This window comes from Corvus moneduloides, chromosome 10 (genome assembly GCF_009650955.1).
Source record: "Corvus moneduloides isolate bCorMon1 chromosome 10, bCorMon1.pri, whole genome shotgun sequence".
NCBI lineage: Eukaryota > Metazoa > Chordata > Aves > Passeriformes > Corvidae > Corvus > Corvus moneduloides.
The window spans coordinates 14567933-14637858 of NC_045485.1; the positions used below are offsets into that span (position 1 = coordinate 14567933).

General features: G+C 53.2%; 1 protein-coding gene and 1 long non-coding RNA gene across 5 annotated transcripts; one reads left to right on the forward strand and one right to left on the reverse strand.

The window, feature by feature from the left end:
* Positions 1-13012: 13012 nt before the first annotated feature.
* On the reverse strand, positions 13013-15051 carry HES1 (hes family bHLH transcription factor 1). Its single transcript, XM_032120142.1, has 4 exons — positions 14854-15051; positions 14674-14769; positions 14505-14592; positions 13013-13767 (listed from the first exon to the last, which is right to left on the reverse strand). Exons 1-4 carry the CDS (start codon positions 14959-14961, stop codon positions 13283-13285), a joined length of 777 nt encoding a protein of 258 aa, XP_031976033.1. The 5' UTR covers positions 14962-15051; the 3' UTR covers positions 13013-13282.
* Positions 15052-20463: 5412 nt separating this feature from the next.
* Positions 20464-56122, forward strand: LOC116448937. Of its 4 annotated transcripts, none has more exons than XR_004242163.1 (3): positions 20464-21436; positions 44933-48667; positions 49562-56122. It is a non-coding gene; the product is annotated as an uncharacterized LOC116448937 (long non-coding RNA). The 4 variants fall into 4 exon arrangements; XR_004242164.1 differs by lacking the exon at positions 20464-21436 and having other exon boundaries at positions 42529-46276; positions 48502-48667; XR_004242165.1 differs by lacking the exon at positions 20464-21436 and having other exon boundaries at positions 42529-45104; positions 48502-48667.
* The last annotated feature ends 13804 nt before the right edge of the window (positions 56123-69926 follow it).

The following is a 69926-nucleotide window of genomic DNA, read 5'->3' on the forward strand; positions in this document are numbered from 1 at the left end:
ACTGTGGGGTGTGGAGAGCTGGTTGCCTGCAGAAAGAGGAGGCAAAAGAGGAGGAAGAGTGAGCTGGCAGGAACTGCGGTACCATAAAATGCAGCCCAGAGGTGCGGAGCCCACAGTGCGCTTGGTCCTGCGTGGTGGTGGGAACAGTGAAGGAGGCACTCGGCAGTCTCCCGGCTCCCTTCCAGAGCCAGGATCAGGTATCGGTCGGGAAACGCTGCTCGCTTTGATCTCTGTGGGCTGACGAGGCTCTGTGCCAGGACCCATGCTGTGGAAACAGGCTGCCTGCCCCGGCTGCCCTGCTCCGGGAGCCCGCGGCGGCCGGGGCGGCTCGCTCCAGGGCACCCACACACCAGCTGGGAAGCTGGTAGGGAACTTTGATAAGTGCAATGGGGTGTAAACCTGAAACAGCCATAGCCATGAAGAGCCCAGACCCTGGTTCAGTCAGGTTTGGGTCTCTCTGGGAAATGTCTGTTATTCTCAGCCCAGTTGAAGAAGGCCTCCAAGACCTTCCTTATCTCATTCCCCATGGGGGACATCAGCCAGCACCCAGTGGGGCCACATGCAAACTGCCTTGTCTGGTCAGGAGGTGTGAATTATGCCCCTCAGCAACCATGGCCAAGCCGCTGGAGACAGGTGGGCAGAGCAAACCCCAGCCAGGGCTGCCACAGCAGCCAATTCAGTTGAGCACTCCTTACTGTAAATCCCTAGAGATCCTGCCCTCTGCTCCTGTGGGGTGCAGGGATCACCCTTTGGTGGGGGGGTGAGGGCAGGGAGGCAGGTTTCTGCACTAGAGTTTTGGAGCAGCGGGGCAGAAGGGTCGACCCTGCGGGCTCGCCATTGCAAGTCAAGGTGAGACCGGGCTGGGAGCAGATGGGACCTGCTCTGCTGGTGAAAGAGTGTTTCTGCTATTTATGCTAAGCGGTGGGAATGCTTCTCAAGCATTTCGGACAGCTCTGTAATGAGGCCGGCCTAAATATGCCAGCATTGTTTGTGCCGGACAATTAAAAGCTCCCCCTTGCCACATGAACGGTGTCTCTGGTGGCGGAAGGGCCCGGGAAGGCGCGGGCGAGGGCAGCCACAAAGCCCGCCTTTTGTTCCGTGCTCCTTTGAACCCACTCAAAGCCCCCGTTTCAAGGGGTGGCTTTTGTTTCCTTTTCAGCGGGCCTGAACCCAGAGCCGCCTGTTGTTTAGCAACACAGAAATGTGACCTTAATTGACTCTGCTCTCGGGTGCACTCTGTAAATCACTTCTGGCACCCAGGGGAGTGTGTGACGTGCCCCCCTCCCTCCCCAGTCCCAGTACACCCGGGGAGCATCCTCCCTCCGGCCGCTCCCGGTCCCCGGCAGAGTGGACCCCAGCTCTGCGCATCCCCACGTCGCAAGCTGCCAGGGGAGCGGGATGGGAAGTAGGGCTGGGAATACTCCTGTCTCCATGGAAAAGGGTTTCCCATTTCCATGGGAGAGCTGATAAAACTGTTTCCCTCTGTTCTTCAAACTCTCTTTGCAAGCCAGTGCCTCCTGCTTGTGCTTACGGTCCAGCTGGTTTGGTAAGCCTCTTTACCTACCTTCCCCGGGACTCACCGGGTTAAAGCTTATTGCAAGATAAATTAAATTATGATGATGAAAATGATTAAGTGATGAAAAGGTAACAACTCCTCCTGTGAACGTCTGACACACACTTAGCCAGATGACTTATTTGTAGGATACCAGGGGGCTGATACATTAACAGATATAATTTGTGGTCTCCCGAGGAGAGGTTAAGGACTGGGAGCACGGCTCCCTGGGAGCTGCCCCGTCTCTCCACCTCGCCTGCCCTGGCCTTAATCAAGCGATCATCTCAGCCCGTGCCTCGCTGGCCCCCTCTCTTCTTTCAATGGGGGAAAATTTGCAGACAAATTCCTGCCAGCGGGATGCTGGAGCTCTCCTGCGTGGTGGGATAAAGATACCTGTCACCCCCACCCGGCCCCGCCGCCGGCTCACGCTGGGAGCGTCGTTCAAGGAGCACCGTGCTGATACCCTTATTTGATTACGCCTCTTCATGCCTTCCTCTGTGCAGGAAGAGCTATTCAACAGCGGCACCGCTGTGCTCCCAGCACGGGCTGGCCCCGCTGCTGGCCTTTTGTTAGCCCCACTGGCAGCACGCCGGGCATCAGGACTGCACGCGGGGTCCCACGCTACCACCTCGGACCAGGGCTCTTCCCAATGCTTTACAACAAGGCCTTGTCCAGGCTGTTGATTTTTAACCAGAAAAGTTGCAAAAATAAGGGGATAATAGGACTTAAAGAGCAATATGAATGGCTCCATGAGATAAGGGCTCTGTTCCTCCATCTGCTTCACTGTGCTTTTGGCATGATGGAGACACAGCTGCTCAGTACCTGTTAGCTGTGTCCACTGGAAGATCCCAGGAGGATATTATCAGGATCAGCTCTGGGTGCTGCTGGCTGCTGGGTGATCCAACTCCTCTGTGGCCTCAGGAGCTTTTGGTCAGGTTTGTGAGTTTGTGGAGAAGGATCAATTGTCCCTCTGCTCAGGAGTTGGAAGGTCAGCACTGGAGATCCCTTGGGCACCAAAAGCTGCAATCTCAATGCAAACACCATTTTTCAGATTCCCTGGCTAGAAGCATGCACCCCAGGTCACACTATCCACTGCTCCTGAACAGTGCCACATGCTCTCTGCCTTGTCCCAAGGACCAGTGGTGGCCACCTCACCAGACAAGGAGATGTGCCCTCTGCAGCCCAAGTAGAGGGCATCCAAAGCTGTCCCAGCTCTGAGCCTTTCTGCCATCCCCAAAAGTTTCTTGTACCTTATATTAAGGTAAAATGCATTGCTTTAGGTGATACCGAGGTGTGAGTTCCCAGCAAGCCCCACAGCAGCCTGGGGAGGGCAGCCTGTGTTCCTGCCTCACCTTCTGGAGTTAATCATCTGGACTGCAGGGAATGTGGAGCAATTGGCCCTTGTTTTGCCTTTCTCTGCTAGATTAAAGAGCTCTTAAGTACCTGGTTTGTTATTTCTGCCAGGATACTTGCACACCAAGGTCCTTGTGACTGTAATCAAGCCGCCTCTTGATCTTCTTCCTGATAAACTAAGTAGGCTGAGTGTCCTGTCTGCCTCCATCGGAAACGTCCTCAGCCCTTGTCTCGCTCTCCCAGGGTTTCTCTGCAGGCTCTCCAGCTTGGGCACAGCCTGCTTTGGTGATGGCTTCAAGTGTGTCAGGATTAGACCGGTCGGTGCAAAGTCACTCCCCTGTGTCAGCTCCTCCAAGACAGCCCTTAAGTCTTGCAGAGCCAGCAGTGGAAGGAACAATAAAACAAGGAAGGAACACACAAACAAAAGGCTGCACAAACCTCCCTGCCTGCACAGCTGAAAATCCCCCCATGAAGCCTGAAGACTTTGGGCACCTGCCCTTTTTCCCCTTCTGCACAACGAAGTTTACTCTGAGCATAACCCCCCCTCAAATCTCCCTTCAGTGAGTTCTGCTCTGCCGGGCAGGAGGAAGGCTCTGGGGAGCTGTGCTGTAATGAGTGTGGTTGGGGCTGAGCATCTCAGGAAGTGATGATCCAAGTTGTCAGGGATGGTCCAGTGAAGGCCAGGCCTTACCTGGGTATCACATCCATTCCGTGATCCCCAACACGAGCCCCAGGCTCTCAGAGAAGCCCAATGGCTCTGGTGCCGATTGCTGCCTGTTTCTTCACCTTAGCAGCTGATGGGCCTGGCTGCAGAGTGGTGACCTGCATGGCCAGTGCAGCAAGGATGACATCCAGGACCTTGGATACAAGGTGTCACCTGCAGGAGCCCACCCCTTGAGCCACAGTGCAAGCAGTGCCTGTGGTCTTCGGTGGCTTCACAGTCACGGTGCAGAGAAGTGCCAAATAGGACAAATCGCCACTGTGTTTGTAAAGATAAAATGACACTCTGGTACTTAATTAATCTTCAGTACATTGCTTGTGACTGAAATCCCCCCATATTGCAGGTGTTTCGAAGACTGGGGCTAGCTCTTGTTATCAAGTGCTTCCTGCCCTGCAGGGAGCATCTCGCAGTCCCTGGTGCTAAGCTGGCCCTGCCACCCTGTGCATGCTCACTGCCTCGGCCAAAAAGTGGCATTTGCTGGACTCAGGTCACTGCCCCCCAGCAAAGAAGCTTGCGGCCAAGCCCCAGCAGCATGTCCTGCCACCGGCACCTCCTGAAAGGGACCTTCCGCTGCAGCCCCAGCCCATTGTCCAGAGGGATAATTGGAGGGAGAAGTGAAACGGGGCTGTAATGAATTCTGCAGCTATTCAACAGGGCCAGGAGGCAGAAAGCTTGCTGCTCCTGACAAAGTGCTGAGGCTGCTACTTCCATTCTGTGTCCAGAGGGGAGGTCTCCGGAGGGCAACTCGCTATTGAGGAGGCTCTGGGGTTGAAACAACACCCGGCATCTGAAGTTTTACTCTTTCTGTGCGAATGTGCTCTGACGTGGCTGCGCACGGGGTCCTTCCCTGTGGGCTTGGCAGGGCTGCAGCCGTTGGTACTTCTCGGCTCACACAGCGAGGTGTCAGGGTGTCCCCATCACTGTGTTCTGCTGACACCAGCCCCAGCTTGGCTGCCCTTCTCCCCAGGCTGCCCTCGTGGGCTCTGCCAAGTATTCATTCACTCATCCCTGGGGTCCCGTGCAAAACTTCCTCAGCCACAGTGACCCCAGAGACCAATACTCACCCCAGAACCCAGCAGCACAAGCACAGTTCCCCCAGACCCCTGCCAGGGGCTAGAGTGCCCCCTTCCCATGTTTTTGGGGGTGACGGAGCAGCCCTGGAGGGGTTACCTAGTTTGGGGGTGGATGGAAAATCTGTGCTCCTCTCTCCAGGCATCCTGAGGCTGTGAAGAGCTGGACGGCGAAGCATCTGTGTGGTCCCTCCTACGCAGGCAGAGCCCGGTGGAGGGCAGCTCCTCTCCCACACGCTCCTGCCGGTAGCTGGCCGTCTCCAGACATCTTGCATCGCTTTGCTCAGCCCTGCCACAGCTGCGGCCAAGCTCCTGCTGGGGTCTCACACTCAGGGTGCGGTTCCCCCTTCCCAAAAGCCTCCTGGCAGCATCTGGCTGGAAGCAGGGACACTGCCAGGAGCAGTCCCCGGGGATGCTGGGCTGGCTCCGGCATACAAGCTGGGTCCGTGGTGCCTGAGCCCTTGAGGAAAGCTTTCTGTCAGTTTGCCCGAGCTGCAGAGGGATTGGTGGCAGAAGATCTGTGCAGGGGTTGGTCTCCTGTACATGAAGCCTGGAGGGGATGAGGGAGTGCCCAGCTGCCTCCCTGGAGCGGACGGACACATGGGGGCAGTAAGCTGATGTCACAGGGCAGTCCCCACAGATGCTGGTGTTGCCCCTGCCCTGAGGTGCATCAGTCTTATTTTACATCCAGATGCTCTTTAAGCAAATGCATAAGTAACCTCCTTCACCTTCTTGCCCATTGGGATGACACAGCTTCAGACCTTGGAAGGAGATGTAGGTCTTTTGTCTCCAGCCCAGCAAACCGGGTGAACGTGCAGTCAGCAAACCGCTGGCAATTACAGCCACCACAATTTTCTGCATCAGTGTCATAAACAAGTGGGAGGGGGAACCCAGAGCACAGCACCCTGAAGAGCAAGAGAAGACAAACAGGACTATATTCCAAGGTTTAGAGGAGGCTGCAGGCGTCCCTAGGGCCCAGCGGTGTTCTTCCTGGTCCATGGTGCTCTTGTAACACCTTTGCTCAGCGTTAGCAGGAGCTTAGCAGGCTGTCTCAAGTCCCAAGGAAAGCCCTCCTGACCTTCCTGGGAAATGGCTCCAGCAAGCAATAAACTGGCTCCTGTTTACTTTGAGAAGGGTGTCTCATCAGGCTTTAACACAAGAGGGGCAGCTCTGAGCTGTGAAATGTGGCTGACACCAGAGCCATGGCTGGAGCAACCCGCAGCTGCCAGCACATGCATGGGACCAGCTGGGTCCGAGCCTCCCCTGAAAAGGATGGGAGGCCATGGACAGTCCGTCCTGTCAGACCTTTTCCTGTCCTTGTTCACATGGGTGATGGTTAACCAGCCACAACTACAGCGTGCTCCTCCAGATTGGCAAACACTGAGCGGTAAGAGAATCCCCCATCTCATGCAAGATCTGCCGTGGGGGCGAGGATGAGAGAACAGGGAGTGGTGGCTGTGCTGTGGGCTGACCCAGCCTGGGAGGAGCTTCCTCAAGAGGTTCTCTGTGACCCTCGTGCTCACCGTGACACTGGCTGAGCAAGTACAAGGCAGCTCTCAGCCACGCCCCTCTCCCCTTTGCCTGTTTTTGGGTTCTCATCCCACAGCCCTCATCCATTACTTCAGCAGTGGTCCAGCTCCTTGTCCCTTTGAGGACACATGACCCCACTCAGCCTGTGCCCAGCAGCAGACCCACTCTCAAGCCTCTGGGGGCAGCTGCCCCGAACAAGCAGCACTGCAGGCAGGGGGCTGCCCACAGGCTCTGCCTGCAGCCTGCCTGCATGCAGCTGAGCCCAGCAGGGAAGGCACTGAGCGCCAGCCTTGTCTGTGAGCACAAACATCTGCTTGGAGCCTGCTCAGAAACACCAGCTCAGGCTGTCCAGCTGCCAGCCTCTCTGTTTCGAAGCACAATAAAAGCTGAAGGGTGGCTGAAAGCAAATGCCCTGTGGGAAGGGAAGTGCAGAGCTCTGTACTGTGGGACACACGAGCACTGATCCCACAGAGAGGCTTGGCTGCAGGGAGAAGGGAAGCATCCACCACGCCTGTCGGAGTCCTTGTTGTGAGACCCTTGTGCAGCTGATAACCAGCCAGAGCCCTCCCAGATGCAGAGCTAGGGATGAGTGCTCTGATTTCCCCGTCCATTCACCATGCAGGGGACTGGTTTGGTTGGAAACCCTCCTTAGTGGAAGGGTTTGTCCTGATGCACCATCATCCCAAAGCTCCCCCTTCCCTTCCAGGCTCATCATCTCCTCCAGCACCCACTGCGATGCAGCCCTGAAGGATGTTCTGGCCCTGTTTCCGCAGCCATGCAGGTGTCCAGTACTCCTTTGCATTTACATGTTGCTGTCAAATGCCTGAGTGCAATGGACCATTTGCTCTCCCCTGCCATAAACAGGATTCATTTCACTGCTGGAACAAAGGCAGGTCGTCTTCCAGGTCCAGACACGAGCCTGTTGCTGATGGAGGCAGGGATGAGGCTCAGCCTGATGCTGGAGATGCAAACAAAGCCAAATGTTTCCCAAGCCTGGCAGGATCAGCTTGTGTTAGTCTTGCTTTATAGTAGTCATAGCATCAGTGAGGATGGTGCTGGCCTGGGGGTCCTGGGGCCCAGTACCACTTCCTCTCTTTGGCAGATGCCCCACGTGTGTCAGCACTGCCAAATGAGATGGGGGGTTTATCTGTTCCTGGGCTGCAGCAGGGCTGTGAGGGCCAGAGCCAGGCAAGATATCTAACTGAGGTTCGGCATGTGTCTCTATATCCTGCTCCCTCTCTTGGTACAAACACTGTCCAGATTTCCAGCATCAGAGGGAGAAACACCAGCCAGATTGTTTTACGGTTTTGAGAACTCATAATGTTTTCCAGAGAACAGTGCTACAGCCCATTGTCTGCAGTGGGACAAGCTGTGGGAGCCTCCAGTCATTGCTGACAGCCTTCTTGTTAAAGGGATATTCCTGTCTGAGCATTGAGGAGCCACTCTGGGGGTCACACTCACACCACCCTGCATTTTCACTGCTGAGAACAAAGCCCCTTTGCAGTGGGTGGCTCCCGTGAGCCGATGGGTACCCGCTTTGACTCCCTGCACATCCCACACTCATAAAGTCAGACAGGTTTCATTCCCTGACTCAACTCCATGTTTACCATAACAGAGTCCAGACCTCTGGTTCCTAATTTAATCGTGGTGCAGTGACATGATAACAGGTCAAGCTGTGTGTTGCCAGGGAGGGACCTGAACACAGCAATCCCTGGGGTTTTATACCCTCACAGTCCGTGCTGTATGTGCCTCTTGGTCCAGTGGTGATATTTAGTCTGGGGTCTCCTTATTGTTCATCGGGTCCTGCAGAGTCCCTGGGTGACTGGCCACCTCCCTGCTGGGCTGTGCCACAGGTCCCCATGTCCTTTGTTAGGCAAAGGATTGGTGCCAGTTCACACCTCCTGTTCTGGGGCTCCAGCCATTTCCCCCTGTGCACAGCACAATCTGCATCTTGCACACCAAGCTACCTGCACTAAGTATGTTCCTCAACACTTCTGACCTCCTCAGCAGCAAGAAAAAGCTGACAAAACAACAACAGAACAAAAGCAGGTCACCATTGGAAAGGGTCTTTTGAGGCACCCCAGTGCACCCATATCCAGAGTGGTGTGTGCCATCCCAGTCCCGAGCAGGGAGCAGCCTCCTCCTGGCACAGCCTGGGGGATGTCCCCTTTGCAGGGCAGGCACGATCACGGCTGGTCCCAGTACCAGCACAGCTGAGCCAATAGCCCAGGGATAGTGTGAGACCTCCACCTGGGGGGAAGAACTCAGCAGAGGCCCCGCTCCAGGAGCGATTTTAGGGATGAGTTTTGATGAGGTGCTGTGCAGCAGCAGGCTGGATCAGACAGGCTGTTTCCTTGGTGGGGCTGGAAGGACATGGAGAGAGACACGGCTTTGCAGGCAGTCACAGGGTGACCCAGCCCTGCCTCCCAGCCCCTGAGCCACCTCATGTCTCAGTCCTGTAGTGAGGCTGAATCCCAGCCTCTGTTCTAGCAACACTGCCCGAGCCATGCTGTTGTGCTGGGAGGCTCATTACAGCAGGTCTGCTTTTAATTAAGCAGGACACTGCTTTTGTACAGCTGAACCCCTCGGGAGTTCGGGTACAGAGCCTTCACCCCTGCTGCTAACCCCTGTGTGCCGGGCAGCAGGCAGGGGGAGCTGGGGCCAGGGGCTTTGGGAGCACGTGCTGGGGCAGTGCGTCCCACCCACACAGGATGTTGGCTGTGTCCCCAGGGTGACAGGGCACGGTGCAGTCTGTACCATGCCCTGTGGCGTGTGTTTGCTCTCTTTGGGCCGGAAGGCAAAGCCCAGGGCTCTTATCGCACCAGGCAGATAAGGGTTAATGCCCCAGCAGTTGTGCTGAGCTAGCTCTATTGGCAATAAACCCCTTCTGGGAGCAGCTTCCTAATCATTACAGATTACAGGTGGCCCTACCTCCATGGCTGTCCTTCAGCAACAGCACTTCTGCCCTGCTGCCCCTGCACTCCCCTTGGCAAACACACCAGGAGCAGGCCCCCTCCAACCCCGCACCCCTTCAGTGGCACACAGGCCCCTTGTAACCCTCACTGCGGTGCAGGCACAAAGGACATGTGCCCCCAGCCTGCTCCCAGCACTCAGTGTGGATGCTGCTGCAGGGCTGAGCCATGATGTACAGGAAAACGGTCCAGAGGCTATGGCCTGTGTGGATGGTACCACTGTCCTTGGATACCTGCAAGGCACTTGGGGAGCCGGTGGCCCTAGGGCACAACTCTGCTCCAGCAGACACATCAAAAATCAGTCCTGCTGCAGAAGCTGGGAAGGGGAGAAGATTGTCCCAGCCATTCCCAGCACCAGCTGATCGCATGGCCACAAATGTTTAATAAATGGGAGTGGAGTCATTTGTCTGGGCTGATCCCCCCAGGAAGTCTGTGCTCTGCAAAACAAACTGGGCTTTTGTTTGACTTAAGTAAAACACATGTCACCCCTGTAAATCACAGGTCCCTTGCCTGCCCCAGGGGCAGCGGCAGAGCAAAGGCGGGTGCTGGCCTAGAGGTGCTGGTGCAAGCCAGAGCCACGGGCTGGCAGGTCTGGACGCACCATCGGGCGGTGTGTCCCAGCCGGGAGCTACGGGGCTGGAGCATCCCGGGCCCCGCAGCACACGGCCACCCCAACCTGGCTTGCATGCAGCCCCAGGCAGGTTTGCCGTGCTGGTCCCGGGGGACTCTCGTCCTGGCTCCCCTAAACCCCAACCCGGCTGCCAGGCTGCTTTTTCACCACCGCGCGCTCCCCGCGGGCCGGACGCCTGGATGCCAGCCCAAGGTCAGCCGTCGGCCGCGGGCCCTTGGCACGAGCGCGGCCGGTGGCTGGGGACAGCCGGCCGGGGGCTGTGCCGCCGCGGGGCCGGGTCTCGGCCGCGGCGTGCGGGCGGCGTGCGGCCGCGGGCTGCCGGCGCCCGGCCCCGCCGTCTGCCAGCGGGGGCCGGGCGCGCTCGTGTGCGGCGGCAGCGGCGCGCTCCCTCCCGCGCTCCCCACACCGCTGGCAGCCCGCCACCGCGCCGGGGGTTCGCTCCTTTCTCACGACCTCTCAGGTTCCTGAGCTCATCTGGGAGCTATTCATTTCCTGCCAGAAAACAGCCTTGCCTGCTAAAAAAACCACCTTGGCCGCAGAGCGGCCCAGGGCTTGGTACGAGGGCTCTCCCGGCTTAAATCATAAAGCTCCGGCTGTCTGGCTGGAATCAAAGGCAGGGCGGGCGTGGGGGGGGGGGGGGGGGGAGCGGGGGCCTGTGCCATATGGTAGCACTTAAGAGCCAAGGAGGAAGCAAGGAGGGGCTTTTGCACCGCTCACGAGGAGTGTGGGAAAAGTTAATTGACTTTAATGACAGGTTTCCCGGGACGGCAGCAGCGGCAGATGGAAGGGAGCTGCGGGGATGCCAGGGGCAGCCGGCGCTGTAAAGTCTGTGGTGGGTGGGGGGCAAGGTAGGGTGCTGGGGGAGGCAGGAAAAGCCCCCTGCTCACGGACCCCCGTGCAGGTGCACTGCAGGCAGGGACTAGAGCAGTGCTTCTTCCAGCTCAGCACCCTCCGGGCTGCAAATGCACCCACAGGATTGTGGCAAAGTGCTGACCAACTGAAGAGTGGTCATGAGAGGGACAGACCTGCCTTCCAGCCCTTCCCAGGGTCCTCTCCGCTGGAAGGCAGGGCTCAGCAAGGTGCCCAGGGAAGCCAACAGGAGCTACATCCCACCCGGCAGCACTAAGTCCGGTCCTTTTTCCTGCCTGTCCTGCACAGTCCCCATGCAGGGTCATAGCTCAGCCCTGTACCTTCTCTGGCACTCCCCACCCTTCCCTTACCTGCTCATCCCACAGCATCAGTTTAAAGGCATTTGCTGCACCTGAAGGAGAATTCCCACACACAATGATCCACAGACCCACAGCCTGCATTTGTCATCCCAATTTGTCACGGGCTCAGTGAACTGGCACCAAGAGCACAGCTCTTGGGAATTGCTCTGATCCCCTTAAAGCTCACGAACTCAAGCAGATCTCTCACGTCAACAGGCTGTGGGATAGAGTAAACACAGAAAGCTTTGGAGAAACCGGTCCAAGCATGCCATATCTGCTTTATACTAGGCTATTTAAACTCCATTAGCAAATAGGTTCATCTTGTCTTTCACTCCTGGATCTGCTCTATGTTCTCCATTAGCCTACAGCAAAGTCTCTTTTTTCTAATGTGCTTTCCAAACCAACTGCTTCAGCAGAAAAAGAAGACTCTGCTCAGCTGGAACAGCATTCAGTCTTATAGGTGATGCATTACTGGTCTACATCAGCTCCACACAAGCCATCCAGCAACAGGAGTTGGTCTGATGCAATTCCGAGACAGGTCCTGCGAGCACTTCTCTGATCACAAGGTAGGCTCAGTCCTACCCTCAGTATCTCCAGTGCAAAAAGGTGACACTCTGGCTGGAGGAAGGGAAGGAAAACTCAGCCTGTACAGCTACACACCTGCCTTGGCACAGCAAATCTGATATTCCCAAACCTTGCACATGAAACCTGCCTGTGAGATGCCCCTGTCAAAGTGGCAATGCAGGCAGGCCAGCAAGGTGTTAAGAGAAGAGAGAGAAGGGAAACCTCATCCCAGGGAGACCAGCTCCTTCCAAAAAAAAAAAGAGCTGCCATAGCCTCCAGCCTTGTCAGCACACCCTGCAAAGAGATATCCCAGGCACACACCATCCCCGCTTCCAAAATACATCCCAGGATGTATTTTCAGATCAGGTGAGTATGTTTCTTTACTGGGAGCAAAGCTGGGGAGTCAAACCCCAGCAGGTTTAACCCATCTGGTCTCACTCTCTCCAGCTTTAATTTCCCCAGCACCTGGATACAGTCAAGCACCTGGCTGATCCAGACAAAATCCAACAAGCTCTTGCAGCAGGATTTGGATGGAAACCCCAGTGGATCCTGGCACATCTTAAAGCTGTCCGCTCTGAGTTAAGACTTGTTAAGAAGGGCCATGCAAGCTGTAACCTGAGACTGCTGCTCCCATTATCTATGGCTTGCATCTTGCCTGGAAACAGGGCATCCCCAAGTCACAGGGGTCAGCTTCAGCTCATGATTATACAGAGTCCTTGCAGCCCCACATCACTCCCTCAACCACGTGTTTTCCATATAACAGCAGAGGAAATGCCCAACTCTATCAAAACCACATGCAAAGCATTAATCATCAAGCAGAGCTTGGCTGGTGCTTAGGGTTGGGAACAGCTCTATGCTTTTAAGTCCAGGTGGAGGTAGTGCCTAGTGCCTGCTGCAGCCCGTCAGCCAGGAGACGGGAGCACTCGTGTCAGGCTTGTCCTGCAGAGAGCCACTGCTTTTGTAACACGAGAAGCTGGCAGGCACGGCTCTCTCAATCAACTGGCTGGAGTCACTCGCAATTTACACTACAGCCTGGGAAGCAGGCTCCTCCAGGTCCAGGGCAGGAGGCTCACCCAGGCAGCTCAATGTCTCGCTTTACCACGGCTACACCAACTCCATCAGCCCGAGGTGCCAGAACAGAGCAGAGGTACCTCCCACAGTACATTCACCAACTCTACAAATACAACCTCCTTTTAACAAGTCTGATAAATTGAGCTGCTGCCAAAGAAGCAGTAATTACATCTGCCCCAGGGCAGGGAGAGGGGCCAGGTGATTTCACAAGACAGAGGGGACAGAGGGTCTGAGTGACAGCTCCAGCCTGGCGAGCAGGACAAGGCAGCCCTGGAGCAGCAAGGTCCACAGGCAGCCAGGAACTGGGCTCCCTCTTATGCACACATGCCAGAGCTCCAACTTTCTCCAAAGGCCTTCCAAAATGGAAGGGAAACTTTTATTTTAAGAGCATTCAAAAAAAAAAATCCCAACCAAAAAACAAACCCCCAATCTTTGGTGTCACATAAGGAAGGGTAAGAAAGGAAGAAAAAAAGATCTCGTGTAAAACACGAAACACTGTCAAGGGAGTGCTATGGTACAAAGGCACAATCCAATATGAACATATAATCTATGTACAGCCGTGCCAGCAGCACGGGGTGCAGTGCCAAGTCCAGTCCGGTGCCCGCCACCCTCACCAGGGTCTCCAGACTGAGTCGGCTGTGCCGGGTGGCGGGCCTGGCGGCGAGGCGGCAGTGGCAGCTGTGGGTGGGCCACCATACAGAGGCAGCACAGCTCCACCAGGAGCAAAGGCAGTGCTGGGGATGAGGAAGGCAAACTGCCCATCGGAGGCCGGCAGCAGCTGGAAGCCACCGTACACCTTGGCTGCATCAGCACCCGGCTTACAGGGCATGCCCGGGAGCGGCCCCGCACCACTGCCTGGAGGAACCAGGGGTGGCCCAAAGGCTGCAGCTGGTGGCAGCGGGGGCGGTGGGGGGGGCGCAGGGTAGTTCATGGTGTTGATCTGGGTCATGCAGCTGGCCAGGTGGCCCAGGAGCCGGGTGCGCACCTCAGTGTTGACGCCCTCGCAGGTGGAGAGAAATCGCGTCACCTCGTTCATGCACTCGCTGAAGCCAGCTCGGTACTTGCCCAGTACTGTGGGGTCTGTGCTCAGGGCAGCTGTGGGTGGAGAGAGGCACACGGCAGTCAGTAGGCTCCACAGGGAACAGGGGTGCACAGCCCACCAGCACTGCATCTTACAGTCCCTCTGAGGCAGGAATCCAGGCAGGGAAAGAAGCCCCTCTGGCAGTATATCTTGTGTTCCCAGGTGCCAAGAATTTGGATGGTGAGCACAGCTCCTCTGCTATCAAGTCCACCAGCACCAGGGACCCAGGTGGGGAACAGACAATTCCTAAGAATCTCCCTATGTCCCATATACTGGGGACCCAGGTTGGGAACACAGTCCCCCCAGTGGCTCTTGTGCCTCTCACACCCCCAAAACAGATCCATGTGGGGAGCACAGCTCTGCTAGTACATGGAACTCAAGATGGAGCTGCAGCCCTCCCAGTGCCCTCCAGTACCAGGGATGCAGAAAGAACACAGTGACCTCCCAGCATCTCCTTATTGGGGATACAAACACAGAGCATGATGCCCCTCAGCACCCCCCAGTAGGAGAGATGGAGCACTGAGTCCCCCATAACTCTCCAGTACACAGGATACAGGTGCAGAGCCACGGGCTGCTGGCACCAGGAATACAGGTACAGAACACAGTATCCTCCATCCTTCACTCCCCGGGGATGCAGGTGCAGAGCCTGGTGCTCCTGCTACCCTCTCTACCGAGCATACAGGCAGAGTGTGTGATGTCCCCAGCCCCCGGGGCGCAGGCTCCCTCTCTCCGGTTCTCCCCCAGGACTCACCAGTCATCTGGGCTCGCTGGAGGCTCCGCAGGTGCTTGACGGTCATCTCCAGGATGTCGGCCTTCTCCAGCTTGGAGTGCCGGGAGCTCTGCGGGAACAGGCGGGGCTCAGACCGGCACGGCAGCGCCGTTTGCCCCCACACCCCCCGCCCCGGCCCCCCTGCGCTTACATCCTTCTTCAGCGCGTCCAGGATGAGCGTCTTCAGCTGCCCCAGGCTCTCATTGATGCGCGCCCGCCGCCGCTTCTCCATAATGGGCTTGGAAGACTGCAAGAGAGGCAGCGGTCAGCGACCGGCGCGGCTCCGCACGGCGCTGCCCGTTCCGTCCCGTGCCGTCCCGGCCGACCTTACCTTGCGGTGCTCCGCCGCCGTCTTCGGCTTGTCGGGTGTCGCATTGACGCTGGCAGGGGTGGCGGCCACCGGCGAGGCGCTGCTCTTCTCCATCAGGTCGGCCGGCATCGTGCGCCGCCGGGAAGAGGCGCCGCGGCGGCGGTAGGGAGGGAGGGAGGGAGGGGGCCGGGCCGGGCCGGGCCGTGCAGGAGCGCTCAGGGCGGGCGGCGGCGGGGCCGGCGGGGCGCGGGTGCCGCGCGCCCTTGGCCGCCCCTACTTATATAGCGCGCGCCGCACGCGCGCGGCTCGTGTGAAACGTCCCCCGCCGCCGTTCCCACACTCGCGCCCAGCCAATGGGCGCCGCCCGCACGCGGCCCCGCTCGTGGACGGCGCCCGCCCATTGGCTGCGCGCCGCGCGGCGGCCGCCGGCCAATGGCGCGGGGCGGGCGGCCGCGGTTTAACCCCTTGGGCACCGCCCGCGGCGGGGGGGGCGGTGGCGCGGGGAGCGCCGCGCTAATTACCGGGTTAATTGGCGCCCGTGGCAGGCGCGGCCCCGCCCGCTCCCCTCGGGGACTGCCGGCCTCGGGGCGGGCTGCGCTGTGGGGGGCCGCGGCCCTCCGGGGTGATGGGCGGGTCGCGGCGGGCCGGGCCTAGCTGTGGTGGCCGGAGCAGAGCTACTGTGTGCGGGGGCTGCGGCGAACCGCGGGGCGCGCCGCGGTGGCTGCGTCCTCCCACGGTGCCCGCAGCATTGCCGCGGTCGCCCGGATCTCCCCAAGGCAACCCCGGTCTCCTCACAGCAGACCGGGTCTCCCCCCGGTCGCCCAGCTCTCTCCACGCCCGCCCGGGCAATGCCACGTGGTGCTGCCCTTGCCCCCCGCAAGTGTGGCCGGAGCTGGGCAGGGCCGGTGCCCGGAGGAGCGCGGGGCACGGGGCAGGTGCGCGGTGGCACACGCAGGGCCGGGGGCAGTGGCCCCCGTGGGTTCTGCTCCCCGGCTCGCACGCCGGGCTGGCGGCGCGGGCACAGATGCGGTGGTGCGTGCGCTGACATCGCGGGGCACAGCAGGCAGAACCGCAGGGAGGGAGGTGCCTGTCCCTCGGCCCTGGCCCAGCCGCCCTGCTGCCACCTCCGGCTGGTTTGGACAGTTTGTGGGTTACTTTAAAAAAAAAAAAAAAAAAAAAAAAAAAAGTATTTTGCCTGGGGACTTGAATCCTTTTTTTCTCCCCTCCGCTTGACTGACTTTCTCACACTCGTATTCCCATAGTCTGCCAGCTAGGCCTGAGTCATCCTGCCAAGAACTAGACCTGGCCTATTCAAAAATGTGCTCACTTGCTCTTTCTCTCTGTCTCTGTCTCTCTCACTTTTTTTTTTTTGAGTATACACAGTAATGTTTTTCCACCTCCTCTTGTACCTGATCTGCACCTGTACAGGGCCAATCCCACACGTATCACCCGATCTTGCCTTTTCAGAGACCGTGAGAAAAATAAAGTTCAAGAAAGAAGAGAGATGTTTGCAGATCTCACCGGTGCAAAGCCCTCGTCCCTGCAGAGGCTTGCCTGCTGAGCCTTCAGAGTTTAAAAAAAGGAAAATAAATAAAAGGGAGGGTGTCATATTTAAAACTGCAGAAAAGTACGAATCAAGGCTTTCTTTTAGCTCCTTAATGGAGCCACAAGTCTTTTGATTTAAAAAAAAAAAAAAAGGCAGCCCTCAGCGTGTAAGGTTTAACTTCAGATGAACACTATTTGACGTAAGTTTCAATCATATAGGCAGCTGGACAAACTTGAGTGAGGAAAAGACCGAGACTGCACTGGGAAGTCAGTGCCGAAAAGCACTTTCACAGTCATCTTCGTGGGGAAATTGGAGACACAGATTAGCACAAAACTGCAGTATGTTTTTGGAGAGCTTAAAAAGTTCTCCACTGGATCACTATTTCTTCTTGTGCTGATATTTGCATATATTGGTGGGGAAGAAAGTTATGACAATTACTGAGCTGGTGCTCTCCCTTCTGCAGGGGTTTGCAAAGGGCTGAGGAAATGCAGCGCTGGGCAGCCCGGTCCCTCCCGGCCGGAGTGAGAACAGGCTGCAATTATGTCTATGTTTGTGGTAGCCGAGGAGCTGCAAACCGCCTGTAATTGCCGGCAACAGGTCGGTGTCTCTGTGGAACGAGCGGGGCAGGCAGCAAGAACAGGCTGTCATTAGGGGTTGCCAGCTCTCGCCCACACCGGGGACCTGGGAACTGCCTGGCAGCAACTCCCCTTGCTGCGCTCCCACCTCGCTGCAGCTCAGCCCCTGGCCACTGCAGAGCCTGCCGGGTGCCTTTCGCTTCTGGGGTGTGTGAGGAGCCGGGCTGTGGGGACTGGGCCTCTAAAAGCGTCTGCTTCGGTGGAGGCTTCTTGGATCCGTCAGCGAGTGCTGCACGGGGCAGTGGGAGGCAGCGACGCTGGTGTGTCCCTGCTCCACATCTCCTGCTCCGCCTGCCTGCTGCTGTGAAATGCCTTCATGTGCAAGGGTTGTGATCTCCAAGCAGAAGCACATATACTTGTGAATTCCCCAGGGATCAGGAGAGGAAGGGGAGGATTTGCATGGAAGGATGTCTCTGGAAATGAAATGGCTGAGGCCAGGTTTAGGCTGGAAGGAGGTAGTGAAGGGGTTTGTAACTAATGAGAGGATCTGGAACATATCCTCTGGGCATCTCCAAGCCCTGCCTTCTCTTGTGAAAGAGGTGGCAAGGGGGAGGTGAAACCCTGAGATAAAGGACTGTCCCAGGGACTGGGATGTCCCTTGTCCCACAGTCCTCTCAAAATGTTTTTTTGCATTGCTCCAGCAGTCGTCTTGGATTACAAATTGGGAATTGTCCAAAACAGATTTGGGAAGAACCTTTAGATGACGCATTAGGGCTTTACTGACTGGCAGAACATCTTGGAGGAAAAATGTGTTGGCAAGAAAATTTAGACTAGTCCTGGGCACAGGCCCAGGGGTGGGAAGGAATAAAATAGGATGATGCTGCTGGGTGTAGCATGCAGGAGGTGAGGAGGTGGCAGGGTTGGCCGTGCCTGCTCTATGGTCCTTTAGGAAGCAGCCAAGATGAGCAAAATGTGCTTCTAGCGATCCAAGTGTTTTAATATCCAAAGCTTGAAAGATCCTAGGAAATACAGAAAATAGAAACCAAGTTGCTTGTAAGAACTGGGTTGCAAGCTGGATCCCAGGAATGGCACACCAAGCCTTTCCTCTTTGGGTCACAGGCTGAAAACCTAGCCTGGCCACAGCTCAGAGTTGTCACCACCCTGAAGGGTGGAAAACAAGTGCTGCGTCTCAGGGACATGTCCCTGGCACAGGTGTCTCCTCTGGACAGCCCTGCACACATGCCTCTGCTCGTAGTTCCCGTCCCAGAAGCTGTTGTGCAATCCATACCCAACCGGCTCCCCCGGGAGGGGTGATCTAAGAAGCTTTGGGCGCAGGTTTCAGGATTTATTTCCCCTCTATAAACGTTTGCCAGGTCTTTGGAACAAGGTCACTTTCAAACTGACTTCCTGACAAAGCCCCCTAGATGAAGCAAAGCCTTCATGGACGTTGCTTCCCTACACACCAGGCATTTGTGGTAAAGAGGGCAGCTTTTGTGCGGCTGTGTCACTGCCTGGCCCCCTCGATGGCAGGAGTAGCTCATTTTAAGGCAGCAGCCTGGTTTTGTGGCAGGTCCTGCCCTCTTGTTCCACTGGGGACCCATTTGCCAAAGACCTGCTGAGACCCGAGGTCCCAGCTCTGTCAGATGGGCCTCGGGGTGCTTGTGTGGCAGCTGCTCCCCAGGATCTGGGCTCTTTCAGCTGTTCCCTGGCTGCCACTGTAGAGGAGAGGCTGAAGTGTTTATTCATTTTACTCCTCCCTGTGTGAGTCAGGCTGGGTGTGTGTGGGGCAGCTCTGGCCATTCTGCAGTGACACCCCCTTGTGTGGAGGGAGCATCCTGGCCTCCAGGAACTGGTTCCCTTCGTTCTGTTCCCCCACAACCAGGGAGGCATCCCTGGGAATGGTGCAGGAAACTGTGGGATGAAAAGGCCAATGCTTTGCTTGAGTAGCAAAGTGCCAGTCTGAGAAACTCGAGAGTCACTAAGGACAGACAGTGAAGAACCATTTTCACCTCCCCAGCCCATCCCATCCCAGGCTGTAGCACAGCTCTGTGCTGAAAAAGGCTCTGGGACAAGAGCCAGGATACCTGGATCTCTTGCTAAGCTGATTCCTCTTGGCAGGCTCCTATCCTGCTGAACCAAGGAAATGCTGCTGGGGAGCCGGCAGGGAGGGCATTTTGGCAGCTGTGAAATATCACCCATGTGGATGGGAATTCCCTTCCTGATACTCATGGCGTTACTTCAGAGGTTGCTGATTTGGCTAGAGCAGCCACATGCGCTCATGGGCATGAGATGGTGCAGCCCCAGGTTTCCCCTGCATGCCTTTCCAGAGCCCCAGCTCCAGCCTGGTCCTCTGCTGGCAGCCAAAGCTGGGTGTTGGCAGGCATTGCAGCTGGGAACAAGCTCTGGGAACATCCCTAAATTGCTTGTGGGGCTTGGACCTGTATCTGGCACTGCCACTACCAGCCAGAGGCTGCGAGCTGCCTTATATCCTTCTTTTAGAGATGCTCTTTTCATGTGACATGCCCAGAGTTCACCGGACCACTGATTTGCAGTCCGCTGACCATGACAGGGCAGTCCCACTCCAGTACAACAGCCAGTATCCTTGGCAAGATATAGGAGCTCCAGGCACAGGGACAGACAGCTGAGCCTGCAGCCCTCTGAGAACCAGAAATAAATGCGCAGTCACTGCCATGCTCCAGAGGGGAGAAGGAGCATCTCGGCTCTTGTTCTCTCCCTCTGTGGTGGGAGGTGTTGGCAGTGAGAGCTGAGTTATTTATTTATTAAGATCCCACTTGTGTTGCTGCCTGAGGCTGCTGGTCTCTGTGCTGGAGCCGTGGTGCTTGCGTGCTTGCAGGGAATGGAAAGACTGCAAGCTATGAAGCAGAAAATACTGTGAGTTTGGCAGTGGTGGAGCTGGAGAAGGCACGAGGGCTCACTGGCACAGAAGATGTCCCTGTCCCAAACACTGAGCAGAAGGAACCCTCTTGAGAGCTAGATGAAGGTGGAGCATCAGCTCCACATCCTGAGTCCAGTCTCCAGCCGTGTTGCTGCAGCACTGGTGTGCTGAGCCGTCTGTGGTCCCTGACATGCTGTGGCTGCAGGAAGCCCCGCAGGCTTTTCCAGAACACGGCTTTTAAGTCAGATCAGACCAGCAGTGCGGTTTGCAGCCCAGCTGTGCACAGCTGGCTCGGGACAGCCAGGGGGTGGGAAGACGTGGGTGGGAGCGTGGCGAGGTGGGAGTCTCGCCAGCTGTCCTCAGCACAGGGAGCCTGCGGCTGGGTGCGTCAGCCTGCCCTCAAATTCCCAGCACACAAGCCCTTTTCTGTGCCTCCTCTGCCCTCTTCCCCTGGCCCTCCTGGTGCCTGCAGCCAAGGGCACGTGGGAGCCTTGGCATGTGGCTCCCTGGGGACTCAACCTTCACCGACTGCAGACTCAACCTTCACCGACTGCAGACTCATGAATCCCACAGGGCCGGCCCTTGGCCACAGTGTCTGTGCTCCTCTGCAGAGTGATCAATCATATTTTCCAACACGGTTCCTTCTCCTTGGTATTAATCAGTCCAAGAAAGCAGCCTGGACTGATCACTACCATTGCGCTTTCTGCTAAATTTACCAGCTGACCACCATCTCTTCTCTTCATGCCACGAACTGGCAGCAGGAAGCGTGTTGTGTAAACTTCATGTTATCCTCAAAACCCTGGCAACCGCGATGATGCAGCAAGAAAATATCTGGAACCTTTTGGAGGTGCTGTGACAGGCAGCTCTGCCTCACGCTGGGAGGCTCTGCTGAAGGCAGTGTGGGCAGGATGGGCAGGCCAGGGGCTGTGTGCCACCAAGGGTGGGGACAGAGGTCTCAGCCTGCCTGGTCTGACCTGGTCCCAGAGCCCTTGGAACACCAGGCATTTCCCCTTGACAGATGGGATTGGTCACAGCTTGCCAGCCCTCCCATTTCCATTATTCCTGTGTCCATTTATTCAAGAAAACACAGGATACTTAATGGTGCAGTGCTTTCTTGCTGCAGAACAGAGCCTTTGCAGAGCCAGCATCTTTCTCGACGTGTAAGTAGATGGACTCTGATAAATCTAGGGTACAATGAATCATTTGCACTTGGTGCCTGATCTCCCTGGTGTCTTCAGTTTTGTTTAAGTTTCACAGCATTATGGAGAGAATTCGCTTATCTTGCTAATATTGAAATGTATACATAATTTGAATCCTGTATTCCTAAAAGCAATATTCATTATTCAAGGTGACAACAGAGCTCAAATTAGTCCTTTAGCTATATCAAGAGTATCAGAATGATCACATGTTATTTGGATTAGCGACCTCATGCAGACACATGGCTTCACACACGTGGGTAGGGCAGCAGGGCATGGTTCTAAGGTGCGTGGCCAGGAGGATCCGTGGAGCCAGATCCTGCCCTGCCTCCTGCCCGCGGCAGTCCTGGGGAGCCACCTGAATTGCACCAGAGTTCAGCCTTGGCAGCAGGTGAGGTGATCCGGGGCGGCGTGCCAGGGGGACACAAGGACGGTGGATTTCTGTTTGTTTTTCTGCCCAGGGCAGTCAGTGGGAGGAGGGGATTTGAAATCCTCAATTAGCACACTTTGACAGCAGCGCAGGGTGTGTGCTAGAATGGAGTGGTTTCTCCCTTATTTTTCTTTTTCTGCTTGCTGATGTGGAGCCAAAACTCTCCATTAGCCCTTTGGCCATTGACAGGTGTTAGCAAGGGGTGGGATTTTTGGAAAACTCCTGTGCATTTTCCATTTGCTTTGGTTGTGCACGGCTGCACATGTGCTGGTCCAGAGCTGTGTGCATGCCCTGGTGCCAGAGATCATGCTGGAGAATCATCCTCATATGGGCTAATATGAGATCTCTTGCAAGCTAGTAAAGAATTGATGTGTTACTAATTGTTTTAATAGAAAATATTATCCTTCAGAGGATGTTGTTGTTTTATAAACAAGGGGATAATTTACAGCTCAATTGCTTAAATCATGTGTTAATTGCTAACTGCAATGAATAAATACATTTTTAAGTACAACATTTAATTTGCACAGATTCCAGAAGTCTAGACATTAAGAGACAGATCATTATTTGATAAGTAATCTGGAATGTCGTATGAAATGACATTTATTCTCACATGATGAAATATCCTGAAATGAGATTTCAAGGTCCTTGTCCTTCCTTCCATGCAATGAAGGGCAGTGTTGTCATTGGCTGCCTCAGAAATGTGCCCAGGCTGCCTGGGAACACAGGGGAAGGCAGGAATCCCCCAGGAGTGACACAGAGAGAAGAGCAGCAAACCTAGGTTTATGCAGGTGTAAGTTTTTAATATTACAAAATGCAAAGAGAGAATATAGAGTCAAAAATGGGGGAACATCTACAGTAGGCTGGGAGGCTTCACATCAGTGCTAAGTGATGGCAGGATGGCTGTGGGGTTGTGAAAAGCGTGGGGAGTACCTGAAGAGGTGAGCTGGGAGTATGGGTGATGAAAGGGAGGCATTAGTGCTGCTGCCTGGGCGCTGGTGAGGCCTGGGCCCAGTGTGAGGATGCAAGCAGAAGCAGCAGCAAATAAACACAGCAAAGAGGGGTTTTGTAGCCTGCTGCTGGCCACGTGTGCCCGGTGGCTGCTGCTTGCACTGCGAGAGGCTGCAGGAATCTGTGCAGGATTGCGTCCTGTTCTCCAGGGAGTGAGGAGCCCTGCCTGCTGCATGCTGCTGGAGCTGGGGCCGGCTGCTGCCCAGAATAAGAGGCCCTGCAAACAGAAGGCACCTGTGCTTCAGTTGCTGATATTGAATAATCTTGGGCTACTGGTGCCCTTTTGCAGGCCCGTATCTTTATTGGAGGCTGTTAAAGCCTAACCTCCGAACAGCAATAACATGACTACAAAGCATTTCTAAGAATAAAGTACGTGGGAATAAGGGAGATACTGAGATCCCAGCCAATTTCAGTACAATACAAGTCTGAAGTACCTTATAAAGTTAACAAGTCAAATTTAAATGTATACAAGGCTCAGGAGCATACAGGAAACAGGATCGGCCAAACCTTCAAAGGCCCATCATTGTCTTTCAAAAAGTCCACTGAAAGGCTCATGCCATAAAAAAGGTGTATTCACATGGCTGATACAGTGATAAACCTGGTGGAGAAATGCCAGCAGCCAGAGTGGGCAGGGATGCTCCCTGCAGGGATGCTGTGGTGGCCCAGCCCCTTGTTACAGAGCGCTTTGCTCTGCTCTCTCTGCTGCTGCACCACAATAAAAGAGGGTTCTTCTGGTGTAAATCTGGGGAGTGTTTGGCAGGTGACTGGCTCCAAGACAAGAAGCAACCCTTGCCCCTGGCTTTATGACAGGTCATCCAGCCTCTGCAATCTTGCTGCTGGAGAGATAAAAAAATAGCTCTTCTGCCTTGCCCAGCACCATCTTCATCGCACTCTTGAGTAGCACAAGCTGCAGCCAGGAGTGCAGTACATGATGGTGGCTTCCCTGTCCCCTCTGATATAAACACCCTGGATGCCACAGACAGGAGAGACCAAGGAAAGAGCTAGGAGAGACAGCTTGTGCTGCATGCCCAGGAGCTTGTCCCTGCTTTCTCAGAGCTGAAGACACCTGTGGATTAGGAGGGTCTTCTGTAGGCACCTGGAGAACAGCTTGTGAAGTGTTACAATGTGAAAACTATGCCAAAAGGTCCCAAGCCTGCTCCTGTTTATCTTCCTTTAGTACCAGATTCAAAGCCAAATGTGCTCATGAAATGCCAGGGACCCAGAGCTCCTTCAGCCTGCCTGAGTGGTGTCAGTATGGCGAGCTTACCATGTGAAGGACCTGATCTGTCCTTCTCCTGTGTGTTATTTGTGTTTAGCAGGCTGTCTTCTGCCTTCATCATGTGCCATTGTGTGTTTATACATTTTACCCATCCATTTGAATGCAAGAACCAATGCCACAGGACTTACCAACCAGCCATGCTCTCTAGCAGAGCATCCAAGCAAGCTGCATTGCAAACCATCCAAAGACTGCAATAGAATGGCAGAAAAGTCTCAGGAAAATGCCCTGTTACGAAGACATGGGAAAATCAAGGTTGTTTCATGGCTTATTTGTGAGCAGGAAGCAAAACCACCCCAATTTGGTGCCTCTGAAGAGACCAGCAGAACTGGGACACATGTTGCAGGACTTGGTGTGCAGGAATTCATGAACCATAAGGTCTTGTCAAAACTAATTTTTAAATGAAATGCAGTGTCCTAGCAAAACACATGCCTGAGACTTAAACAAAAACCAAAGTACAAAATGTGGTATTTAAAGGGTGGGTTCTGTCTCAAGTGAATAGAAGCCACATGCATTCATCTGACATCAGTTATTGGCATGATCTGAAGTTGTGCTCACAGAGGCTGCAGTGAGAGCAGGCAAAGGAAGTCTTCATCTCCTCCTACAATCCTATAGACAAGATCAACCTTTCTGCACTTTCCAAGTGAAAAGATTTCTGACACCAACCCCTATGTAGGTAGGCTGCCCAGGTGTGGCATGGAGCATCCCGAGGTGCTCAGCTGCTTTCTCCGCACTATGTGTAGGCAGCAGTGAGGCCACTTCCACCTGCCTGAAAGCCTGGTGCAGACTTGCATCTCTCTCTCCTTGCTGCCCACAGCGGGTTAGGGACTGTGAGCTCCCAGTGACACCACTCTGTAGCAAGTGTCCTGCAAAAGTGCCAGTATTGAGGCTTAACCTTTATTAATTGGGGAGAGGAAGAAATAATGCTGGCAAAATATTGTCAAATTCTTCAAATTAATGATTAATTCTAGATGGAGTGATACTGTTTGATGTGGTCTTTGCTGGCTTAAACAGGAGAAGGTTGATTCACTCTAAAGGAATTTATAAAAACACAAGTATTTGCTCATGGACAATAAATACTGGGGCAGATAAAAAGGGGGATGAAGTGTTCAGTGTTGTGATAGCAACTCTGCTTGAGAAAACTTCTGACCTTCTCACATCTTAAATCAATGCCCCCCCCCCCCCCCCCCGCTTTCCTCCAGGCCTGCTCTGGAAGCTGAGGGAACAGGGGATGTGGGAGCACACCAGGCTCACCCCGGGCTGCGTTGCTGGCAGGTCTCCCCTGTTTCCCTCTTGTTCCCACAGGGAGGACTGGGCACCCGCTGACACCCGCCGAGGGGCACAGGGCAGCACCCGACAGCAGTTTACACAATCTGTGTACACAGCCTAATCTGTCAATTTGCCTGCTGTAAAAGTAAGCGCATAAACCTGGTGCTGAAGCCGCTGTGGTTTACAGAGCTGCTCCACCTGGGAGGCTGAGATTTATGCTGTCCACTGGTGAGCGAGGCATCCCATCCCATCCCGTCCCATCCCATCCCGTGCCGTCTCACCCTGTCCCCTCCCAGTGCAGACAGGCAGGTTGCCCAGGAGGGCTGGCTGCAGGCAGCAGAGCATGAGCAGCCCAGTGGGAGCTGCAGCAGAGGCGCCGGCAGTGCTGTGCCTGCCCCGCCGTGCCTGACAGCCATCGGGTGGGTACCTGAGGGAGGGAGCTTGCTATCTACCTTTCCCGTGGGAATATGATGCAGCCAAGATAACCCCCGGACCTTGCTGGGTCTCTGCCAGTGTCATTAAAGTGTTGACATCTGCTGATTACCCTGACATGATGCTGGTTTTATTGAGACAAGATTAGCCACTTGCACTTTGGAGGGAGGCTGAGCACACACTGTCACCGGCTGTCCCCTGTCAGGAACAGCTCCAGAGCCTTTTTCACTCTGGTCTTTTTTCTTTACAAAAATCTAACTATTTTTGCCCTAAAAATGGCAGCATGGGAGTGAGGGCGCAAGACAGACAGAGCAAAGTCCCTGAGCTGGTGTCCTGCCTTGCCATGTCTGTTGTGGGTTAGCCAGAGGCACAGGGTGGCCCTGGTCACATCCAGTGTGCGGCTGATGGAGCAGAGCTGGTACCCACAGAGGGGCTGAGCCCCTGCCTGCAGCCATTCCCGCGGCATCGCCTCGCAGGCTGTCAGCAAACTTTTCATCACAGCCCCTTCTGACATCAGCCTTTCTAAAACACCTGAGCTCCTTGTGGTCCCTGTGCTCATAACACTTGGAAGTGACAGCGGCTTCTGGTTCCAATTAACCCAGGGGCAGTTTGGGGACTATCTGATTGCACCGCAGTGGAGGGGAGAGGAGAAAAAGCCTTTCTGGGAAGCAGCGATTGAATGTGTGGGTGAAGGACTTCTGAAAATAGCAGATGGTTTCTCTCTTTCCTTCCTCCTTCTTTTCCTTTTTTTTTTTTTTTTTTCCTGAATTCCACGAAACAGACAACCCAACAGCACATTTTTCACCATCAAAGCTTTGCTGAAGGGAATTCTCCACTGCTATTTCATTTCTTCCTGATGTTCACAGATTGTAAAGCAAACGGCCTCTGGAGAACAGGGAGGGCAGATCTGTCCCAGGGTGACAGCAGAGGACTGGCTGACATGCTTGGTGCACGACAGGCTCCCCCTGGCAGCTGGCAGCCAGGGGAAGAGAACACACATCTGCCTTGGGACGCTGGGTGGCAAACATGGCACTGCAGCTGGCAGCTGCTAGCACTGGAATCTGGGACACAGGGATTTGCCAAGGTCTATAAGCTCTGTCTTGGACACCTGCACAAGGCTAACAACCATGAGCAGAAGCTTCAAGCAGCAGGGGAAAGCAAGCACCAGTTCCGAGGCTGGCCCCACTAACTAATGTTCTCCTGGGAGGAGATGCACTCACAGGTCAGAAGAGGCAGGTCCCACCTGAAGCCTTCCTCCCACAGCCTTCCCACAGTCACACCACAGCCAGAGATCCTAAATATTGTGTCTCTGGGAGAAACAGGAAGGGAGGAAGCCATAATCCCATCAAATCCCAGCCCACAGTGTGCCAGTCCTTTAAATTACTCTCTCTCACATGCAACACATTCAATGCCTGTTGGAAGAAAGGTAGTGAAAGGAGATGTAAATGGAAAATAAGCTTGAAGGGTGGACAGGGATTGGTGGGTTATGTCTTGTTTATCCAGATCTGTTTTTTTAAGACACCGTTTTTAGACCTGGCAATGCTAGCTGATTGCTGCCTGCTGTGATGCATGGCAGCACTGGTGCACTGTAGGAAGATACTCCTTGAAAAGGTGGTGTGAGAATTCACCAAGAAGCTGCAGCACAGGGAGGGGCAGGAGCAAGGATGGCAACCAGTTGTGCTTGGAGGGTTGGAAGAGGATGCTGGTGGCTATACTCTCCTTTCACCAGTGACTTGGACACAAAAAGGGAGCATTTGCTTGCAAAATGTGTTTCCCCAGACAGGAAAGTGAGATGTGGAGGCCGGTGTGGGGCCAGGAGCTCCTGCCCAGTGTCCTGGCATTGGTGGTTGTTTGACAACATGCTTGCTACATGTGTATGGCTGAGTCAGAGGAAGAAAACATTAGAAGAGAATGGCAAAACTGCTGGCAAGACAAACGGGACTGAAATGATCACTGGGACCAAGGGGGTCCAGAGCAACTCCCAGCCAGAGCAGTCACAGTCAGAAAATAACCTCATTGCTTGTTGAAACATGAGCCACACATGAGAGGGATGAGCCAGCATGGACTGGCAGGAACAGGCATCCCTTGCACTGTGTCTCCACTGCTCACAGAGGAGCACAAGCCTGCTCCTTGCCATGAGCTGGAGGAGGAGGCACTGGAGGCAGAGGTCAGGAGCAGCCAGCCCCATGGGGTTATCACTGGGTATGTGTCGTGCTTCTCACCTCTGACATCAGCTCTATGCCTTGAAGATGTCCTTTGCCTAAGGAAAAGCTGCTCCAGATGCAGGACAGTGAATGGCAGCGACCCTGGACTTGGGTGCGGGTGCACTGAAGTGATGGTGTACAGAGATGCCACCCCACGCTCTGATGCTGCTGGTAGTGCAGAGCCTCAGCACCGAGCTGGGCCTGTCCCCACATCCTGGGGCTCCAGAGTTGCTGACCCAAACTTGGCAGATTTTGGGTGAAAGCAGGCTATTTTTAAAGGTGCTTCAGTCCCCCCCGCTCCCTGCGTGTCATAGGGATGCCCAGTGGGAACAGGGGTACTGCTCACTTTCTCCCTGCTGCAGCCCGGGAACCCATCCAGCCCCCACTGAACCGGGAGTGGGGTCCGTGGGAAGAGGACAGACGTGGGGCTCGCCGGCCGCCCGACAGAGGCTGGCGGGGCAGGAGCCAGCCCAGCCAGAGAGCTGCTGGTTTTCACACCCCGTCAGCCTGATGAGCGGCCCCGCTCCCTCGGCGCCCAGCGCCTGCAAGGGTCAATTACAGCGATTACTTCAAGGAGTCAAACCGGCTGCCGGCAGCGCTGGGGAAAATCTTTGTTTCGCGTTTGGCTTTGTCAAAGGGAAGGAAAGGTGCTTGGGCATGCGGCGGGGGTGAAAGAGCCTCTGCTGTACGAAGGGCAAAAGTCAGAGGGTGGCCGGGTGTTTGCGGGGCAGGAGGCCGCCCCGGGGACAGCTGCCCTGTTCTGCCACTGCCACTGAGCAGCACTTGGGGCTTGGGCAGCCTCCAGCACATTTGGTCACTCAGGAAGGGCCTATAAGCAGCCCAGTAATTGTGGAGGGAAGCAAACCAGTTAGTGGTGGAGACAGCCTTTAAAAGTGAATGTGAAACCTTGGCAAGTTAAAAGTAAAGTCACAATAAAAGGAATTTACAAGTCTGGGGAAGAACTTGCTTAGGGTATTAAAACCTGAAAATAAACAAATTTGCATAAATGCTAGGGGCAGGAAACCAGCCAACAAGCTGGTGCAGGTTGTGGATGATGGAGGCATGAACAGAGCACCTAGGGAAGGCAAAGCCTCAGCAGAAAAGCTGAGTGGTGGCTTGAAGATGCTCAGGCAGTGCCTGTGTCACCCTTCCTGCAGGGCTGTGCCAGGGGCCTGCCCCACAGAGGGGCCTGCTGGAGACACCTTCCAACAAAACAAGGGGCTACAGGTGGCACACATGTGTGAGATGAGGCAATGCCAGCCCAACTGGGGTTGGTGTTACCCAGCTGCTCCTGCCAGCCTAGGGCAGAGGGTGGGGAAGGAAACATGAGCCGCAGCCAGAGGGGCTCAGGGGATCTCAGTTTGGGAGAACTGATCTATAACAGATCTGGGGCAATGCAGCACTTAGGGGAGACTCAACACCACCTTGCAGGAGGAAGCCATGCCTCACAAATCAGCCAGGTCACCAAGTGTGGGGAGCAGAGCAATGCGCTGGTCATGGAGCAGTGACACTTCCAAAATGTTTTTTTTGCCTTGGCACCTCCTCCTGCCCAATGGACTGAAGGGACAGTTGCCTTGCACAGGAAAACAACTGATTAAAAGACTTACAGATAGCAGAAGTAAAGCTGGCTGCTGAGCGGGAGTACACAGTATTCTTGGTAAAATGGCAGATGAAATTCAGTATTGATAAAGGCAAAGCAACAACCCACAGACAAGCAGCCCTCAATAGCCATGCAGAATGCTGACCCCCTCTTCAGTGATGCTGGGAGAGAGTCAGGACAGCAAGCATGATATATGATTAGGGAAAGAAGAGAGGACAACTAAATACATCCTCTTTTGGAGTAGTATGTGCAGCATTTTTTTCTCAAAAAGGATATAAGGGAAATAAAGAAATATGAAGAAAGGCCTTAAGGATGCCTGGGAGTAGAGTCTGGAGGCATGGTGAGGAAAGATCAGGAAAGATCAGATGTCATGGTCACATAAGCTTGGAAAAGCTGAAGGAAGGTCATAAAGGTCCCAGGAGTCAGAGTATGAGGTGGAGAGAGAGCTGGCATCAAACTGGAACAGTGAAATCATGTTGAGAATATGTCCAAAACAAGGAGGAGGACGCCTTTGCCTTCATCAGGCACTGCCCAGCTGTGAAACCCTCGGCCACAGGCTGTGGTAGCAGCCAAAAGCACTAAGTGGGGAAAGCTGCACCCACTGATGTTGAGTCAGTCTGACACATCAACAGTGGGTGAGACAGAGCTTACCCACACCTGAGCTCCTCTGCTCCCCCCAGTACCTGCCACCTTCACAGCAGGGCCTGGGGCTCCTCCTGCACTGTGAGCTGGCAATTCTTGGCCTGGGAAAAGGGTGAAGGAAGCAGGATACCAGACCATAAGGCTGAGCTGAGCTGAGCAAACAGAGGCACTTTCTGAGATGCAAAGGGCCAGGCAGGAAGCTGCGCCCTGGTGCTTTGTTTTCTATGGGCCGCACTAGCTTTGAGCTGCCAGCCAGAAATGCTGCCCTGCCTGCTACTGCTCTCTCCACTGTGCAGCACCTTCACCCCTCCCTGACTTTTATGAGCAAGGATTGACCAAGTTTTCCTCTGTCACATTGACAAATATCTTGAGTCAGGAAGAAAAAGAAGCTGAACCTGTCTCTGCATTGCACACTGGGGTGATGTCATAGGATCATACAATCAATGGTTTGGGTTGGAAGGAATCTTGAAGATCATCTAGTTCCAACTTCTCTGCCACAGGCAGGGATGCTACCCACTAGATCAGGTTGCTCAAAGCCCCATCCAGCCTGACCTTGAACATTTCCAGAGATAGGGAAGTGTTACGGCTATCTGGGCGGCAGATGCTGGGTGCACAGCCTGGTGCTCCTGCAAGGAGAAGGAGGCACTGGGACAGCAGGACTCATCTGTCAGGGCAACACCTGGCCTTTGGCAAGTGGGAGGTTTTTTTTGTGCAAAGCCATTTGCTGCCTATCTGGCCAGCCCTGCTGTGACCCTGGAGCAGTGGCAAGAGAGCTCAGCATCCTCCACAGCTCCACACCAAAATCCAGTCCCCCCAAGGTCCCTTCCTCCCGTAGTGAGCAGCCTGGCCAGCACCCGTGCCTGGCACCCTGCCACCTGCCCCAGTGCTGCCATCCTGCACGCGAGGGCCAGGGGCAGGGGCTGGCCGCCGGCATCGCTCGCCCTCCAGGGCGCGGGCCTGGGGTGGGATTTGCGGAGATTATGCCGGAGGAATTACAAAGGAGCAGACTTTCCCACAGATGCTTCAATCGCTGCTCTGAGAAAGTGTGTGAGCTGAGGCAGGCTGCCTGCCTCACGGTGCTTTGGGGAACGCACAGGAACAGCACACATGGTTTTTAATAATTAAGTAACTTTAATTGTCCTGGGAAAGCAGCACTTGCCTTGGGGCACTCTGCGCAAACTCATAATTAATGTTACCAGGAGAGATTATGGGAAGGAGAACTGAGAAATGATTCACTTTTGCTTTTTAAGCCTCTCCGTGTTAAAGCTGTATTATCCCCTGGTTTAAAGCCTCATTTAGCTGTGAAGAAAGCCAGTGTGCTCGCGGGGGGAGGTGGGGGGAGGAAGGCAAAGCACCCTGACAAATTGCAAACAGCCGCACCAGGCTCCACCACCAGCCCTGGCGGGATGGGAGCCGGCGGCCAGCACAGCTGGGAGCATCCCGGGTGTGCAGAACAGCACCGTGGTGGAGAGCCCAGAGGAGTGAACGATGCTCATCACCAGCCCGGGCCCGAGGCTGGCATGTGTGTGTAATTCCCACGTGCGCCTTCTTGCTTGAGGGCTCCAAAGGCAGCTGCCAGCACAGGAGCTGCCAGACAGTACCGGGGCAAAGACTGGTCTCTCCCAGTACCCCCAGTAGTGCACCAGAGGGCCAAATCCTGAGGAGGCTGAATTTGGCAAAGTGAGAGCTCCTCTTTGGAGTCAGAGGGTGACAAGCCCTTTGTAAATCCGATTTATTCTAAGTAAATAAAATTGGCATTTAGCCAACCTGGCTACACTCCTCTGCCACAGCCTGCTCCCAACCCTTCAGGGACCAGTGCTTTCCTGTGGCAGCATGTCACCTGTCTTGACCTGGCAGCAGGCAAGCGATTCTCCAGGACACGCACGGCAAGGGCGGACAAAGTCTCTGTGTTGGGACATGCCTCAAGCAAGCTGAGCCCCCCGGAGCTCCTGGCCCTCCTCCTCGGGCAGCTGCCTGCCCCTGTGGGTCTGCTGAGCGGGGGGGATTCATTCAGCTCAGCAGCAATGCTGATGCTGAGCTCCAGCACGGCCTGAGCCCCACGGGGAGCCCAGTGGACAGGCACTGCCGGTGCGGCACAAAGAGGTGGGCAGTGAGGGAGGGATGCAAATCCTTCCCGGGGTGTGCAGCGCCTGGGATCCATGGTGCTTGCTGGCGCATTTCACCCACTTTAAAACCAACAACCTATTGGACTGGAGCGCCTCTTTTCTTTCTTTTTTTCCTTTTCTGTTTTTTTTTCCCTTCCGCCCAAAGCAAATCATTGGACTCACGCAGGACGCAAGGTATTTTACTCTATAGAAATCCTTTTTTCAGGCAACTATGTCAAGAATGTTTTCATACTTTGGGCTGGATGGGAAAAAAAAGGGCTTAATCCCCTGAGATGGTTATTTCTCTGAAAACAGACATGCAAATGCTGGACTTGTCAAACCTTAAAATGTTTTCTTTATTCAGGGAATTACTGCCTGCCTGCTGAGCCCGGGTAATGCTGACAGGCTAAGCCCGGGGCCTTGGCAGCAGAGCATGCAGAGTGTGGGAAAGGGCGGCTGAGGCACGCGCCAGATAAGATCATACAATAAATGATACAGCCCTCCGGAGCACACGGCCACTTTCGTATGCAAACAGGCCTCCCTGTGCACACACACACACACACACACCACACAGAGGCACTGCCCGGGCAGGAGGCAGCACCTTGCTGCACGCCCAGGCAGACGCACCTGCACACGCATGCACACGGCTGCAGGGCTGGCAGGATGCAGGGGAATGCAGGGGGATGCAGGACAGGTTTTGCTTAGCTCAGTGAACATCCCAGGTGCTGGAGGAGGGGAGATCTTCCCAGTGAGCCATGGTCTGGCCAGGCACATTCCCTGATCATCCTGTCATGCCTCAGTGGCTTCCTTTTGGTGCTGCTGGTGACCACGTTCTTGCTGCATCTGGGGCATGGTGGCTTGCACACCCTACAGGAGCCTTGTGAGGAAAGGAAAATCATTGTCTAATACCTTGGCTAGTTCTTACTTCCACCCGTGGAGTAAAACCTGGAAATAGGACTCAAATGGCTCAGAAGGTGACAAAGATGATCCAAAATGCACAGGACTTTTAGTTGCATTCTTTTAGCTGTTGTGTTGGTTTGGACCTAAGTGAGGCTTTTTGGTACGCATGCCCGGGGCTGGGCAAAGCAGCCACATATTCTGCCCTCTGACAGGGATTCATTTCTAAAGAGAAGCCAAGAGCATGACCCACTGATGGGAGCAGCAGGACTGATGGTGCCGTGCTCCTGGTGCCCATGGAGGCAGCACCAGCCACCCCCCAGGCATCCACAGAGCCCTCACTTGAACCATTTTTGCTTTCTTTGCAGTGTGCAAACCTGATTCAGCCGGGAGACAGCTGGCGTGAGCCTCCCTCAAGCTCTAAGTGTGGCACCTGCACATTTATTTTAATGACGTGGTGCCTGGCAATCCGTAGCTGGCAGCGGAGAGCCACCGTCATGGGTCACAGTGCTGGTGGGTCACAGAGCCAGCCACAGCTAATGACCCATGTGCTGGGGCGGGAACAATGGCTCTGAGCTACTGAGAGTGCAGCGAAAGCCACCGTGGGAGGGAGCTGCCACGGCAGCAGCAGCATTTGGAGCCAAAACGGGCTCCCTCGGGGAGTCAAGTGCCACCCCAGAGCAGTGCTGGCACCAGCCCAGGCCCCCATGGGCTGTCGATGGCCATGGTCACCCTTTCCTGTCCCATCACGGGAGCATGTCCTGCTCTGTGCATCACTAAATTAATCTCAGTACAGCTCCTCCTAACCTGAGCTTAGCTTTTGACAAGGTTACAGTTGTATTTTTAGGGCATGAAGGAGCCTGAGTGTGGGGGCAGAAGGCTGCTGAGCACATGAGGGGTGGCAAAATAGGTGGCTGGTGATGGATGGCTGCCCTGTGCTCCTCCAGAGCCCTGCACACTCACAAATCACAGCTCCTCACTCCTCGCTGCTCTCAAGGTAGCTGGGGAAGGGGGAGAGCCACAGTGGGGGGGTCCTGGCGTCTTACTCCCGGCTTAATACGGTGCATTCACACAGATAATCTGTCAAGGAAAAAATGAGCCAACAAGCTATCTATTCTTGTCTGCGCTATTTTCCCATGTCAGAAACAGGCTGGGCTGAAAAATGTAGGTTTCCCCTTTCATCTTGCCTTTCAGAGCCCCTGAACAAGATGCCTTTCTTTGCCAGCACTCGCTGAGGAGATTTTGCCTTGAAGAGCAGAAAAAGGGGCTTTCTTTTTCTTTCTTTTTTTTTTTTTTTTTTAAATATCTGTGCCCAGGCTGTGCCAGTGGCAGGGATGTAGAGTAGCTTTTATTTTCCTTGGGAAGGGAGGGTGCCATGCTGCTCTCCTCCTTGAGCTCCCACTGTTGTTACGGTTTCCACCAAGCTGAATGAGGGATGACAACAAATATTTCCCTTCCACATTTTATTTTTGACATGAAAAGAAGTATCTGGGAAGGCAAAAATAACATTTCCCCAGGTGGGAGGCCCCAGTGAGCGTGAGACAAGTGATGAAATGCTGCTGCATCCTCCCCTCAGCTGTGTGATGCCAACACATCAGTGCTGGACACTCAGCAACACCCATCCTTTCACGAGTGCCACCACCCTGCTGTGCCTCTCCCCTCCATACCCACTCCCCATCCCAGCTGGCTCCAGCAGGGATGCATGTCCCTGCTAGCCAGGCATGCTGTGGTGGAGCCTCCTCTCCCCCCATCCGTGGGGCAGCAGGAAGCATGAGAGGCAGGCAGAGGATCCGCACACCTCAAGTTTACAAGGCAGTGGCAATCCTTGCTGTCCTCTGTCTGGGCATCTTGGGCTCACATGCCCTTTTCATACAGTTGCTTCGGTCTAATAAAAGCAAGAAATGTGTTTTTATAGGCTTTGTGGTCTGCATTTTTTTGCATTCTTGCTGGTTTGTTCTACTTCAGTGACTGGCGGTGGCCACCAGCTCTCCAGCCATGTGGGCTGTTCTGCTGGTGCTGGGCTGTGTTTGTTGATTTATGGAAGTGGTTTTCAAAAAATAATATTTGAAATGGCCAGGTAACAGCCAAGTGCAGGGAGAGGACATATCAGCAGCACTCGTATAGCAGTGATCCAGCTATCTGGTTTCCTGTAAAAGCAAATACTTTAAAGGGTCTTAGGCTGTTCTGCTTCCTTCACAATTTTGAGACTATTTTGAGAATTTTGAAAATGTGGTCTTCTTTGCTATGGTTTCCCTGACCTGGGGATCACACATGGCAAACAAATAAACCCTTTCTGAGATCCAATTAGTGGTGCCATTGAAGCCTACATTTTTTATTGCTTTTGTATGTATCCTTTTGAAAGAAGAGGTGGATGCTCTTCCCTCCTCCCAGTGCAGAAAAATGCAAAGTCAGGCTCTATCCCTAAGACTTGGAGGAGCCTGTCCACTCCAAATATCAGTGCTAGAGACTTGGTCCTTACAGCCAGCTGTGACACATGGTCTTGCTCAACTTCTTTTCTCCTCAGCTTTTCTTGTGTGAAGATGAGGACAAAGAGGAGACAAAGCTCTGAAAGCAAATGCTTTTTCCCTGGAGGATGTCTAAGCAGCCTCCAGTCACGTGTTTGGTTCCTGTCACCCATAATGAGGACAGGGGAAGAAACTCCTGCAGGGAATGCTGCAGAAGAGATGCCCAAAAGCTCAGGCTGCCATGAGCTGCAGCACCAGTGCCTGCCGAGCCTCGCTGGTGTCTGAGTGCAGGGCCAGCACCCACACCCACCAGAGAGCTGTTGGAAGAGCTGCAGGGCCAGGGATGTGCTTCTCTGCCAAAATGTTTCTAAGGCAGGGCTGCTGGAAGGAACCGCAGGGAAATAGGGATCAGACAGAGCAGGCAGCTAATTGGGAGGAGCAAAAATACATAGGTAAGATAAAAGAGAATGTTTGCATTGTCTGGAATCCCCAGGCCATCCCAGATTTGCCTCCAGCTGTTTGGTGAAAAGCCCTTTCCAGCCTTTGAGAAGGTCATGGTTAGCCTGGAATCAAACAAAATGAGCAAGCGAAGGCAAGAGGCAGGGAGGAAGGCATGAAACCAGCTCCTTGGACTTTTGGGAGGACTGGGAAACTTGTAAATTCAATTGCTTGTGGTGGTGTAGCACTTAGATTGCCACAGCTTTTGCATGACAGTACTGAGACCCCACCTAAGGCTGGAGCTGCTCCAGGCTCTGGAGAGAAGAACCCATGGCCTGAATACACAAAACAGGAGTGGAAACAGGCAAGAGATGACTTTCCCACAGGCAGAGTGGGGCAGAGCTGGAGCTGCCATCGTCCCAGTTAAGGCCACGGCCACCAGCTGCCTTATCCTGGGGGCAGGCTCAGGGCTCAGCTGTGTAAACTTGTGGGGACCTGGGCAAGAGCTGGATGAGCCCAAGGAATTTTTGGGAGCTCAGTGTGCCATGTCAGTGGGAGCCTGGCAGGGCTTTGAGACATGACAGTAGGGCAGAGACATCTGGGCAGCGTAGTGTCACTACCAGCTCACTCAAGTCCTTGTCCTTGCTGCCAAGCAGAGTACCTTGGGATGTGGAACACTGCAGTCCTTCTTAAACCTCAGCCTGGGAGTCTCCCCCAGGACAGAGGAAAAGGGGGTGGCAGGCAAAGGCAAGGTCATCCTTAGCCTCTTCCTTCCTCCCACCAAGCTGGGCAGTGGTGGAATGCAGCAGGAACCAGGATGTGCCTGTCCTTGCTTTGGGCTCCCAAATAAAAGGGACTAAAGCCACAGGTGCTCCATGGGAATGAGCATTGCAGCCTGTGCAGGGTTGGGAAACTGATGTTATCACAAGGGAGGGTTCACCTCAGCAGGGAGGTGAGGAGCAGCCCCCCAGCCCAGCCCCACAGCCACTGCCCAGGCCCTCTGCCAGCTCTGCGGGATGGAGGCCCCGGCGGGGGCGGGCTGGGAACCACCGGGACTGCTCCAGCAGACGGGGCCAGTGCAGGTTGCAGCACACTGTGAATCACCAGCCCCAGCACGCAGCCGGATCCTTCACCTGGCAGCGGCTGGGTACACCCGAGTACACCTCTCACTTCCCGACACAGGGGCCTTTCCCTGAGCTAGGGCAGGGGCTGTACAGTCTCCTGGCTGCAAGGCAGGGCTGGGAGCAACTGGACTGCTGAAGCCCTGGGAGATGCTTGCCTGGGCCTCCTGGGAACCTGCAAAGTGCTTCCATGGGCTTGGAAGCTCTGACCCCCAGCCTTCCCCCATGTGTGGAATGAGGTTCTGCAGTCGGCACAAATTCAGAAAAAATACCCAATGCATGTGATTAAAAGCTTATGTGAGGGAAAACATTGCCTGCAAAGAGGGCCCAGACCCTGGGCAGCGGTTCCTTCACTGCCATCCTGGGGAGCATGTGGGAAGACCCTTCTTTTCCTGCACCAGGATCTCATTTGACACCTCTCTGGGTGCTCTGTCAGGCTGCCCCAGCACCCACTGGTGCACTGGGACACTGCCAATCCTCTGCACTCCCTGCCTGGCTCCCTGGGCAAGCTGGCTAGCTTGCCTGGGAAGTGAGGCTGCTGTTTGGCAGGAGCAACTGTGCTGCTCTCCAGGCTCCAGTGCTTCCCCCAAGCACCAACACTGGCCCCATGCACACCCCACCTGTGCTCGGGGGAACGCCGAGGGACACGAGGGCTGCTGGGGCAGTGTGGGCAGATGCCGGTGCCGCGGGCAGGGAGCGTGGGCTGCTGGGCACCGTGCCGCAGGCTGGGCAAAGCCAGGCAGACAAAGGGGAGCCAAACCCCCAGGGAAGGCTTGGATCAGAGCCTGTCCCAGAGTGTTGTGTGTCCCGCACAAAGCTCCCAGGCTGGCTCTGCCCCCACCGCTGCCTTCTCCCTCTGCGGGCAGGGCTGGTGCCAACGTCGGAACCTGCTAATCAGTAGCTACAGCAGCCGCAGCCTCCCTCAAGCCTCCCAGCCTCCCTTCCCTCCCTCCCGCCTTGACTGCCGGCCAAGTGCGGCCGAGCCTGCCGGCGCAGGAATGTGTGAGAGCCATGTGTCACTTCTCCAGACTGTGGGAAAGTGCTGCTCCAGTGAACTCACAGCAGCTGCCCTGCCCCAGCCCCAGCCCCGGCCCTGGCCCCGGAACAGGAGCTGGGCTGGCCGCCCTGGGACGCCGGTGCACTCCCGCTCTGCTCCCCTCAGCGTGGGTCCCCTGCCAGCCCCCAGCCCTGCGGGTGACAAAGAACATCTGAGCCCCCAGCGCCTGCCACAGCCACTGTGGGTGGTGAAGGAAGGGCTACTGACCTGGTTTTCCTTCAGAAAGAGTTGTTTCCCTGCACTTTTATGGTTGTGGTTTTTTTTTTTTTTTCCCTAGATGAAGGGTGTGGGGTGCTGAGAACAGGAGCAGCCACTCGGGGAGCCAGGAGCTACCCCCATGCCGTGCTCTCACCACCTGGCACATGTACAAAACTCTGTGTCTTCAAAGCTCTGGGCAGACAATGGCCCCTTTCAGGCTGTGTGGTGCCTGCAGCCGGCCAGAGCCCTGGCCATGGTCAGCCTGCCTGGTGTGGGCTCGGCCCTGGCTCCAGCACTGGACATCCCTGCCCACATCTATGAGAGAAGGCAGACGATGCTGCATGCTGGGGGGGATGCTCTTGAACCCACATTCCAGCTGCTGGGGGAGCAGCCAGCCCCCTTCCTTTTCTCTAGCATCCTCCTTGCCCACCACAGCCCTTTTGGGTGTTGCAGTGGCCATCAGCACAGTATTTCCTGGAGGAGCTTGGTGCTGGAGCTTCAGCATGGCCCTCAGCTTTGTGTAGAGGGGTTGGCTGCCTTGCTGTGGGAGCCCCCACGTCTGGCAGCTCTAAACTCACACAAAAGCAAGACCTAGCTGAATAGAGGGTGGGGAACAGCCTGTCCCTTTTTTCCCCCCAACCCCCTGCCAGCGGATTAATTGCCGACCCAGGGAGCAGGAGAGCCAGGCTGGGGCTTGGCAGGAGGGCAGCAATGCAAAGCACTGAAGCAGTGTGTTCAATGGTTGGCTGGTGCCTCTGTGCCTGCTGCCAGCCCTCCCCAGCTTCCTTCTTGCTGTGCTGGCCCCAGCCGACCAGGCTCTACAGACAAGCACCTATTTCTGCCCTCATTTTCATCTCCTTCTCCTAAGCCTGCCATGGGCTCTCATTAAAGCTGCTTGCTGGGGACTCATTAACTTGGCAGGCTCAGTGAACCTGGATCAATTAAAATAAAGCTCCTTAGCTTCTCTACCCTCTGCTTTTCTGCAGTGTTGCCCCACTCTCCTACTCCTGTCGACATCCCAAACCAGCTAGAAAAGGACAACAGTCCCTGACCTGCAGCGTGTCCTGGAGGCGTGCTGTCAGTCCCAGGTCCATCTGTGCCATAGCTCCTGGCCCAGGTTAGCACCAGGGACTCTTGGGGAGCACGTTTGCTGAGAACCTCTTCCACAGGAAGCCACAGCTCTCATTAGGGTGGCCGAGCTACTTGTAATGGCATAAGAAGGGTAGGATGGCTGCAGTCTGCAATTGTGCTATCGACATGCCCTTAGCCCCTGCCAGCACAGCTGGCTGCAGTGCTCCTTGATGGGTCCAGTGCTGACCTTCTGCCTGCAGACCCCCAAAACATCTCCCACCTGGTCCTCTTAAAGTAAGAGTGGTGCTCAGGAGCAGAGCCAGCTCCCCAGGCTCCATGGTGCCCAGGATATGTTGCTTGGCCAACAGCCATGCTCAGATTCACCTGAGACCTGATTCCACAGCTCTTGATGTATTTTCTCAAATGTTAAGATGGGTCCATTGTCAATGATAGCTTTAAGGAGTGAGAAGAGAGGTAGACTTGCTCCCTTTTTACCAAAAAAATTACCTGGATGCTCTGCAGCCGGTGGAGGGCTGGAATATCCCTGATAGTGCCTTACTATTGACTTCTTAATGACTCCAGTTAGCACGCTGTGCACCTTTTGCTATTTCAGAAACTTTTGGAGAGCAATGCTGACTTATCTGGTCAGAGCTACACAAATTCAGAGGGACAGGCAGAAGCAGATCTCAGGCTTTCACCCCCTTCTAAATCTGTTGTCCAAACCCAAACAAACCAAAGCTCTAATAAAATTAGCTTGGAGTCTTTCCTGGGTTGCATCCGTGCAGACTGGGGATCTGCTGCTGCCAGATAGACAATGATATTAGCGGGTACAGAATGAGGCCAGGGGGTGTTAGAAACCATGGGCCAAGTCAAACACTGGATGCAAATGCTCCCAGGCTCTGGGAAAACCCTGACCCAGGCACTGACTGGACAGCATGGCTAGGGCTTATCTCTGCAAATCGAGGACAGCAGTGTGGCCTCTCTGGCTCTCAACTGTAGATGAGCTCCAGCACAGTGAGAAAATCTGGGGCTCCAGCATCTTACTGGCACCTTTTTCACTGCCTGGCCACAACTGTGATGGCTCACATCCTTTCTCACTGCAAGGGCAAAGTCTGATGTGTCACCTGCTACAGACCCAGGCTGTGTCCACCCTGGGAGCAGAGGCAGACCCTGATTGCAAGATTGTGCCTGCTGCTCCCATACTTGACTGCAAGTATCCCCACACGGCCTCTCAAGCGGAGAAAATATTTGCTGTTGGCATTAGGTTTAGACCTAAAGTCCTTGCTTGAAAGCCCTTGACTGGGGACAACTCACATGAAGAGGAACTGTGCTTGGAAGCTCAGGGTCATCATTTTCTCCTTGCCAGAACCGAGCAAGAAAAGCAAACAGCTCCTGCAGCCCTTCTCTGGTTTGGGTTTTGTTATACTTTCCAAATGCATCAGTCAAATATTCACGAAGGATCAGCCAAATTTTTTCAAGGCTTACAAGCTCAGTTCCAAATGAGCCTTGGCCTTACTGATGCTCCACAGAGGTCTGATTGCACTGGCAGGAAGAAGAAACATGGAGTGTGAGGTTTAACGGGCCCTGTGCTATGGCAGCTCATCATCTCTGCAGTGTTGGTCCAGATCCTTTTTAAAGGCAGACTGGGCTGCCCTTGTTGCTCTGCCTGTCCCCAGTGAGTCACTGGAGCATGGATCATACATGTACATAAGTGCTAATGACCGTGTTTATGTCCCAGGTGTATTTGCTAGGCAACAGTTGACTCTCATATGATGCACAGGTGGGAAGAGGGAATTACCTTGCTTAAACCTCTCCTGTGTTCATGGAGGTGCCCAGCAGCATCCAGGATGACCAATGCACCATCAGTGACCAGCTCTGCCTGGCCCAGCTGGACAGAGTCATCCCACAGGAAAGGCACTGGCTGTGTCCTTGTGCCTGCTGAAAGCAGCCTGCAGTGTCTGCTGAATGCTCAGAAATTAGGGGCAAGAAGAATGCAGATGATGGGTAGTTTTTCTGATTCATAACTCAGGAGTTTCAGGGTGCTAGAGGTTGTTGGGAGCTCTAAAGATGAATTAACTGCTTTCCAAAATTCCTTCTCAGGGGACATCTGAGTGCTTTCTTAGCAGTAACACCCATCCCCTACCAGTGAACTAAGAAGTGGTGTGCTGTGCATGCGAGGGCTGAGCTACAGCACAGATATATGATGGAGCTGCTGGCTGCCCCAGTCCCACTGCTCTCCAGTGTCCCCTGGCTGGCTTTTACACAGCACTGGTGCAGTGTGTGAGGAGTCCTTCAGCTGTCTGCATCACCCAGTGCTGGGGTGATTTCCAGGATGCTCCTGGACACTCCTCTGTGTATGGGGCCAGGGGTCCCTCATTGCTGCCAGAGGTGCCACCATGCAGGCTGACCCTGCTCCTGAAGGCACAACTACAGCAGCACAGAGCACATCCCCACAGCTCCCTCCCTTCCAGCCAGCTGGGAGGCAGCAGGTCTGGCAAGCAGGGCAACAAAAATACCATCAGGGGATTGCCAGCAGGCCGAAAGGTCCAATAGCTTCCCCTCTGCTCTGACCTTAGCTGCTGAGCACTTGAGCGAGAGGCTCGTCGGGATAACGTTTCTCCTCGCTGCTGATCCCTGCTTAGCGGGCACATTGCTGGGATGGCAGAGCCACCCTGACCTCTCAACACCCAAGGCAGCCCACGCTCAAATTCAGGGCACCTGCTGCCATAAGGCAGCTCAGGAAACCTGGCCAAGGGGCTGTCACACTTGGAGCCCCCAGCAATGGGCCCAAACCCTCTGACAGCAGATCCTGCACTGCCATGTGCAGCATATGGAGTACAAGAGGTGGAAAGCAGGACAGCAGTCCCACAGCCCCTTGGCTACCCTGAGCTTGCAAAAACCAGGAGCCCGATGAGGCACCCATGGGTGCTCGGTAGGGTATGGAGATCCTGCACATGGGACAGAGGTGTCATCGTGCCCTGAACTCCCATGCTGGGTTGCTGTCACCAAGGGGCAGGTCTTGTCCCCACACCAGTAGAAAGGGACTGTCGTCATCCTCCAGCCCCACAGGTTTCCCCAGTGTCAGCACTGTGACACTGTGAGCCGCCTGTCACCACTGGCCCTGTGAGAGGTCTGGGGGTCACCATCACTCTCCCACCATGACAAGGGAAAAGCAGGATGCTTTGACAATAACCCAACACTGCCAAGTCCTGGAAGCTCTTGCTGCTTTGGAAAAGGAGGGACTTGAGCTGAACTGATGAAAAAAGAAGCATTTTAGCCAGAAGTTTTGATTTTTAAAGTATTTCCAACTCCAGTTTCTAATTTAAATTCAAAAGGGAAAAGCCCTCAAAATGCTATCTTTAAAAAAAATCTGGTTTTATTCAAATTCTGGTGTGATGAAAATCAAAAACTCTTTTTGAGCTTGAAATCCTTACCCTAAAAACAAATGTTTTATGTAACAACTACATTTTTAATAGCAGAAAAATTTAAACCAAAATTAGTTATTTGATGCTAAGCTTTTATTTTGTTCAGTCTCTGGTCCTATATTTAGTCTGACTCCATCAAGGATGGGAAAAACTTCAACGGTGAGAATGACAGCAAGCACAGGAGTGGGGCGTGGAAGGAAAGCCAGGACAGCTGGGCTAGAGCTTGGCTACCTTCAACCAGATACCTCCAGGGGAAGGCAGGGGAGGAGGAAGACTTTAATAATTAGTCCTGGGCTCCCTGGAGCATTTCCAGTTTGCAAATTACCACTGCTTTATTAGGCTCTAATTCAATCTGCTCCGGGACATTGCTTGCAAAAGCCTTTTTGAAGAAGAGGTGTGGGAAGCGCCCCAGTGTGGGGCTCATGCATGGCCCGTGGTGGCACACCCTGGATGGTGCCTGCCCTGGCTGGGTTCCACCCCCGTTCCCCATCCTTTGCAGGAGAGAAAAATGTGACTCCAGCGTTGCTGGAGATCCCTGACTGCATTAAGTGCCCTTGTGGCATGATAAATCCCACAATGACAAGATGTGTATTTGTTAGTGTGTGTCTATAGGATTAGGTTTGCTGGAAATCGGGGTCTTTTGGGCAGCCTGGGCACTGGTGTCTGGGTGAGGGGCGGGGGATCCTGCCCTGTGCTGGGAGAGGGAAGAAGCTGAAAGGATAATGAAGTGCCATCAGAGCTGCCCGTGCTCACAGCCCAGCCCAGCACCAGCTCAGCAGCCCAGGCGGCCCCTCCCTGCTCCCCGCGGGATAACCCAAAAGCCTCCCAGGATCCCTTCCCAAGACCCTCTAAGTGGAATAGTTTTCCAGCGCTGTTGGTCTGGGATCACATCCATACCCCGCAGGGAGGTTTGGCTTGCACAGACACACATGCACACACAGCCTGCAGCCTTGTGCCAGTGGGGTCCACAGCACCCCAGCCTCCCAAAAACTGCCTCCTTCTTCTAGCAGCTGAAAAAGTAGTCCCTAACTAAAACACGGCAAGTCTAATTTTTGGGTGAGAGCCCACGAGATGGGCAGAGTTTGACTCAAAACCACCCATGAAAAGTGTGTGGTTGGACATTGCCACCCCCAGAGATGGTTTTTTCCTATAAGCGTGACCCCTTGGTTTAAAGCTGGATGATTTTCATCAAAGGAGAGAAGAAATTGAGCGAGATCCTACAGGAGGACTAAGAAAAGGTGCCAGACTGAAAGACCGTGCCCCTAAACCCTAAAAAAGGGTTAGCCTTGGCTCTTTCCCCCCACTCATGGCAGAGAGCTCTTGTGCCTTCTGAGTTCACTTCTGAGAATGAAACGCTCTGGCAAACAGGGTGAAAGGAGAGGGTGGAGAAGAGGGAATGAAGAGGATGAATGGGAGGGATCCAGCCCTGTTCTTATCTGATTGCTGCTGAGTGAGGCATGATGAATTCCCCAGCAACAGGTCTGTTTTGTCAGAAGGCCTCTTATCAGATGGCACAAGCCCAGTGGTCTGGCCATGGCCATTAATCACCCATCAGCAGCTCTCCTCCAAAGAGAAAAGTTTTCCCCCTCCTTTTCCCTGTTGGCCCCAAGCTGCAGCAGGAAACTTCCACCCAGCCAAAGCCCCCCTCCCCCCAAGGAGCACAGGAGATGGCCCCATGATGGGGATGGTGGAGACCCCACACCCTTCAGATAAGGGAATAGAAGTGGGTGTGAGGTGTGGGAGAGCAAACCACCCCAGTCCCACGAGCCCTCTTCTCCTCTATGTTGAGTGCCCGGGACACAGTGGCAGGGACATACCCCCGGGATCAGCTGGTGTCCATCCCTGAGCTGGGAACATCCCTGGGCCAGAACAGCAGGGTGATGGGGCACCCCAGACTTACCGACAGCCCCCCATTGTCTCACCTTTGCCACCGCAGCCAAAGCTGCAGAGCCTCTGGCACAGCATCACTCACACCAGGAGCTTTGGGGAGAAGGCTTGGTGGCCAGTTTGGCTCCCACACCAAACCAGGGGCCCTGGCACCCCCCTCACCTGTGCTCCCTAATCCCCAGCCTGCTGCTCCACCCTCCCTGCACAGCAGCTGCCGGCTGCCTGGAGCTGCACGGGGCTCTCAGCTCGCTCCGTTTTCTCACGGTGCTTGTCTGCAGCTGGTGGCAAGTGACAGGCTCTGCGAGTTAAGCTCTGGGAAGCCCGTTTTTGTTTTATAACCTGTCTTTCCTTGTCTTTCCTAGGTTAGCTGGAACTCAGGAGCACAGATTACCCCAACCTCGGGGTAGCCATGAGAAGCAACTTTAATGCAAAGCAATTTGTCAGAGCAAAGGGAGAAGATACAAATGTGCATGTGTGTCATCTTGTAATGTATGTGGGCATATCAGAGCCCCAACATCAGGGTGGCCCCAAAAGGTGGGAGGATGCCTCATGATCAAAGATATCCCTCTGCCTGTGTGACAACCCCTTGCAGCACCTGGACTGTGCACAGCCCCGGACCGCATGGGGACACCAGTGGGCTGCAATCCTGCAGGGCTGCAAACTGCTCCAGTAGTGAGACTGTCCCCACATGTCACCACGATGGCAGACAGGAGGGAAATGCTGGATACCAGCTCAAACATGGACACAGATCAAATCCAGGCAGGGGTAACCAGTATCTCTGAGGCATCCAGGAATGAGATTGGTGTTTGAAAGGCAGCAGAGGTGAGGGAAACCAGGGGAGAGGGAAGAGGGGGATGCTCAGTCCCATCTGGCCACTCAGCCAGACCAAGAGTGACCAGAGTCCAGCTTTTCCAACCGATCCACTGAGACACCCTCATGCAGCATGCAACTGCCCCTGTAAAACCTTTTGGAGGCTTGGAGCATGCAAAGGTGAAGTTGCATGAAGGAGGCAGATGGGGCTGTTCTTGGGGTCATGCTGCCTGGAAGCAGAGCAGGAGTGCTCCTGTTCCAGTGCTCTGCAGGATGCAGCTGGAGTGAGACATTTGCCCCTGGCCCTGGCTGCAGCGGGACTGAAGGCTGGAAAATTTCAGTCAGGAGGAGAAAGGAGGGGTCAGTGTCCGGAGCTGTCTGCGGTGGGTTGGTGTTCTCTTACCTCCCTCCACGGCCACGCCAGGGCTGCCGGAGGAGCCGTCTGCGTGCTTTGGGTCTGGTGCCATCAGCATAAAGGTGACATTTGTCCCTTGGTCACACTTTCCCCATGCCCAGATGGTGCAAAGTCCTCACTGTCCCTGTGTCAGCTGAGGCACAGAACAGGGATGCCAACTTGGCAGCTGACAGAGAAGCCAGACGTGGGGGGGTGCAGGCAGGGGGTTGCCATGTGTGGCTCGTGCTTCAGGGAGCTGAGCACAGTCACCCTCCCTGGGAGATTTTAAAACTCGCTGTCTTTTTTCACAAAGGGGCCAAACAAGGTTCTTCTGTCCCCTGACACTAATTTTTCTTCACTCTCTTCTGTGGGACCTCACATGAGACTGCTGCAGCAGTGGGCCACTGTGGAATGGGATTTTTTGTCACACTTAATGGGAGGGTTACTGCCAGAAAATTCAGCCTGGAAAAGCAACAGTCTTCCACCCAAGGTCTGACTGAAGGTGAGGTCCATCACAGCATGGTGGCAATCTGTTTGCTCAGCTCCTGGAGCATCGTGGGTTGTGTCAGTGAGGCCAGCACTGGGCCCCACTGTGCCATGCCAACTTGATGTCACAGGAAGGAAAAATACCCTGAATGAGAGCTCATGGCTGTGAGTAATGGAAAGCAGTTTTCTCTTGTAATGCCTGGCCATAGAATGTCAGATAGATGTAAAAGTTATAAATACATCACAGAGCAAATAATTACAGCACGGCACTAACTCCTTGCTTCAAGAGAGCTGCTGATCTCCCTGGGCACCGCCCAGCCCTGGGGAGATGAGCCAAGAACAACCTGAGGATGGGACATAAATGTGTGCAAACTCCTTTTGCTGGCAGGTGTTTATCTGCTGCCTCCAGCAGTTTGGGTGGGTGCTGGTGCTTGCAGGGGATCTCAGAGCTGCCATTGCTGAGTCCCACGGTGACATAGCTGAGCGTGGCTGTGCTGAAGGACGGTGTGTGCTCCATGGTGTGATTAGCCAGGTGAGAGCCAAGGGCAGACACATGCCCAGCTGCGCTGACTGTGGGAGGCAGCAGCCCGTAAGGTTTTAGGGGGAGTATGTTCTCATAGCAGGGAACTTCTCAACACGTGGGAGGAACAGCCTCCTCTCAGCTGTACAGCAGAGCATCGTGGATGGGGTTGTCCATGTACCTCCCAGTGAACATGCATTGAAGGAGAAACAGGAAGAGTCCAGATGATCTCCATCCTAGCCACCACTATGCAAATGACACTGGCACAAGGACTTAGGAAGCTCAGCATCCCCTCAGTACTGAACTGATGGATGCAGCATTCCCAAAGCAAGTGCCTGTGGGTGCTCAGGGGGAGCAGCCAGAGCAGGGTCCTGCCGAGGACCAGCACTGTCAGAGGGGCTGGGTACACTGCCCTCAGTGCCAAGAAATTACCCTCTGATTGCTTGCCATTGTGGTGGGATGCCAGAAATTTCCTATATATACGCACACACACACTCATACATCTATAAATGGCTGTAACAGTTGAATCAGACCCCAAACCCTTATAGAACATTCCTGAGAAACCTCTTGCTTCTGCAGCGCCAAGACTTCAGAGCATGGTTTCAGAGCTCCAAAGGTACGACTCAAGGGTGAAACACAAGCCTAGCATGGAATTCGTGCAGCAGGGTTTCACAGAAGGGCAAGATGCAGAGGAGAAGGAGGGCTCAGAGGAACAGGTGCAGGCAGTCTTGCAATGCTTCCCTCTGTCTACAAATACACCAGTGGAAATAGTGAGAGGAGCAGAGAGCAACGATGCAATAAATCTTTTAAAAGAAACAATAAGAGCAGGACAGCTGGCATAAAAAGGAGCATGTTCCCCTGGCTACCAGTGGCTTTAGGAATGAAAAAAGTGGAGTGAGTGAGGGACAACATAGTGGCAGGGTAAGAGCAAAGATCCCAGAGAAATTTAAATCCTGGGATCCTGAGAAAGATTCCCGGGAAAACTGGGTGCTTTTCGAAAGACTTGGAGGAGAGTTAGTCTCTGTCCAGAACACCGTTTGAGGAAAAGAAATGCCAGAGATTGTGGTGCGTAAGCTAAATACTGAAGGAATAACAGCAAAGAATACATAAACTTTTGGGTGTACCAAGGAGGGATGGGAGGAGAGGGTGCTGAGTGAACAAGTGTGGAGGAAAACTACCCATCTGAGATCATCTGTGTGCTTTACAAATTGGTGTTTCTTCCCAAAACTCGTGGGGTTTATGCCTAACCTTCAGTCCCCAGCACCTTAGCCAGAGAAGCACCACTCTAATACCCAGCTCCAACCTTGGCTCAGTGGTGTCTTGGACTGAGTGTTCATTTCATAATAATCTGTTTTCTTCTCTGTCCAGCTGTGAATTTGTTACTATTTAATTTCCTTGCCTTACCTTCTTGGTCTGGTATTGCCAGAGACTCTAACACAGGATCCTGTGCTTCCCCTGAGTCTCCCCTTCTCCTATTCACAGACCCTTTCCAACATGAAATGAGAAGCAGCTTCCCCCCAGGCTGTCCCTGTGTATGCCTCCAGCTTGTTCTCTTGGCTACATTTCTGCTGAGGAACATGCTGGAATGCTAAAGCTGTGGTAATGAGTAACACACTTCTTCAATGGGACGAAGCTTTCTGAATGCACTGTGCTTTACAGCTACCATAAATAATGAAATCAGTATTTGTAAACTATACTTTAAGGAATCCATTCTTTTCCAGAGATTTCAAAAGTGTGTCATTTTCCATATTGAGAAGTTTGCCAGTTCATCTATTTTTAGAAATTCTCACTCTACTGATGTGGTCAAGACAGTCCTTAAACAGAAAAGGATGGCTGCACGCCTCGAAGGTATAAACAGCCAGACATGTGATGGGAAATGCTTCAGAGGTGAGCCCTGCAGACTCCTAGACATCAAAGTTGTTGGGTGGTGAAACTGCAGGGACAGATCAGTGTGCAGGCTGGAGAAACAGGCACTGAAAAACATCTTAGAAGTTACTTTTCTTGGAGACATGAAGAGTCCTTAAAATAGTCTCATGTCCCAGGAAATGAGACAGATCCTGCGGAAAACTGGCAGTGTGGCCTCAGCCAGAAATGCACTTCCTTGGAAACCTTAATGTGTGTAAACATAAAAGTGGGAGGAAAAAGCAAAAAACCTCACAAGCAAGCTAGGCTGCCTGTGAGGCTCCTCTGGGCTGTGTGGCTCTGCCAGAGCCACCAACTCCCTTAGATGGCTTCTCTTGCATCCCCCCATCCTCATCCCTCAGCCACAGAAGAGCCCTGAGGGCTGCCTAGGGGGCAGGGGTGACCCTGCCCTGAGCAGGTGCAAGCCCCACAGCTGTGATAAGGGAAAACAGACCCAAACCTGAAGACCTCCCAGTATTTGATAACTCCCGAACTTGGTAATGTTATGGATACAGCTGACTGTGATCCTGCCATTTACCCTGCCTCCAGTGCAGCACAGCACGATGTAGTCAGGCTGCTGGGACTTAAAAGTTCTTTGAGGCCTCTATTCCTTACTTGTTAAGTATAACCCAAATTTTTACTGCACTTAACATTTCAAAGATGCTCAATTTGATCAATTTCCTTCCTGTGTACATGCTTTTTTTCTATTTAAAAGCTGATGATTCTTTTGCTTAAAATACATGCATATATTTATTTGGTTACTAGATAACAAAACTGGGTCATGCCTTGCTGCTGCAGTCTACTCATTTTGATTAAGACAATGGACTTCAAGTATTTCTCTATGTATTTAACTTAAAAATTCTTGCCTTTATCTTTCAGTTTTCAGGCCCCAACTTTATGTTCCCTGCATAGAACACCAGCTGCACAGAAGGGGTGTTTCTCCCACTCCACAGTGAGACCTTGTCCTTGTTTGAGATACACCGGCCAACCCCCATGGGAAGGGGTCGTCCTATGTAATTCCAGGTCCCCTCTTGGCCATAGACAGTGTCCTGTCTCCAGCTGCAACTCTTCTTAGGTGCTCCCAAGAAACATGACAAACCCCCTGGCTGCATAGAACCAGTGCCGCTTTTGGACTGAAGGAGCTCCCTGACTCTTGCAGGTGCTTCGATTATCTTTTCAAACTGCTCTCTGCAAAGCTGTGCCCCTTTTGCCTCTCATTGCAGGGCTTGCCTGGCCAGGTCCTTCCTTTGGCCCCTCCTTGTGTCCCCACATTCCCCTCTGGGAGCCAATTTCAGCACTGATCACTGCATCCTTGCAGCTCTCCCATCCTGATTGCTCCCTCTCCAGACTCCTTAGGCCTGAGCTGGGGCTTGGACCCAATGTGACTCCCAAGTCTTCCTTTGAGCCATGACTTTCCTAGGCACCCCTGGCATCCTGGGCTGACCATGCATCTGTTGGGGACCCATTAGGACTGGGTGTGACCCTGCAGCCAGGTGTGACCCCCTTCCTGGCTGCACAGGGTGAGGTGTACCCCCTATTGTGCTTTCACACACCTGGGAGATCAAGCAATGGTGCTCAACACTTCGCAGGTGGTGACAACCCTGCACTGTGGACACTGGGCTTCTGTGGCAGCATCCTTCCAGCCCAGGCAGGGGCAGAACTCGCACAAGGGTTTGCAGCTCCCCTTGCAGAATTTGCCCCAGCTCTGCTCTGAGCTGCCTGTTGGGACAGGAGGCAGCAACACACAAACACCTCCCTGCATCCTGTCTTCCTCTCAAATCTGGCTTTTACAAACCATGAGACTCCGATCAAACCTGGCCCTGCTCCAAGGTTCACGCAGGCAGTGGTAGGGAGGGAGAAGGAGGGAAGCAGAGAGCAATCCATAACCTTTGGAGCACTCTTGAGAGCAGCTGTCTGGCAAATGTCAAGCACTGTCTAGGGCTATTTTGGGCACTTTATTTTTATAAAGGATGCTTTGAGGTGGGGGAAGGGTGCAAAGGAGGTTTTCTCATTGCCAGCACCTTAAAGAATAAAACCCTGGGGAGGAAAATTCAAGAACCCTCCTTGGTCATGTGGCCAATGCCACATCCCATTGGAACATCCCTGGAGGCTTTCAGACACGCAGATTGGAGAAGGGCCTTGGCTTCTCTTGTGATTGGAGACCTCCTGGAGGAGCTCAAACCCCTTGAGATCCAGGGTGAGGATCATGGTGTGGACATGCAAGTACCCTCCCTGCAAGGGGGATCAGCACCCCATGTGGCCCAGTCCCAGGAGGACTCTGGGGTGAGAAACCACCAGTTTTTGAATGTTCCTCCTAAGGAGTCTCATAAATATCCTCTTAATTATGGATGTTTTCCACTGCTGTCCCATTGAACCCTCCAAGCTCCCAAGAGCCCTCAGACTCCTTCATCTGCAGCAGAGCCAAGACCCAGAGCCAAGATATTACACAAGAAGGAGTAGAGCATCTGAAAGATCCTTGCCTGAAAGATGTATGGAGCATAACTGGAGCATCCAACAGAAAAGCATTCTTACTGACAAGAAGGGATGTTCTTCCACGAGTGGAAATTGTTGCAGAAAATCAGTGTGTTTGTAAACATTTCTTCTGGTGATCCTGAAGAAAAAAGTAGTTCTCATTTGTAATAATTGGAGGCTTCAGTCTCTCCACAATATGTCTCTTTATCAGAGACAAAAGTAGCATGGAAGTAGGAGAAACAACCCCTCAATATTTTTTACTATAAAATGGTATGTGGTGTGTTTAGTGTTTTTAGACTAGATGATCCATTTTAGAATTAAACTGGGATCAAACTTGCTGCAAGGATCTCAGAGCCTTCAGTGGCTGGGAAGATGTTCTCTTAGTAGCCCAAGACCAGGAACCACAGTACCCATCTAAGTGAGGAAAAAAGAAGGAGTGGGGAGCTACAAACCACTTCCCATCCCAGAAAAATGCTGGCATGAATAATCTGAAGCAGTTTTGTGAGCATCTGGAAGTTAGCACAGAGATGAGTAATACCTGATATAACTTTGTCAAGAATGAGACACGTCAGGCCAATTTAATTTCCTTCAGCAGCAGGGTACAAGGAGCCCACAGATGGCGAAGCAGTGGTGGCTGTGGGATGGGGATGCTGTGCCTCCCTTGCTGTAGGACAGGGAGCAGGGCCAGGCAGGGTTCTCATGATGGGTGCAGAGGGAGCGAGAGGCAGCTCTCAAAGGCTCACTGTGGGGCTGGAAAGCCGCTATTGAGCACTCCCATTAACAGCTACCACGGAGAAACAGAGAAAGTATTTATTAAATTTGCATGCCACGAAAGGCCAGGGCTGCAGACAGAAAAAGGATTGTGGCAAACTGGAGAAACGGGATGAAAAGCTGGGAGGAGGCTGAGGAGGAGGGGAGTGTGCTGTGGCGTGTTCCTGCAAGAAGGGGGCAGGGGGAAATGTCTCCTGGGCTGCTGCTGCCTGCTTGCCACCTCTGCTGCAGCCTGGAGCTATGGAGGCAGCCTCAGGAGGTGCTGCTGACCGTGCAAATGCAAACAGGAGAGGTTCCCGCGCAGCCCTATGGAGTCTGCGGTGCCTGGGCAAACACAGGTGACAGCCACCTGTGGGCACCCACCACATCTGGGCAGGAGTGGACTGGACGAGCTCTGGCACATGTGATGTGCCATGCAATTTATACACCTTTAATTCCCAGCGCTGTGGTCTGAGCCATTTCTGTATTAAATTTAATCAATTTAACGCGGGAAGCTGTCAGCACCAGCTGGGTGGCCTCCCTTACGGATGGTAGTGCAGGTGGGGTTAAAACCAGCAGCAACTCAAACCCTCCTGCACTGGTCCCAGGAAGCTTGTCCCTTGCAGGAAGGGAAGGCATGCCTAGGAACAAAACCCTGGTAGCCAGCTGCAGCCAGCTGCTTTCTGCCAGTGCTGGGATAAGGTATGGCTTAAAGTGAGCTACTGAAGGCCACAGCGAGAAATGAAACACAAGTAAATACATCTCCCTGCAGCCCCTACCTGCAATGGGAAGAGGATGCTGAAGAGGGGATGAGACTGCAGGAGAGCTGGGCACTCCAGGGCTGAGAACCAGTGGAGCTATGGGGCAGCTGCCAGCCTGGGCAGGGATGTCTTTCACCCGCAGCAGCGTCAAACAGAAACGGAAAAGAGTTAACTTCTGTCTTTGTCAGCCTGTGGAGCCAGAGTGGGAACAACCCCCCAGATCCTGTTTTTCCGTGCTCTCAGAAGAATGTAAACCTTTTTAAACAAACCCCAAACTTCTTAGCAAAGGAAAAATAGAAAGAAAAAAATAAAGCAGGTCCAAACTGTTAATTTGTGTCAAACCCCAGCAATTCAACAGCAGAGAAACCCAGGGCGGGGGGGACGGACGGACTGAGACCTGCTGACAGTTCAGCTCCCTGGTGGGATGTGACCCCCTTCTTGCCACCCAGAGAGGATGTGACATCCCAAAACTGTCCTCCCCCAGTCCCAGAGCAGGGGCCAGACACATCCTGAGCCGCTGTGGCCCCACGAGGGCTCGTGCCGAGTGCTGGGAGCAGTTCCCCAGCTCGGCGACAGGCTGGGGTCAACGGGGGGGGGGGCTGGGGCAGGGCAGGAATTTGCCGGCGGGTGCTGGCTGCCTGGCTGGTCCCCCAATGCAAGGCCATGTGGTTTCCCTGTGCAGGGAAATAAAAGGAAGGCTTTGAAAGTTGGCGTGTGACGGGGCGTCCCCCCGGGGAGCGGGGCGGCAGCGAGCGCGTGCATCTGCGAGCGGCCCTGGCCGGCCGCCACGCTCCTTCCGTTTATTTACGGTGCTTTATCAGGGGCTGCGGGCTGCGATAAAGCTTATGAAAATAAAAGGCATTTCCAGCAGGCCGGGGCGAGAGCAGGCCCTGCCGTTTCTTTCCCACACTGATTAGGATCTGGGCAGGCTTCGGTGCTCCAGATCTCCGATGAAAGCAGCAGGACCGGCAGCACTTCCCTTCCTGGCCCCCGCTCAGGGCCAGAGGCAGCGAGAGGTCATCGCGCTGCAGGCTGCGCCCCACACAGCACGGGCTGCACGCACCGCGCCTCGCACGGGACACACCGCTGGGCCCTGCGGCACCGTGCCCGCACACACCGCACCGGGACACACCGCTGGGCCCTGCGGCACCGTGCCCGCACACACCGCACCGGGACACACCGCTGGGCCCTGCGGCACCGTGCCCGCACACACCTCACCGGGACACACCGCGCTGGGCCCTGCGGCACCGTGCCCGCACACACCGCACCAGGCCACACCGCACTGGGCACTGTGGGCACTCTGCACTGAGCATCCCACACTGGGCACTGTGGGCACTCTGCAGTGAGCATCCCACACCGGGCACTGTGGCACCCAGCCTGCACTGTGCACCGTGCTGTGCCAGCCAGGCACTGTGCACCATGCACCACACCATGCACCTCAGCCACTGTGCACCTTATGCCAGGCACCGCCCCGGTTGCCCGTGCTCCTATGTTCCTCTGTTGGAACCTGGGGAAAGTCCCTTTGAAGGAGCCCATGCATGTGGGGCAGCACCAGGGTAAGGCATCCGGCTCGGATGCAGCTGGGGCAGGAGCAGGCCTGTCCCCTGCGTGGGCAGCTGTCCCCATCCCCAGAGTGTTGGCCAAGGTCATGGCCCCTTTCCGCCAATTGTTTGGTGGAGGCCAGGCCGTGGCTTCCTCCTGGTCACGAGCCTGACTCTCACGCTGGTGTGAGTGCTGGGGCTGGCTCTTCAATCCCTGCTGGGCATGGGCACTTCCAGGGCAGGTAGGCTCCAGGGAACAGTCTTCTGCAAGCAGTACCTCCAGAATTCACCAGGCTGCACTGGCAGGCAGTCTGGGCAGAAAGACTCGGGCACATGAGGAACAAAACACAGGGACATTTGCTGGCTGGAAAACAGGAGGTTTTAGGAAGAATTTCGGCAATGGCAGTAATGGAAGGTTCCATCCCCCAAGTGCTGCTGGGTTTGGAAATGTTCAGTTAAGTGTGGGTTTTGTGGGGGATGGTTTTATTGCCCCTTTTTACCTCCAGCACACTCTGGAAGAGGTGCTGGGAACCGAAACACTTAAAAGCAGCTCATGATGAAACCTCAAACCACACAAATCGTGCTTGGTCTGGGGTTTTCTCACAAGCTCAGAGTGCCGGCATGGTCCTCAAAGGAGCTGTGAATCTCTGAATGAGGCTGGTTTGAAGCTTGTGGTTTTGAGAGAAAAGCAGCTCCTCCTCCCTGCCACCTTTTCCCCTCTTACAGACTGTTTTCCTGCCTGGAAAAATCAGCTGAATGCTCAGAGCCAAACCTTGCTTCAGGTGGTGCAGGATCCTTGCACAGACCCTCCTGGTGACCTCCAGCCCCCCTCACCTCCACCCCCTGCAAACCAAACAGCGGGGAGGGCTCTTTCCTTTCTTACACCAAGTGTCAAGATTTATGGGGCACTGGCACCAGATCAAAAGCAAATTCAGTCATTTACAGTAAAATCAAAGCAGGCAGAAGAATGAATATGAAGTGAGGTTAAAACACCTTGTTACAGGAACAAATTGTGCAGCTGACATCAAAATAATGGAATTTATGTCCCTGCTGGTTGAAGCCAAATCATTTGCAGTGGCATTTGTCTAAGCATGAGCTCTCCAGGAGAGGTGCTTGATGCTGCTGCTTAGATATTTTGGGGTGAGACAGCAGCCTCACATGGCATGAGCAGCAGGGGAGGGCTGCCCACAGAGCCAGGGCTCAGGATCAACCATCTTGCATTCTCTGGGGCGGGATGACTTGGGGAACCCCACTGCACTTCCTGTGTGGTCTGCACAGGACTTGCCCTGGCTGTAAAGCATGGATGCCTTTCTGTTCCTGGCACCTGCTTCTTCCTCTGTAATGAATTCAGTGTGCCCTGTAGCCCCAGAGCCACATATCAGGTGTGACAGCACCCACAGGCTTCATGCTCCTCACCCGAGGTAGACGCCAGTCTGGGTGGCATTGCCAGCTCCATGCGTGGCAGCTGGAGTTTCATCCCACCCCTCAACTCCTTTGTCTTCCCAGCAATTTGGGGCAGCATGTCCTTTTTCCTTGCCTGCTGAGCCCTGGCTGTGCTCATGCACCTCACACTTGCCAGACCCTGGGATGTCCCAATATGATACAGCTCTGAAAATCCACCCAATCCTTCCACCTTGCCCCGGCACAGAAATAACCCCACTGACACCCCCAGGGCATGGATTGGGCTGCCCGATGCTTCCCAAGGGACAGTCCTTCCCTGTTCCCTGCCCATGGCCCTGTGCCACGCTGGCAGCCTCTCGAGTGAGACCGACCACCCCAGGAAGGCAGGTGACACGTTCCACTCCAGCAGCTCTCCCTGCATGCAGTGTGGCCGGGCTTGTTTTGAAAATCTGTTGTGAAGCACTTCATTGCTATGGAGACTTACTTTATGGACAAATAAATATTTGTCTCTTTTTCCTCTTGCCTTAAAAGTCCGTCTCTTCTCCCTCTCTGCATCCTTTTGGCTCTGTGTATGGGTTTTATATTGCAGGGTCTCTGTGCTCCTTCCTCATCCTACTCTCCTGTCCATGCGGCACATCTCTGCATGTCCTTCATCACCCCTCAGCCTCTTCCTCCTCCTCAGCCTACAGGCCAGTGTCATGGGGTCCCTTCAGCATGAGAGAGAAGGAGAAACGCTCCCATCTCCATTTTTAAGCATTTATGCTTTTTTGCGAGAACCAAAATTATTTTATCCTCTTAATTCTTGGTATTTGCATCCCAGCAGTAACAGTGCAGCTGTTTCCAGCTTTCCTGGTCTCAGCACTGCCTCCTTGGTTGGACTCCACTTGCCATGTCAGATGTTTCCATCAGGATGGTCAGTCCCATCACAGTTGCTCCTCATTGTGGCCTCCATGTGTCTCTTGGAATTTTTGGGGGGGTTTCTGGAGATCTGGGTGAAGATTTTGCTGGCACAAAGCAAAATCTTCACCCAAATCTCTGGAAACCCCCCAAAAAGCCATTAAAAATAGCAACTGGCAAAGCAACACCACCAATTAACTGAGCAGGGGAAGGGGAGGCAAGACACAAATGAACCTCCTTCATTAATAAATCCTAGCAGCTGTGGAAAGTCTGAGGCAAGTGAGAGCACCCAGACAGAAAATTAAAAAACTAATAAAGTCCTCAGTGTGGGGGCACTGGCATCAGGTCAGCTTTACTTCTGTAGGCACCTCGTAAAGAGACATTCCAGGACACTAACTCATAAGGGAAAGCTGCAGGGGTCAAGGAGAACAGTGGAAAGCTAACCATGGTAACTCAAGTATACTGGAAAGGCAGCAGAAACACAGCAAGGAGTTGGGCTTTTTCTTTTTCCCTTCTTTTTTTCTCTCTCTGTTGGTTTTTGGGTGAGCAGAGCCTGCAGTTTGTAGTGTCTTGGGCATGGTGGAGCAGCCCCAGTGAAGAGCCCTCTCTGGTGGGATGGTTGGGGATGGAAACCCAGAGGACAGGTTGTTTCCAAGCCAGAAGCAGAAGCTGCTCCCTGCCCTCTCCCCCATGCTGCCTGCCCCAGCTGCACCACTCCTGCCTGTCTGGGATGTGCAGTAGCCTGAGACCACACGCTAAAATGCATGATACACTTCAGTGTTAACTAAATCTAAAGGGGGATGCCTTGCTGTAACGGGAGTAAAAGCTGAAAATTATTCCTTAATATTTTGTATTTCTTTTTGTGTCCCCAGGCTGGTGCTGCAGCTCTTACCCTTGGAGTATACTCCCTACCCTCCCACTGCCTCCCCTCAGCATGGTGAGGGAAACATGGAGCCTGGGGTGGAGTGTGCTGCCCACCTGCAGCACCTCTGTGTGGAACCAGGCACGCTCACAGCTGGGCAGGGATGTGCATGCATCCCCTGCAAGAGAAGTGTGTGCCATGCCTTTGGGGCTCAGCTCCATGCCCAGCAGCATGCTGGCCTCTCTCCTCTTTCTAGCCTTCCAGGTGGAAAGAACAAGGGAAGAAAGTAGTCTTGCCCGCCCTGGGAGATCACGCTTACAGTGAAATCCCAGCCTGCAAATGCTCTTCACAGCTCTTTAAAATAGCCACATGCATCTATCTCAAAAGCAGCTTTCCAGGAGTGAGAAAGGGTGGGATGAAGGGAGGAGGCCTGGATGCGTGTTTGTCCCAAAGCTAGGCAGGACGCCCCTGGAGTGAGAGCCAGGCCAGGGTGAGATCCAGGCTCAGCAAGCTGCTGGCCAGGAGAGCCTCTTATGGGACTCCGGCCGCTGCATAAAAACCTCCTTGCCAAGTGCTGGGCTGGCATCGTTCCTGGGCCATGGCTGTCTATCAGGCACCTGGACCAGGATGCACAGCTCTTGGCCAGGCTCCAGGGGAAGCACACCATGGGAGCACAGGGATGGTTATTGCAGGGGAGTGTGAGGTGGCTTCTTGATCCTTGTCTGATGGCCCGAAGCAATCAGGGGTCCCAGTCCCGCACCCTCACCCTGCTGCAGCTCACCAGCCCTGGCTCTGGTGCTGTGCCTCTAGTTTGTCTTTTGGTAAATTCACCTCATTGTTTGCATTGCCACATTACCTGTGAGCCTGGGATCCCATGGTGTGAGCCCTGCCCTGCCTGTCCTGCCCTGCCTGTCCTGCCCTGCCTGTCCTGCCCTGCCTGCCTGGGGACACAGCACTCTCCCCGAGGCAGGGAAGGCCACTCAAGAGATCTCTCTGGGCTTCCAGGGCAGTGTGCCAAGTCCTGCTGCCCACACAGCTTGCTGAAGGAGCCCCCTTGATTTCCCTGCCTGTGAGAAGCGATGTGTGAGTGTGGGAGCAGCTGCATCAAATATTTCAGCAGAAAAACGTGAGTTTCCCTGGCTTGCCAGAGCCCAGCCTGGAGGGCACTTTCACAGCCAAGCTATAAACCTTGCAACCAGGGGTTTCTAATGGAAACATTGACATAACCTGTAGCTGACAGAGCAACAGCTCTGCTCACATTAAGCCTGTATTTTCATCCCTAATCCCTGCAGCTCCTGGCCTGTCTCAGAAACGGACCCGTGGATCTGACTGAGCATCCCCAGGGATCCAGTGGATGGCTGGGCTGGGGGGCAGGTCACGGGGATGTGGCTGCTCCCCGCCACTCCAGCCCCGACCTGCCACACTGCAGGCAAGGGGCCAGTTGCTGGGGAGCCCCTCTGCTGTGACACAACAGTCCTCTGCCACCAAAAAGGCAAAAGAAAACGGCAGAGTGGTTCAGTTGGTTGTAAAAATTAATGAGTTCAGATACAGACTTGCTTTATTCCGGTCCAGCTGCGTAACCACGGCGATTGTGTCCGGCACACTAGACAGTTACATCAGCTCCACACCCCTGTACAATAAGACTCTGTTTGATCTCAGAAACAAGATCAGACTCCTGGGCTTTGCACATCCTGCTTCCTACATATGTAAAATCATTTTATTACCAGCCAGGAGAGTTCATCTAAGCTGCTCTTGCTGTGCAGCTGATGTGGAGAGAACATGCCCCTGTCTGCACTTCTTTTACCAGATGGAGATCTACAGAGAGATTGAAGAGCTGCTACTCCTCCAAGTTTGTTTTGTTCTGTTTTGCTTTTCTAAATTCCTTATCTTAGACTGGAAACTCTGGGGCAGGACCTCAGTGTCCTCATGTGTTTGTGCAGTCCTGTCACAGTGGGAGGTGTATAAGGCTGAGCTCTCCTGAATATAAGTGGTAAATAAGCAGCCATGTGTTTTTGCTTGGCTTTACCCCCTTTTTGTCATATCTACCCAGGAGAGGAAGTTCTTAGAAAAAGTCTGCTCTGCCCTTGAAACATCTGCTCAAATCCCCCTCTGTTTGTCAGGTCCATGAGACACTGGGGAACTGTCAGATATTTAGCATCCTCCCTGCATTTAAACATGTACCCTGCCTCACATGAGTAACCCAATGTCACCAAGGCAGTTATGAATATGCCCAAGCTGCCACAGTGCCACAGTGCTCAGCCTGGCCTGCCACAGTGCCACAACTCTCTTTGGCTGATGACAGATTGCTCAGCCAGTTACAAGGCACTGGCTCCCCTCTCACCATGGCTATTCCAGTTACAGGGTCCCACTGGTGCTGTTCTGCCGCTGGCCCCATGTACGCCAATGGCTGAGCTGCAACACAAGGATGCTGGCTGTTGTGCTGGTGGCACAGCACTGGTATGCAGGGATTGCTGGGTTTTGGGGTGTGTCTGCAGTGCTGGTGCACATCACTGCATCCCAGGGTGCCTCTGCAGCACTGGTGCACAGGAAATGCTGCAGGGCTCACCCAAATGACAGCACATTCCCAAGGAAAATGCACTTTTCAGCCCAGGCATGCTCTGCTGCCAATGTCTGCAGGGCTGTGAGCTCAGTGACTCACTGCACACAGGTCATCCAGCAGCTGCTGGGTGGTAACTCTTATTTACTGCTCAGTTGTGGTTGGATTTAAACCAGCAGCACAGGGGAAGGGAGGGGAAATCCCCTCCTTCCCATCCCAGACCTGCAGAGTCAGCCAGTCTAACTGGAGCAGCTACTCTTAAGTGCATCTAGTTTAGAGCTTTGTTTCACCCTGAGTTTCTAGCTCAGTTCTCCTGGCTTTGTTAAATTTCTAGTCCAAAGGCTTCTGGGTGCTTAAAGCTTTGGATAAAGCTCTTGGAGACCTAACTCTGGTCACATACCCTGTAGTCCAGTAAATCTAACACCAGGACACCTCTGGTCAGCAGCAGCAATGGAAATTGCTGCCAGTCTGTACTCACCATCCTGTTGGAAATGAGAAACTGGTGGCCCAGTGCCCAATGTAGGAGCTACCAGCATGGGCACAGGCATCCCCATCCCACACAGCCCTCGTACACTTCCTCAGCAGCACTGACCTGCCTGAATCGGGCATGACAAAGATGCTGATGAATTCTTTTGGCTGAAAGCCATTGCTAGTACATGTGCCAGACCAGATCAAAGTTTGGCGTCCCTGTACATGTCCCCTGAAGAGCTCTGCTGATCAAGTCATGCACTTGGGGCAGGGCCACCATTCTGACTGACATGTGATGGCACCCCATGCTTCCCATCTTTGCCTCCTGGGCCCATGAGTCAAACAGGGATCTCATCCTCTCATCCATCTCTCCTTTCCGTCCAAGGCTTGGTTTGGAGAAACTGAGGCTGGCACCTGTGCAGTGAGAGCTCCTTGCAGGAGAGGAGGCTGTGGGAGGCTCTGGCCGTCAGGGTGGACCAGCATTGTCCCAGCTGGTTTCATGCTCTTAAGTGTGTATTTATCCCATTGCCGCCAGGATAATTGCCAAAGATTCTGCATGTAGCAATGACTTCCTTCTCTCTGGGGTGCTCCCCAGCTCTTCCAGAAACATTCCAGGCAATTTTTTTGCTGCGTCTTGTCTCTACTCATCCTCTCTAGACCCTGTTTTTTGTAAGCATATTTTGACCTCAGCTCGGGACCATGTGTGTGTGTTTTCACAAGCAAAGAAAACCAAAAAATCCCCAACTGCCTCTCCAGCCATTCCTTGGCAATGCTGGAGTGCCTGCCATTGCCAGTGGCTTTTCCTGTTGTTGGTTTGTAATTACCTTGGGATGCCATTCCCTGCATTGCTCCGACAACTGGGATTTAAGGCCCTGCAAAGAGCAGAGCTGCCTGATCTCCAAAGCCTCCCAGGTTTACAGCCAGCATCGTTCTCATCAATCATCTTCTGTCAGATGGGGAATTTGAGTAACCCCAATCCAAATCAGAATATGGAAGGGAGGCCTTCCCCAGCCCACCCTCCCCTGTTTGACAGCTCAGCTCGAATAAACAAAACCTGAAAGGGCCAAGGCAGCTCAAAAGGAAACTGTAAACGATCCCATCTGTGAGCCTTGGCAATATCTCCTCCAGGAGGGGGGTGTGGGGGAGAGAAAACAAGCTGAAGGGTCTTTTTTTCTCTCAGAAGGAAATACCATTGTGTTCAAACGTTGCTACTGCTCCAAATGTCATTCCAGAGCTCAGACTCAGGCTCCTCCTTAAACAGGTCTCTTAGCCAGGATGGTGGCAGGAGCCTTTGAGAGAGGTTGTCATTTGCAGGGATAATTAACAGTAAAGGCATGCTGAACACAGGTGAACTGAGCTGGGGTTGAAGGTGTGTATCAGGGAGCAAAAGCACATATGTGTAAAAGTCATATTCCATAGTGATAAATGTGTTTCGTAAGGCAGTAAAGCGACATCCCTGCTTGCACTGGAGCACCCCAGTTTGCTGCGTTCCTGTCCGTGACTCAGGCACTGGTCTCTGGGTGCTCAGCTGGTCTTGGTGCTCCCAGCTCAGTGTCAGCTCGATGGAGACCTTGGAAAAGGCAGGTCCTGGGCTGGGAACCAGGAAGAGCAGCACCTATGCTCAGGCAGCAGCCTGAAAAGGTTGTCTGTGCCCAAGTTTAGAAGTCAATATAGTCCAGGACCATCCATTCATCGTCCTTTCCCCATGCTTGAAACTTGCCCAGTTTTCCATTTTTCAGGGCTACAGAATGGCCTGTTAGCCAAGTCCCCCACCTCCCTGAGCTTTCCTAGGCAGCCTCTCTGCCTTCTGGCCCCAAACTCGGAGGCTGGGCTAAGCGCTTGATAAGGGACATTGCAGTTGTATTGGCAGCCTCGGTGCATGACAAAAGCACTGGCATCACAAAGCAGCTTTGTCTCACCAGGTTCCCAGCTCTGTTCCCCAGTCTCAAAGGCTGGGGTTGTGAGTAAGGGCATCTTCAAAGAGCAGGAGCAGTTTCAGGATGAGCCCAGGGTGCCCTGGAGACCACAGCAATCCAGCCCAGAGGGAATCTGAAATGCAGGTCTGGGTTGTGGAGCAGGAGCCACGAGTGCCAAAGGTAGCCGGGCAGAGCTGGGAGATGCACTTGGGAAATGCTCTGTGCATCACCCACAATCACTGCAACTCCTGCTTGGTTAGTCAGAGAAACAGGTCCCCAGAGACAGATGCAGAAGGCAAAATATTCCAATGCTTTTGATTAACTGTTGGCTTTTAAACACGAGTTAATAGTTAATTGAGAATTCAACTTTCAAGCATGCCAGTGAGAGTGAGGAATGAATGTTTAAGACAATGTTAATTACACTGGAGATGAGCTGAGACAGGGAGAGGGGACCAGCAAGTGATGAAGGGCTCAGTGTGAGGACTAAGAACTTTCACTCCAGCAGAGTGATACTGCTGTGACAAAACACCAAGGAGGTCCTGGGACAGTCACAGGAAAGAGCTTATCACCTTCTGGTGCTCACACTACAAAAGTGTGCTGAAAAGTTGGCAAGTGCCAAAAGAGTCACAAAAATTACTTGAAGGTAAAAAGGAGCTTTCTGGAGCTTGCAGAGCTCAACCAATTTTGTATGGAAAAATGAGCAGGTGGTTAAACTTGTAAAAGTGATGATAGGACAAAGAAATAGAAGAATATTCAATTTAGGAGGGAATGTTATAACAAGACTCAAAACCAGGAAAGGGAATCAGGGCACATTTAACAGGAAATCAGGCATTTATCTTTAAGGGATAGGGTCAGGAACCAGTGTAACAAGCCAGGAAAAGGAGAAACACATGCTCACTCCAAGGAGTGATGACTTCCCATCCCTTCCTGGGGTCAGCTTAGGCATTTCTGGGGAAAATGTGACGCCTGTGAAATACAGACCTTCCATACTGAATAAGTCCCACCAGCTCCTGCAGCTGTAGGCAATATACGCTCATAGAACTCGGGAGAAAATGAGGGAAATGACATCCAGGAGCAGAGTGGGTGGGTGACAGGTGCTGCTCCTGAGCCCCCTGAAGCAGCTGAGGATGAAGTAAACCAGCATGAGGGTGTAACTGCAGTGGGCATGTGACCCTGTGGAGGGCAGGCAGTTTTCTTGGTGCCAGGCTCTTCCCTCCCACCCCCCTGGAAGTGTCACCCCTTCAGCTGACCAGGCACACACATGGCCCTCGCTTGCCCTGGGATGTGTGGCCTGGCTGCTCCCTGTCCCCTTTGCAAGCGCTGTAAAGCAGAGGGGGGATGCTGTTTCTGCAGCTCTGCCTCTGCTCATTAGCTAATGTGAATTAAATCCCTTTTATCTTCACACTCATTTTCTAAGGATAATAATCCTTTTTTTGTGTGCACCCACTTTAACTGTTCCCAAACTGAGCTGTAATTGCTGATAGTAATTAAGTTAATACATATTTATAGCCATGTAGAGTTATAGAAGGTCTCCCGTAGTTTTATTTGAGGCATTTTCTTTAACCTGCTATAAAATCATCAACAAGTTGTTCAGTGTTAATTGCCTCCAATGCCGATCTTGTCCCCTTGCCTCCAGACAAGGCAGGGCAGCAGATGGCTTCCCCGGACAGCCACTTTCTCCCTGCTCCCACCCTGGCTCTACTGCAAGGCAGAAGTGACCACCCCCTGCCTTTCCTACCAGTTTTGATCCAGTTTTGGCAAGTTTATCTCAAGCCATTTGCAAAAAGAGCCTTGCAAGGGTTTATGTGCCCACGTCCACGCATGCCATGAGGATGGGGGCCTGCGACCCTGGGAGAGCAGGGGTCCGGCAGCACGCAGCCTCGGCCCCTGCCTGCAGCTCTGCCAAGCTCCATGGCAGCAACCCCCCATGCCAGATTTTCTCCTGCTTGCATGTGTGCTTTTGTGCTTGCCAAGAGCCCCAAACCACTCGGCAAACAGTGTGTGTGGTGAGCGATCACCTCGTGTAATCTCTGGGCGAATCCCCCCATTATACAGTTGGCTAATTAACTCCAGCTACAGGGTCAGGATGAGCTGTCGGCTCCAGGAATGTCCTCCCCAAAGGGAAGTAAATATCATTGCAAGAGCGGGGAGCTCCTTTCTATGGCAGTGAATCCTGATAAAGAGCTTCACTCCATTCTCCTGCTGTTGGCTCCAGCTTAGCGTTTTTAAAGCTGATTCTCCCTGTGCTAATCTGGAGGGTCCATTCAGCCCAAAGCTCAACATCTGAGTCTATTTGCAAAGTGTGCAGCTGTGTCAATTTGCAAAGACAAAGGAAAGCTCCTCTGTCAACAGGTCGGGGAGCTCAGGTAGCACGAGCGAATTGAGGGCAAGAAGTCAAAGTGGTTTCACAAACCATCAAACCATGTTTAAATCCCATCCAGCCTGAGAGGCCAGGGCAGTGCAAGGGATAAAGGGAGCGCAGAGGAGTGGACTGAAGGGCCAGGGCTATGAGGCCGCCAATTAGTGCTATTAAAGAAAGATAATTAGATCTGCTCCATGGAAACCCCAGAGGAGGCAAAATGCAATTTCCATTTGGGCTTATTTTAATAAAGGTTAGAAGTGCCAGGAGGTGCCAAGATTGCACTGCTGGCAATATGAGCAGGGCCCTCAATGTTGGGTAGAGGAGTTACAGGGCAGCAGGAGAGGACCACAGCCCTCCCAGGACACAGGTGATGGTCTGCTCAGTATTTGTGCCCAAGGGATGGTAGTTGAAAATTTTGGAAGTGAACACTTCTGGATAAAGAAATCCAGCTTCTTTTAGAGGCTTAACTTCTCTGGCACCTTTTCTCTGTAGGAATTACTCTGCGCATGGGCAGAAGCCATGGAGATGCTTAGTGATGATATGCTCTGAGCTGAGGGCAAGGCTGGGAGCAGTCATTCCCAGGGTGCCCAGGATAGAGTTGTGAGGAAGGCAGGAGGCATCCTGATGTCCTCTGAGAGAGCATGAAGAAAGTAATCCTGGGGATGAAATTGAACTTCTCACTTAGACCCTTAATCTCAGTGCCATCAGGTCAGGGAAATTCTTATCCCTAGTTCACACAGGAGAAAGAGAATCTTGGGAAGTCAAGTCTAACATTTCTGAAGTCAGCCTGTGGTTTAGGATGTGGTTTGGCCCAGCCTGGGCACTCCTTAGCAATTGGCAATTGAGTGGCCATGGCACTGCAGAGCCCCTTAGACTGGTGGCAGGGACCAGCCAGTGTTTGAATGGACCACAGGAATGTCTATGGGATTTGTAGCCTTCAGAGAATTAATGAGAAAAGGGAGCAAGGAGTCATCACACAGTCCGTGTGGGAGAAGGTCCTAAGCCTCTTCATTCGTAATAATCTAAAATACTTTCCTGTGATTCAGAGATCTACAAAATAAACTGTGTTTGAGCAAATCCATTTTGCCACTGAAAGCTTCCCCATCAGAAAAACTTCCACTGGAAATAAAGGCAGCTTCAGTCTTTCTTTGGATTTTTAAGACAAAAAGTAGGACACTGGTTCAGGATTTTGCTGAAACTATAGCTTTGCCTTCAGGTTGACACTACATGTGGGAAGAGGAATTTCAAATATGAACAGCTGGAAGGCTGAAACAGCCGACCATGGTTGATTTTGGTATCAGTCGTGCTGCTCTCACCTCCAGCAGCTGGCCCTCCCTGTGCCTGTGGGGCAAGTTTAACTTCAACAAGTCCCATTGGGAGGAGATTTAGATATTGTCCATTAGATAAATATTCACAGATGTGCAATAATAAACACCATTAAATAGCATTAGTGGATGGACTTAGCAAAATATACATCACATATAGGTGTATCTCCAGTGAGCAGGGAAAACAGGTGAACTCTTGTGTTATTTCATGACACAAGGTCCAAAATGATATTCTGCCCACCTGTTTCTTCCTTCTAACACAAATTGCTAGGGCATGTATACAGAGATGTATAAAATTTGACTAGATACTACATTTTCCTCTTACAGGTGAGCATATTTATTTTGATAATGTCTGGCAATAAAAACCTATAACATTAATAAACACTGTCATCCCTTTCAAATATATTTCATACCTACTGAATTTTTTTTCTTGGAGATAATAAATCACATGAATAAACCTTATTAATCATTTAAGCAGACCCTTAAAACACTGTTGAAAAGATTTTCCAACTCAAACACCTTTTAAGACGCAATGACATCATGTCTGTCGGGACATTGTTATGCAGTGAAGATTGTGAGACATTTTCTCCCCATAAAGTTGCTGTAATAAAGTTTGTTACTGCAGTCATTAAATTCATGTTTTCTTCTCTTACCTTCTTCCTTTCTCTGGTGCTACCCATTGTTAGGGAGAAAGAGAAGACATGCTACAGTGAAAAATTTGTGGATCTAATCATGGAGCCTTCCACAAAGCAAAATACCCATTGATTTCAGCAAGAGTTGTAGTCTGACATTCTGTCTTACATTGACTCCTGGTGTACTTGGATCTTCTTGAGCAGGTAGAACAAGCATGGAGAGAAAGAGGAAGGGAAGACCCCAAATTCTACCTGTAAATGAAGAAAAACTGAGGAAATTATATTGTTTCATGGAACTGAACATCCTGGGAGGAACCAATCCTCACTGGAAGTCTTTACTTGTGCATCTCCTGAACCAGACAAAGGTGCTGCACCAGCTGACAGGTCAGGCAGAGGCTTTGCCTGCTGAACATAATGAAGGTTTGTTTGACTAAGCTAAAAGAGCACAAGATAAGGTGATGCGGCTGCAGATGCTTGGGTGGTAGCAGCTTCTGAGTGAGCTGAAAGCCATGATAAAGATGATATCTGGTGTCTCTTCCTCCTATTCCAGGAGATGCTGAGCTCTGTGCTGCTTTGAACAGACCTCGGAGGGTGCTGCAAGCCCTGTCCCAGCAGCTCCCCACAAGCTCACCCAGCTGTGGTGATGGCCCTTTGGTGGTCTGTGAAACCAAAACCTCAGACGTGCCATCGGTGCCTGTGACTCAGATCTGCTGTGTGCCTCCTCCCTCACCCTGCCCAGAGGAAGAGAAGCATATGTGAAAAAGAGTTTTGGGTTTGGCTGCTTCCAGAAGTGCCTCTCTGGGCAGATGGTCCCTTCTGGGAAGGAAATGCTGTGGAGTGTGTCGTGTCCTGCAAGCAGGGACGTGCGTCTGGCAGCACAATGAGCAATTTCATCCTCAGGGCCTCAGAGGTGAAGGCTGGAAGAGACTCCTGAATGCACACACAAAAATCCAGCTGAATTCAAACCTGTTGGTTGGCAGAAGACAGTTCTGTGTGGCACAGAGCTGTGCGTGCTGCTGGGTGGCCCCAGTGGGGACCAGAGTGGAGCTAAATTTGTCTGATGCCCAGCTTCCTAACTGCCCTCCCAAATTAGTACACACAGAAAAGCCTAATCCAAGCTCTGACCTAGCCCTGCTGCAGTCCCTGCAGCAGGTTTCCTTCCCAAAAGATGCCCTGTCCAACTTTAAGACAATTCCCAGGGGCACACCTGCCTGATGCTGATTAGAAGCTGTCTCAGATGCCCCGTGCCCCTGCTGTGCTCCTACTCCCGTGCCACTGCACTGCCCATGATTCCAGCAGTCTGCCTCTGGGGACAGTGGCACCTCCTGCTTAGGAACCTGCATTCCTGGCTGTCTTCCTTCTTGCCTGAAAACTAGTCAGAGTGCACAACCCTCTCTAACTGAACAATTAAGCTATTAAGTAACTCAGTTAATAAATTCAGATTTTTCCCTAATACATTTCTAATGACCTTGTCTAATAAATTCAAGGCAATCTGGGAAGAATGCTTGTTCCTATATTTTAAAGGCAAAAGTGATTTATATTTGCTGAGAGAACAAAGACAGCCACATGTGATTTATTACTATCAGTCACTGTATCTTTCATCTCTTTAATTATTTTCTCTACAGGCAGCTTCAAAAGTGCTCTTGAAGGCCGAATGGTGAGTGCCTTTCAAATTCAGATACTGCTTCGGTCTGAACTGCTGATTTTCCTTTGTATCTGTAGCTTCAAGTATTAATCATGGAAGCTGCAATTTAGTTTGCTTAGGTTGGACTTAATGCAAGAAATTATTTTGCATGCTTGGTACCCTACTAGAGCCAAATGCCTGAAACCTCTAAGGCTTTTGTCCATCAGTGATATTTTCCAGTGTGAAAGCCAGCAACAACTACCAACATCCATAGGCTGACTGCGTTTATAACAAGGTTTAGGTTTTGTTGTCAGACTATAGGCAGGAGGTTTGGGACCAAGTCTGAAGGCTGCTCTGGTTTTATTGGACAAAAAGACTAACTTTTCCATCCTTCCCAGAGGGGGATCTTGCTTGGCATTTGCTGTGCAGACAAAGGGGAAGATGAACTAAGTGTTGGAAAGCCTGAAGCCAAGACAGGACAAACACAATTACATGAAGAAATCAATCTTGTTTCCAGAGGGAAAAAGGTAGGAATCACCACTTAAAAGCCCCCCTTCTGTCCAGGAATGTGGTGAGATTTCCAGAGGAGCCACATGGAGTTTGGATCCCACATCCCAGAAAGGTAGGGGAGCCAAGTTCATCTGTCACTCATGTCCTTCAGAAAGCTCAGCTTAGAGCAGCAAGGGAAATGATTTATATCCTTGCTCTCTTATATACCCCAGGACTTCCTAAGATTTGAGAAAACTGGATTTAGTCTTTGTCCAGCTTCCAGTCCCTGATCAGGGCTCAAACTGTGGGAATTTTTTCCACCAAGCCTGTCTTCCAGCTATTTCCAGGTAGTCCTCAAAACAGGCCTGGCTGGGATTCAGACAGGAAAAACCATTTCTACAAGATTTTCTGTCTGGCTTTACAAGTCCTAAAGGTCTGGAGAATACTGATGAATCATCCAAAACCTTGATAAGTGCCTGCGTGACTCACGGACAGAATGGACATTGGGGATGTAAGATGACACATGGCTTGGTCCTTGCAGGGGACCCAAAACTGCCTGTCCTGAACAGCCTGGGCTCCCATTGTAGGCACTGAGGAAGGAGCAGTTCCAGCCCATCCAGGTCTGCGTGGCCTGGAAAAATGTTTGTCTCCCAGAGCTCCCCGTGGGCAGTGTTGCAATCTCAGGCTCGCACACGCTGTTTACGTGACACGGTCCCGGCCACCGGCGTCTTGCTTGGTTCGAGTGCTCTGTGCTAAACAAAACAGTAAGAAACAAGGAGCTTCCAAGGTTCCTTCTTCTTCAAATCTCTCCAGTCCCCACTCTGCTCAAGCATACATCTTCTCAAATGACATGCCCCGGGTTGAGTCTCTGCAGTCAGAGGAAACTTGTTGCAGCATTTTTTGGGGTCAGTTTTTCATGACTGAGACCTAGTCATGCAAACAAAGATTTATTTTTCCTTCTGACCAAAACAACTTTAAGGAGAAAATTCTTTCCCATGACTAAAGCCAGGCTGGAATTTTTTAACAGAATGTCAAAGCAGAAAGTTTCAGGGAAGGGGTCAATTTGGGGCGATTTTACATGTAATTTTTCTTTTCATTCTTAAAATGTGAAAAAGCCCATATCTGCTATTTAGTGATTGTCATGCAAATAAGTATCATGGTCTATACCAAGACAAGAGTCCTTGCCC

Coding starts and splice junctions, on each gene's coding strand:
- HES1 (XM_032120142.1), bottom strand. CDS start 14,961: ATGCCGGCCGACCTGATGGAGAAGAGCAGCGCCTCGCCGGTGGCCGCC. Junction 14,593..14,673: donor TGGACGCGCTGAAGAAGGAT/GTAAGCGCAGGG, acceptor CTGTTCCCGCAG/AGCTCCCGGCACTCCAAGCT. Junction 13,768..14,504: donor CCAGCGAGCCCAGATGACTG/GTGAGTCCTGGG, acceptor CTCCACCCACAG/CTGCCCTGAGCACAGACCCC.